Raw genomic sequence first — 72,089 nt, 5'->3', positions numbered from 1 at the left:
TATGTAGTTCGTTTATCAAGGATCCTTTTTCTGCAGTATCCAGATTGGTTAGTAAAGTCTAAAAAGCCAGTTTAACTTAGCAACTGCATTAAAATGGAGTAACGTGGAGGAAATGAGTGTGAATATTCATGTGGCGCTATTTCCACTCGAGTGTGAATATCCACTGCCTCGCGCAGATATATCTCAGAAATGAATTGCTTGATAGCAGAATTAGGGGCCTATGCAGAGTCGTCCGAATACATGCCATTCGGCATGTATTCGGCAGAATTTGCTTCCCGTATGCACAGAGGCTTCCTTGAGTGGCGAAATTTGAAATTTTCGCCAGGAGATTTGCTAGGCGGCAGCATCCCGCCAATGTGTTGGCGAGAAGCGTGTTTTTTTTAAATTTCGCCATGTTTCTAGGTTCGGCATATGCAGGAAAGGGCAAAGTGTGGTATTCGGCATGTATGCTTGAATTCTCAGCGCTGAAGTCGCCAATTGTGCACGCCAGGAAAAAACGGCAGTAGCCGTCCAGTTCACTGGAAAGTGCTGTCAGTTAGTAAGGGGAAGCGGAGGAGCGGTCACGTGACCGCTCCCATCCAATGGGTCTGCAGCCGGTTCCCTACAGAGCCGTCATTGCCAGACAGAAGGTGGGGTGTGTGTGTGTGATGCTCCGATCGCTGTCTCCTTTCTGCCCTGGTCCCTGCCCCCTTCTGCTCTGGTCCCTGCCTCCCTTCTGCTCCGGTCCCTGCCCCGATCGCTGTCTCCCTTCTGCTCCGGTCCCTGCCCCTCTTCTGCTCCGGTCCCTGTCTCCTGTGTGTGTGTGTGTGTGCATTGTGTGCCTTGTGTGTGTGTGTGTGTGTGTGTGTTTGCATTGTGTGTGTGTATGCATGCATGCATGTGTGTGTATGTGTGCATGTGTGTGTATGCATGTGTGTGTATGTGTGCATGTGTGTGTATGCATTTATGCATGTGTGTGCGTGTGTGCATGTGCATGTGTGTGTATGTGTGCATGTGTGTGTATGCATGTATGCATATGTGTGTGCATCTGTGTGTGTGTGCATCTGTGTGTGTGTGTGTGTGTGTGTGTGTGTGTGTGTGTGTGTGTGTGTGTGTGTGTGTGTGTGTGTGTGTGTGTGTGTGTGTGTGTGTGTGTGTGTGTGTGTGTGTGTGTGTGCATATGTGTGTGTATATATAATGAATGAAAAAACGGCAGTAGCCGTCCCCATCCCTGACAACTGCTGTTACTATGTGTAGCAGAACATACAGCAGCGGACGGCAGGCACATAAGGCAGCTTTTTATTCACCCTGTTCCCTCCAATCATGAGCTAAATGCAACTATGAAGAAGTGCCATCAACGTGGAAATCAATGTTATTCACAGCATTGGTATGCTGCATTCATGCGCACCCCCCCCCCCTGACCCTTCACACACCCTCCCACTAAGGGCATCATCAGATCCGTAGGCAAAGGTATGTAATTGCCAGCGCTACTCACCCCCTTCGCCCCCCCTTAACTCCGTGGTTGTAAGGGCATCACGCTGTCACAAACCTGTCCAGATCCATGCCAACTGCTGTCACTATATGTGGCTCCCAAATCTCTGATGCACACAGGGCATTGACAAAGCAATAGGGTGAATATGCCTCTATACACATAACATTGCCATGTCAGCAAAAACTCTGAGCATTACAGTATAAGCAGTATACAGTATATAACAATATATAAGCATGTGTGTGGCTATGTGTATCTGTGTGAGTATGCATGTACACATCAGTATATATCAGTATGCCTATAACTCAACTGTGCCTTTGTGTATCAGTGTCTGTAAATGTGTGTGTATACAGTATTGTGTGTCTGTCTGAGTATCAGTGTATATTCCTGTGTGTCTGTCTATCACTGTGTATTATTGTGTATCTGTCTGGGTATCAGTATGTATTGCTGTGTGTCTGTCTATCAGTATGTACACGATGTGTCTGTCTGAGTATCAGTGTGTATTACTGTGTGTCTTTATGAGTATCCGTGTGTATTATTGTGTATGTGTCTTAGTATCCGTGTGTATTACTGTGTGTCTGTCTGAGTATCACTGTCTATTACTGTGTGGGCAAATGGGCAAAAGTTTGTGCTTACTAAATTTTTGCCCTTTCCGTCTCCCCAAACTTTTCTATTTCTTTGAAAAACCACAAAAGTTAGTTTGAACCATTTTTTTTAAAGCCGCGCCCAATGATTCTGGATGTAACATGAAATATTTTCCTTTCTATATCAAACACATGAAACTTTGTTATTGGTATGCTGCATTCATGCGCACCCCCCCCCTTTCCTCTTTACCAAAAGCCTTGCTAATTTCTGCGTCTATCACGTTACATTTAAGTTCTGAATCTTTCATGCTAGCAATACTTTTGCCCCGTCAAACACATGAGCTGGTGACGTAACGTAAAGGAACTGTAAGCACAGTGATGTAAACGGCATAGTACAGAAGTGAAGAACAGTGGCTGCTCCTCGGGTTCCGTTAAGTCACGTCATCATTTGACATGGTTATCGGAGAACACACATCGTTCTTACGAGTTACTATGTTGTCTTACAATCTTTTTTTTTCCTATACAATTATTACATCCCTTACAATTTTTGTTTCCCATACATCTGCCTTTAAGTCGAATTAAAACTTTTCCATTATTATCAGCTCCCTCGCCTGCTCAAGGTTATTTAACAAATGAAACACTGTAAGTTTTGTTTCTTCCCTAACACAGATGTTTAATGGCACCTTCACAATCAAAAAGGAAGAGAAATATAACTTCAGCAATACCTTGTTTTAGACTTTGCGTTCTGCTATTACAATATTCTGAACTGTGTGTAAACGTGTTCATGTGACTGAACATTACAATATTTTATTCTGTTGCCGTGTTGACATGTACATTATTTGCTATCCCACGTAAAGTATATGTTGCCTATTGTAACAACCTAGTTTGTGTTGCATGTGGCAGGCACCAGAAAGTGTAAAAACCAAATCAAGTATACACCGACAGGCTGCAAAACTTTTATTAACATTAACATGGCTTGTTACACATTTAAAACCAGACAGAAACATAAGTATGACTCCAAACAAACTATGTCAGTTGCATGGCACTTACACCGGTTAATACATACGCAACATGGCATCACACAAATGTCAGGTTTTGGGGCGTGAAAACACAGGAAGAACATGTTTCACTTTTTATTTTGGGAACGCATGACGCGAGCACCAAGTGTACTGCGTACATTTTTAACTTTTTGCCGCCGTTTAGTGCCGGGTTCGGCTGCAACCCTCGGAAGGCACTCATTTGTGTTAGTATTTTCACATTCTGTGTGACTACTCACAAGACTGCTTGTTTGCTGCACATCATATTGAGACGAAAGGACACATGAAGATGTGCCTGTTGGAGTCATTGCTGGTGTGTGTGCCGTTTCGGTTGCAAAAAGTTGTACCAAGGGCACGCCACTATTATCAGAAACGTACACATTTTCACTGTGTTGTTCATTAGCAATGTTTTGATCATTACGGCATGTGTCAATGTGATGTGCTGCAATAGCACCTTGCGCTTCAGAATTGGTAGGGCAGCTCACTTCCAAACCATCAGCACCCTCCAAAGTAGCTACAAACGTCGATGGCAGAAATGATGCCACAACTGTTGACCTTTGGAGGTCATTTTGTTTCATGAAACACGTTACAATGGCCTCCATATAGGAATTATGTGTACGTAGTTCTGTAACTGTACTTCTTAAAATGTCTTTGACCTCTCTAATTTCTGTCACCATTAATTGATGCACAGACATTAATTCACTATGTTTCGCTGCATTACTTTGCAACAAACGTTGCTCCACTTCCTGAATGGCCACCAGTTCTTCATGGTTGGCGGTGTGATAGTCAGTCATGTTGTCAGTAGGATGACTTGCTACATCTATGAGGGGCGAACATGGATCCTGTGAGACATGCCGGAAACTCCTGGTTCCTTCGCTGTGTCTATCTGTGGAATAAATTATTGGTGTTACCATCAATACACAGAGAGTGTATATAAACAATAAAAATAGTATGCCACTATCAGAACACATGAACGGGCGAAAGTAAACTAGTAGCCGCAGAAAGTGCCAACCATGCATATGTAAGCAACAATGCATACATCAGTAACACTGCAAAAACATGTTTTTTGGCAGCCAAACCGATGTGCACTTATGCTATGCACAACATTACATTCAGACCCGAAAAGGTTACTGTGTGCTGAAGTTGAAACTGACAGAGGAGTGCAGCAGAAACCATTGGGAAAAATCAAGTTAGGCATTAACATTATGTATATACCTTACGTTTTAACTGTAACTGTTTTAACAGCTTAGTTATTATAGCGTTGGTATGTAACGTTTCATGGTTTGCCACAAACCACGCACTGCAAAGTTATATGCAAATGCAATGCTGGATCGTTTGTTTCCTTATGTACTTACATAAAAACAAGTGCAAGAGACAATGTTAGCAAGGCCAAATACATGGAAACAACTGATCAGTACTGTCTGAAGGATAACATATCAGAACACAATTCACCTTCAAAAGCAGCAACTGAATTATCCGGCGACGCGACTTGTGATTGCATGCTGTGTGGTGCTGTGCCATGTTCCAAATTCTCAGACACAGCTGATGGAGAAACACCGACCTCTGCAATGTATACATACATAACATTACGGTTATTAAGCTGAACTGTCATTACTGTTATTACTACGGTTATTAAACTGAACTGTCATTACTGTTACCTTGCATACAGAGTGATGTGTGAGGTCTGTAAACTTGCCACATTTCATGTAATTGTCAGTGTCAAACGTGTAAGGATACGTCACATTTATAATTTCTGTCAAGCACTAATCTTTTCCTATAGTTTGATTTCTGTCATCATACACGCATCAACATTGTTTTGGGAAAAATTGTGCCCATGTTGCAGTGACTTTTCATCTGTTTCACACAGCAAAGTAAGCAAACACACTTTCCATAGCATTGACTCATTATTGCCTGTTGCTGTTTATTGTATCGTTTGCAGTACTATAATGGCACATCTGCAGGTCACTATCATGTACTTCTGATGATATAACATGGTGGTACATTAGTCACCTTGATTAAAATCTTCATCGAAAACACCGATATCAAAATCTCCTTCCAAACCCTCAACTTGTATCACTGGCAACTTAGAACTAAGCTGCTCCTCTAGAGGTGTGAGTTTCAAATGTACCGCTGGCGGCCCTCCCCCTGTTCCTGCGGCATGCTTGTTAATGCTCTGCAATTTGACTTTCAATTTTCTTTTGATGTCGTCAAAACGTTTCCTGCAATTGTCATGCGAACGCACTTGAACACCACATCCTGATACAGAATCCCGGATGTTCCTCCACAATTCCCTCTTCACCGCTGCTGGTGTTTTAACTGCAAATAGACATCAGGAGACCAGTTTCAAGTAATATTGATAACAATGTAATTTTATTTGCTACTGGAATCGTTGATGTCAAAGGCAACATATATATTTCTAAACTGGCGTATGGTAATGTGTCACACGGTGGGATGTATTACACGCTTTCAACTTACCAACTAGATGCCCAAACAGGCGATCATAGTTCTCTACAATTAACGTGACTAGAACTCTATTTTCTTCGTCGCTGAATTTAATGTTTCTTTTCCTACCCTCATACTGTCTTTGTGTATTTGTATGTGCAACATTGTGGTCTGTAGTGTCTCCATCTTCGACATCCATGGACGTAATGCTAATGTCCTCGTCACCATGATCTGATCCCTCACTTGCATACTCAGCATACACAGTAGCAGGAGGTGTTGGCCTTGGGGATGCATGCTCAATTGGTGGCACAGTCACACTAGCAGCAGCTGTTTGACCTGCACTACCACAAACAGCAATAATAGGACTGCGACGATTAGGCGTTGCAGCCCTCACACCACCACGAAAACCGCCACATACACCATCACGTCCACTACCAGCCACAACAACACGCACACGACCACGCATACTACCACGCACACTAGCACGGTCAGAAACACGAACATAACGACGAACACCACCACGCCCATTACCACGTTCTGAACCACGAACATTACCACGTACACTCCCGTGCACTGTACCAGCCACAGCACCACGCACAGTACCACGTTCTGCAGCACGCACATTGCCAGTGACACTACCACGCACAGTACCAGAGACAGTACCACGCACACTAGCATTTCCACGGAAACTGTGACTGGCAGCAACATTCACCCCAACAACACCATAATCCTGACTGACACACGGAGAGTCACTAGACACAGCAGTGACACTTGCAGACACACAAGGAGTACAAGTTTCAAAAGCAGACAATGTTGCACTCTCTACAACTGTATCATTTACCCTTACACGTCTGCCCACCCCACTCACTGCAGCAGCACGGCTCCCAAACGCTGTGGAACTTTCAACCACACACACATTTGTGCGTGCTGAAGCAGTGGAAATGACATGTCGCACTGCATGTGCACCACTTCTCCTCACACTACTACCGCGCGAAAGTGACATAGTTATAGTTAGCACAATGTCGTGTGGCCGCAACTACAGTCACTACACTGTCTGTCACTGAATGTCTATGACTGTAGCTAATAAAAATTGTAAAAGTGTAAAGAGAAGGTTTTTTTTTCAGTATCTGCAGCTTCACAGTGCTTCTACCACTTTAACAGAGAGACGCGCGCTGTTTCTCTGGTATGTAACTATGCAGAAGCCGTCACTAAGACGCTGTGCCAGGAATGTTGTGTTTACTTTAGAAATTTCCCGCCCACTTGAATTGAAGTCTCGCGAGACTCACGAGCGTGACTTTCACCCGCAGTGACTGAAAATATAGCCAGATGTAAGTAGCTCAGTCTGAAATGGCGCGATTAACACTCGCCAATCATACACTTTGAGACTTGATTGACAATTTGTCCTTTCTGAATCAGGCTCAATAAATACGCCACAATGTTGAACTTTTACAACAATGGCAATTTATTTTGCCGTTCCTCTCTGCATAGGCCCCTAAATCTCATACAATCCAGGAGGAGCATATGTGGGGAATAAAAAGAAGAAAACAGGGCAAATTTAAGTGTAGATGTATTGACAAAGGGTTAGATATTGATTGAAGTCTTGGCTCTAATGGTGTTCCTACTTACAAGATGATACAGATAAAAAAGCCTTTTGCAGATTGGGCTGCAGCCCCCGTGGTAGTGATGGTATGTGGATCTCCCTCCAGGCTCGTCCCCTCAATAGGGCGGAACAGTATGCAAAGGAATGGGAAAAGCACTACATAGCGCGATCATGTGGGTATTGTACTTTATATAAAAAATACACAAACAGAAGAAAAAATCTACTCTTCTACTGCCCTTAAGACACAGCCTTGCAATTCCTGTCTCAGTCTCAAATTTCTGGCAGGAGTTATGTTCCTTAAAAAAGTTAACAGGCTTCAGAAAATCCATGTCCGAATATGAAGTGCCATGGAACACATTGGATATAATTTTCTGTTTTTCAGACTCCAGAGCAATCATTTCCTTATTGAATTCGCTGCCACCTTTTTTTTCTTTTTGGCCGGTGGGTCGCTGCAAGCCATCATTTCAATTACAGCGTCCTCCACATCTATCGAAGCAGACGTTGTGGCGTGTGAACAAGTCCTTTAGAGAAATAAAGATCTCCGCTAGGACCATTCCATTTAAAACTGTATATAATGAAATTTCTTTCCTAATAGGGATGGGGGACTAGTACCTAGTGTTCCCTTGCACAAAAACTGTACATAGATTGTCCCATACAGTAAAGAATGAGGATATGGAAAACCACAGGCATAACTCACTGTTAGCTTCCAAAGTTCCACTGGTGCGGTCCCAAAGCAGTGATTCAGCGGTGTGCAATCCACCAAGACAGGGAAACAAGATACAGCTGATGAAGGCAGTACACTGCCCAAGAAGCAGGAGGAGGATCACGGCTGCATAAAAACGATTTATTTCATAAAGGAGATCAAGCATATCCCCCAACAGCAACAGTTTGTAGGAGAATTGTTGCAACTTGGTCTGTGACCTTTCCCTGTATCCTTCCTTCATATGTTGCAAATGTTATGCTCCAGTTCTACCCACCAATCAGTGCCTGGGCATGTTGGCAACACATGGCATGGAGTGTTGCAATATTATGTTTTAAGTGTATAAAAAGGAGGGGTGGGGAGACCCCTAGCAGACAGCCTGCATAGTTACAGAGGTGTGGCTGTGACAAGAAAAAACTGCAGTGTCCAGTCCAGTTTTGGTCTCAGGCCTGAAAACCAGTCCTGTAAGCCCTGGGCAAGAAGAGAGAACAGAGGATAGGTCCCTGCAACTAGGTATGCAAGGTATCCCCTAGTTGGGTATGTGTGATGTTTGTGTGTTTTGTATAGTTGTAGATATACTTTTCCAATAAATAAATGTTATAAACTCTCGTGTTCTGTCTGGCGATATTGATGCCTTGTATTAGTCCTGGTCTCCCGTGACAGACGTGTCCAAGGATGTCAGTGAATACAGAAGGGCATCCTGGACCACTTCAGAAGCATCTTCTATGCCCTGCCCTGGGAAAGAGTTATCGGAGTATGCACAGATGGTGCTTAGGCCGTATAACGTTGGGATTCTAATGATGTTGATGGCCGTTCTAGATTTGAGTCGGTCACTGCTGGAGTCATCTGTCTCTTAAGGAAGAGCATGCTTGAATATAAAGGCCAGGTACATGGACGATCCATGCTGCTGGGACCTGCATCCACTGATCGCAATTAACTGATTTTTTTCAGCTCACGCCGGAAAGAATTGCACAGATTCTAAGACTTGGACTTTAAAACGTCACTTAAAAAAAAAAATGTTTAAACTGTATTCTTTGTTATAAACGCAATATTATAGTTACATTACATTTTAAATTCGGTATTAGACAATATATAATCATTTAATAATATGTAGACTTACTTGGGATGGACAAAATCTCTGCAATCTCCACATTTTATCATGGATATAACAATCATGATAAGCCCAATTGCGCTGGTTCCACAACACATCGCGCAGAGGCAGTGGATATTGACACTCGAGTGGAAAGAGCGCCACCTGGCTATTCACACTCGAGTGGAAATAGTGCCACCTGGCTATTCACACTCGAGTGGAAATAACGCCACATGCCTATTCACAGTCGAGTGGAAAGTATAGAAGAAAAAGAGGACAGCTGATGACCAATACTTAAATAAACAAGTACAATATAAATGACACATAAATATAGATGGTCGCCTGATGGACATTTTTCTGAACACTCGAAATACAGCTGAGCTACATTTTGAGACTGAATAGCTAGTGACCTGGAAACATTTTTTTTGTTTTTTAACTTTTATTATTTTTGGAATTTATACTTTTCGTGTTTCCGTAATTTTTATTTATCTGAAAAGATTAGGAACACATCTAAAATCATTTAACAAATAACATTCAATGACAACAACAAAACAAGTCATCATAACAGCGAGCAAAACGAAAACTTTATTTTTGTTGTTTTTATTTTTTTTTGTATTCAAATCTTTTTCTCCAACTTAACAAAAACGATAGAAAGAATGTAGAAGTAAGCGAAAGTCATAATTCAGCAGAAATAGATACTAAAAATGCGTACTTATTGATAAATGAAGCGCAAAAAAAAATTAGCATGTGGCGAAGCAAGTGCAGGATGTGAATTCAACACCAATGAGCCCCTAATCAAGTTTCGGGATGTTTCTGCACATTGATGTTGAATTAAAAAAAAAAAAAAAATAGCATACACACAAAACCAAATTTTTTTTCTTCGTTTTTTCTCTTAAACTCAACACATATTAATGAACTAAGCACAAAAAAAATAGCAAGAGGCGAAGCAAAAGTAGGCGCAAAAGAGAATTCCGCATCAATGAGCCCCTACGCAGGTTTTGAGATGTTTCTGCACATTGAGTTTTTCTTTTTACGTTTTTTTAAATCAGCATCAAAGTCAACATGCCCCAACTCAAGTTTTGGGAAGTTGCTGTATGCTGACAAAAATTCCTACTAAAAAATCTGTACAAAAAAAGGTGTGTGCAAACCATGTGCCTGCTTAGTTCGGTACCGCCAAAATCAATGCAAAATTTCCGACTTTAGATAAACTGCTATGGAGGCCCGCTCTTCCCATGGAGTTTTGGACAGCGTTTTGGACTTATCATAATATAACCGCGAACCTTTGAAAACAACCGAACTGAGAAAATGATTTGTACTGTGATGCACAGTTCCTACGAATTGAAACGTAGCGCCCAAAAATTCTAACTGTTCAGGAAAAACATCTTTCAATGAGCACAAATCACCAGTCGTAAAAGCAGAAAAGGTGACATTTATAAAATTATTTCACGGTGGGAGTTCCCACTTTTCCCGTGGCAGCTTCTAGTTAAATCAATGGTAGTTTCACCACGTTGTAGATTCAGGAAAAAAGAACTGGCATTCTGCTGAGTAAGGTTCAGCCCACTGCTGCACTGCGTTTTCTAAAGTGCCTTGGAATGGGTTGGTGACTTGACGATTGAATGTTATACCCTTTTCAATGTTTTCATATTCCAAAAAGTTGAACACAGAATTTGTGCAAATGCTGTAAACTTTTGTCTGAACTAAATCATGAAAAAATGAAGTAAAATTGTTATCCAAATCGCCCCACACGTCAATCACATTTCTTACAGGGGTTTTTCTTATGTGATTCAACCAGCGCAGTTTGGTTTCACTGAATCGACCTATTCTTGCCAGAGATAAAACTTCCCCCATTATTTGCATGCGATAAAAAGTAAATTTCTAAGGCCCACGATGATTAAATATTAAGCACATGAAAGGGTAAAGCAAGTGTCAATACTGCAAGTGTTTTGCATCACTATAGTTTTGCCAGCAGCTGTAAATATCCCCGCTTGAGCAAATAGCGGCAAATCTAGTGTAGGGGAGCAGGACACAGGATGGTTCAATTTTTTAGCGGGAGGCTCATCACTGCAAAATTTGTATACCCATGGGTAGCTCAAATCATGCCAAATAGGATGGGATGTAGGAGGCACATCTGTGCATTCTGGGTCATTACAATCATCACACATGTGGCAGTTAATCATTTTTAACAAGCCCGTATCAAGTTGTTTGCAAATGTAGAAAAGTGCTACTCTAACTGAACTAAGTTGTGATATCCTCTCAATTTTTCGGCGATGGAAAGATTAAAAAATTAGAGTGCCTAAAGCAGTGAAAGGCATATTCAGATAATTTTTTGCCTAGGTTATACACTTTTTAACTTGAATCAGCCCCTCTACATAAATCCAACCGCACATGCTACAGCCATTAGTGCCTGTTCCCGAGAACAGTTTGATCCAGTTGTGGGCCAGGCAATAAATTCAATGCACGAACCAGGCGATTCAAGGAAGCAGCCCTGGTGTACAAACTTATGAACCTATTCCCAGGATTGTCACTATTAGCCACATCCAGCTATTTGCCACAGTACAAACTAATTGTGTTGGCTCCACTGGTCTTCACAGTAACATACGTTTTTTCAAAAGGTATAATCTGCACAACAGGCTCACAGCTACTTGAAAAAAGCATTAGTTGAAAAGCTTGTATGATCGTTGAGAAGCAGTTAACCCCCTTTTATGTTGCTTACGAAAGAAAATTTGGCTTAAATCGGGTTTTTGTTGCGAAGGTGAAACTGGTGATGGAAAGCCTTCTTCATTCCAGCTCAAGAAAATCTGCAGCATAAAAGCCAACTTCCAATGAAAAGCTTTGTTACTGAGTTTGCTTGCTATGTCACAAATACACTTGCACACTGAAGAAATCCTGGAATACTTTTCCGAAACAGTCAAGGGGGTTTTTGGTTTGTCCTTTTTAGCAGCAGTCACAATGCTGTTTTCCTTCACGGGTTTAGAAAATTAGACAAAATGGTAGTGGAATAATTTTGCCATTTGAAACGATTCGAAACAACAGCCACATCAATAAGCGACAAGTTTAGGTGGTCCCTAGCAGCAAACATGCTTACAAGGAAGATTCAATTGACTGAAAAATTCACACCAACAAACTGAGAAATAATCGCCATTAAATAATGATCAACTGAACCAAACGTAACCCTAGCCCCATTAGCATCCACACACAACGAAAATCGTGACTCTTTTTCTCTAAAAACACGATACTGTTGCAAAATGTGCACAGAGGCAAAGTCGGGAAAAACGTCAACAACCGCATCGGTACTCGCTTCGAGGATAATTGTTTGCACTTGCTTAAATAATCACGATGGTCCACATTGAACTTATGCAAGCTACAAAAAGTAAACGATCCTTTCAGACATTCAAACATGCACAAGTATTTGCGTACCACATCTTTTATGTGCTTGTTCTGAGCTTCAATTCGGTTGGTATCATTCACCTTAAACGTTTTTAGGTTTTTGTGAAGTGTATGCCCACTTTTTCCGACAACTGTACCAATTTTTTGTGAAAAGGATTTTGAAGTCTGCGGGTACCAAGGCATCAGAAAAAAAGTTGCACCAAGCTTCATCAAACAAACTGGAATCATGGATAAACAAGAGAGTCTTCCGGCATTTCAGAATGCACGTTTTCAAGGACTCAATGCTAACGTTTGCCATGCTGAGCGCAGACACCTCCATATTATTAAGATGCAATCCTTTAAGCAGCAAATTAAAATTTCTCTCCACGTGCACTTGTCACAAAAGGACGTCGGCATTTAAAAAAGTTTTGGGGGTACAATCTACCGACACAAAATCTTTATCCAGAAGAACAACGGTAGTTTTGCCAACCACTGACTCACTAGACGTTAGAAATTGTTTAAAACACAACCTGACATTCTCTCGCGTTTCCATACTAAGAAAACACCATGCAACAACCCTACTAATGCCATTCCTGTCCTGCACAGTAAATAGGTATAAAACATCTCAAGTCATTCAGCCTATACGTGCCATCAAGGTCCACAAGTTCAGGAAACTGACTATATCAATTTCGCATTACACCAGATTGATAGAAAATCACATCAACAAAGTTAGTAGCATCGTCGGTTATGATTTTCAGATAAGCATCTGGGTCCTTTAGATGAGCGTTGTCAAGAAAATCAACCACTTTTTCTTACTCAGACAGTGCCAAATTTTTGCGATTCTTAACAATGCAATTGTAAATGTCGCTCAAAGTCGCCTGTTTGCTGAATATAGTCTGCACCTGTTCAGCAACTAACTTCTGATTAGCACGCAAAGCTGAGGCATTACTCACAAGTGGCAGCTTCGTCGGTCAGCCGCCTTTGCTCCGGATAAAACAAATATACGGACGGAGAAACTTCATGATTGTGCCCCAAGCAAGCTTTTTTGATAGCTTATCGACTACCTTGTCGTAAACAACCACAATTTCACTCTGACATCCTAGCCCAAAATAACTTTGGTTGGGTCGCAATCCCTTTTCTTTCGGCAGGGATTTAATACCATTTTTGCATCGGTAATTCATTTTTGTATAAACGAGACGATCGTTGCTTTTTGTAAATTTCCAGCTTGAATGAATAGAAAACAGCTGATGGGGTCGCTTACACAATGTTTCCAAAGCCTCTTTTAGCCTATCGTAAGATTTGAAACAACGGCCGACAGAAAACTCCAGACAAGACTCCATCAAGTTAACATTTGACATTGCGCAAAGTTAACGCGCAAAGCGCGTGTCCTTCCTTACTGTGTATGCCAGCTAACGCGCAACTACCTACAATAACTACAAATATGTGCGATGAAAAAACCGTGGACAGACAAACAAAAATTCTGAAAAAGCGTGCAAACAAACGAAAAATGCAAAAAAGCGCGCAGCAAGCATCATCAGCAAGAAAACCGACGCGCAACAGTTACAGTAAATCATTCTTGACGGAACCCGGTCAGTGACGTCACATCCTGTGGCCGACACCTCCAACAAAGGACGCATGAGCAGAGAGCTCACACTGGCAGCTGCATGCGCACCAGCTGCTGAAGTGAGCAGCGTCCACTTGAGAAGCTTCAGATCACCGGTATCCACAAGGGCGGACTTTGTACAACGAACTGTGTATGGGGGTCAAATGTGAGTTGCCATTTTAATGTTTGAATGTAACCACTAAATTGTTTTACTCCCTACACTTAGTCTGTCTCTTCTTGTGTATACATTTGCATGGTACCTGGGAGCTGACACACGATTAGGACTGATGACATCATCGTCAAGTCTTCTACCAGCACTCAGAGATTACCCTGGAAGGGTTCACTGCCTACTAACCATTGTCAAAGTGTGAGTGTGCACTCAATAGGTGTTTCATTCATTTATTCCATCATTTTATCACACAGTATTGCACTATCTATTTGTGTTTCATTTTTTGCATATTCCATGGTCCCTGAGCTCCCTGCATTTTCTCTACATGAAAAAAATGTGGACAGACAAACGAAATTTTTAAAAAAATGTGCAAACAAACGAAAAATGCAGAAAAGTGCGCAGCAAGCATCATCAGCAAGATAACCGACGCGCAACAGTTACAGTAAATTATTCTAGAACACACCAACTATGTCGGAAGTATCAATGTGCAGATCAAATAACTATGGATCAGCGCTTCCACACACATGCGCGTCCAACTCAAAACTGACAATCTGTTGCGTTTTGTAAACTCCAATATGCAACAAAATCGGGTATTGTCAACGGCCCTTTTTGACCAGTCTGGGGGGGGGCGGGAGGGGTCAACAGAATGAATCATGTACATACAATACATTATAGGTACCTATATGTACATATATGTAGTTCGTTTATCAAGGATCCTTTTTCTGCAGTATCCAGATTGGTTAGTAAAGTCTAAAAAGCAAGTTTAACATAGCAAATGCATAAAAATGGAGTAATGTGGAGGAAATGAGTGTGAATATTCCTGTGGCGCTATTTCCACTCGAGTGTGAATATCCACTGCCTCGCGCAGATATATCTCAGAAATGAATTGCTTGATAGCAGAATTAATCTCATACAATCCAGGAGGAGCATATGTGGGGAATAAAAAGAAGAAAACAGTGCAAATGTAAGTGTAGATGTATTGACAATGGGTTAGATATTGATTGAAGTCTTGGCTCTAATGGTGTTCCTACTTACAAGATGATACAGATAAAAAAGCCTTTTGCAGATTGGGCTGCAGCCCCCGTGGTAGTGATGGTGTGTGGATCTCCCTCCAGGCTCGTCCCCTCAATAGGGCGGAACAGTATGCAAAGGAATGGGAAAAGCACTACATAGCGCGATCATGTGGGTATTGTACTTTATATAAAAAAGGAATATAAAATGTGCACTTACAATGTGCTAGATAAAAACAGGCATGTTACACAATCATTATGTGTTGTGGATTTGTCGCCGCTCTCACCGCCTTCCCCTGGATCATCCAATTGTCCTCCGGCTACAGTATAGAATCGCAGCTTCACTGTCAGCTTTCCGTCCTGGTAGGCGTCTGATGTCACGGCTCTGAGGTGCGGCAAGAACTACGGGTCCTCCACTGGTTCAAGAATCCTCACTCTACGCGTTTCGCCCAACCCACAAATTGTGACTGCTTCCAGCTTCGTCAGGAATGTAGATTCTTGGATGTGAATGTGTCTTATATACCCTATTTGATTCAATCGTCAAGGACAATACTAGAGCACCTGCATGCGGTCTAATTGAGCAAAGCTGAACTCATTAATACATACATATTCACAAAGGTATAACAGAATAATAATATATAATACATATTTATCGTTATGAAACATCATCAAATTTAGAGATAAAAACTATAGTGATTCTGTGGTCATAAAAGGAAGTTATTTTAAATGGACAGATTAAGGGCACTCTATGGACAATAGAAAGGAACTAGTGGACTTTCCTTAATGGATAATGAGTCTATTCAAATAAAAACAATACTCTGCAATTCGTTAATGAATTGATCTAATCACATTAGACTCAATACATTATTATATAAATCCGTATTTAGAGGGTAAAATTGGATGTTTAACTGGATCAATGATTATACAGCCTATCATTGGATAAGGGAGAATAAATACCGATCTTACTATATGTATTTGGATATAAGGTGCATATATAGAGGATTAACAGCAATTCATATTAATTATACTTTTCAACAATAAAATTATTTGATTGACAGGGTGAGACTTAGCATATTTCACATAATTCATCTTGTGTTTATATTAATTAATCGACATAAAACATATGAATCTATTATATATATTTATTTTATAGTTTTTTATTTTTTGGTTTTATACTATTATTTATTTAATTAATTATGGGTGATGACGTTTCATTTACATCTACAGGGCAGTGAACAAGTCCTTTCTAGAACATTATACAATATTATTACAACATGATTTAACCAACTCAGCAAAGCTCATGATGTTTATAGTTCAATTAATATATACAGAACAAAAGTTAATATCATCTTATTAAGTTGTTGACACATCTATTAAATACAAAGTTTATACAATATTAGAGAGACATAATAATAAACTCTATTCGCACAGACAAGATGCAATTTATACAATCCAACTAAAGAGGAATATTTAAAGGCATATCAACGATGACGCAGAAGGCTGTAATGGGAAGGATGAAGCAGGAAAAGGAACATCATTAAAAAAAAACATAATTACAACAGAAAGGGTGCCAGATCAATCTCTGCATTCAGACCTTTAGGGCTAAGTGTTCTCAAACGATGGATCCAGAATGCTTCTCTTTTTAGCAATTCTGAACCCCTATCTCCTCCCCTCCAGTGTGGCAGTACATTTTCTATTGCTTTAAAATGCAAGCTTGTGGGTTCACCAGCATGGCATTCCGCAAAGTGTTTCGGTATGGTATGGTTTATCAATTTCCGATTGATACTGCTAAGATGTTCAGTTATCCTTGTTCGCACAGGTCTTATTGTTTTTCCTTCATATTGTAACCTGCAGGAACATTCCAAGAGATAAACTACATGGTCGGACCTGCAGGTCATGAAAGTTTCGATGTTGAAGACTTCACCTGTAACTGTGGAAGTAAAGTGTGTATGCTCAGGTGACAGGAACCGACAAGCTACGCAGTTTTTGCATCCATAGAATCCCTTCATATTTAACCAACTTTTCTCCCTAGATCTTTTTTCTCTGAGGGCACTTGGGGCCAGTTTGTTCTTTAGGTTGTTGGCTTTTTTGAAAATTATGTTGGGTCTATCTGGAATGACCTGGCCTAGAATAGGGTCATTTTTCAATATTGCCCAATGTTTAGTGATAATGTTCCTGATACTGCTTGCCTCTCTATTGTCTCCAGTGAGGAATGTAAATTCAAAATTCCCATTTTTTCTCTTTTTCTCTCTATTCACTTTTTTTTTTCCCCCAATGTTTTTATTAGGCATTTAGACATTACAACAATCATGGCAAGTATCATAGCCTAACATTTTTGAAACATCTTTTTGGGGGGAAACAGAGTGGCAACCTGAGTTATTAGAAAAGGTGAATAAACCGCTCGTCCGTGTATTATATTTGGTGCTTAAATGCGATATGTAACAGGTGCTTTGAGGGAAAAAATAGAATATATTCCGCCATTTGAGGCCTGAAGGAGCATACTTACCTGCTTGTCCACTAACAGTGATAATCGCTATTTAGACGCCCATGGTGAAACATAATATAGCAATTTATTGCCAATTCACCTAACCACTTCAATACGGGGTTTTTTTAATGTTTGAATGTTTTATATGTATTTTTAATCCTGATCTACTATAATGAACCAATAAAATTTTATTATTTTTCCTGAACCTACCCGGTCGAGAAGGGCCACACCTTTTTGTTCTATCCTAAGGTATTGATACCGATAGACTATTACAAGTCTCATCACAGTGTACTAACATTGAGTGCTGATCATATGAGGGAGCCTTTTCTGATCCTTCTGGGATCTACACTGTAATATATGGCAACCTGAGTTGTCAGAGAAAAGGGGGGAATGCCTTTGGAGAGGGAAGGCAGAGAAGGGGGGGGTAAGGGAGGGAGGGAGGGGGGGGGGAGAGGAATTGGGGGATAGGGGGTGGGTGTCCCATTTGGCTGTTGAGGATTCTCTAACTGGGACAGTTTTTAGTCCCTTATGGGGAAGGGATGGGCCTCCGTCCCGCCGGAGTTTGCTGACGCTCTCTAGTGAGGAGGATCCAAGGTTCCCAGATATCCTCAAAGGCGGGGATTTTTTGTCTAACGGTGGCGGTAAGCCTTTCCATAATCATCACATCACCGATTCTTTATTTGATTGTATTCAGTGCTGGCATAGTTGTTTTCTTCCAGGAGGCCGCAATACAGCATCTTGCCGCGGTGAGAATGAAGGATATTAATTTCCTGGTAGGCCGGGCAATGTCTGGCATTGGTGCGGCCAACAGGTAGGTCAGTGGTTCAATAGGTATTTCTAGGTTGGTGACCTCTTTTATCAAAATTTGGACCTTGGCCCAGTATTTCACAATTTCTGGACAGGACCACCAGATGTGGACCATGTCCCCTCTATTACCACAGCCTCTCCAGCATAGGTCTGATGCCAGAGGGTAGATCTGGTTTAATCGTGCTGGGGTAAGATACCAGCCAAACATGATCTTATAAATGTTTTCCTTGATTGTAGTACATAGGGAAGTTTCAGAGGCTGCCTGCCAGATTTCTTCCCAAGTCTCTCTTTCTATATTCATACTCAGGTCTGCTGACCATCTGAGCATGTAGTCATGCTGTGTGGGGGTCGTTGAGTGCTCTAGTGCATTATATATTTCCGAGATTAGACCCTTCTGGTGAGTCTTAACCTTGCAAAGGTGTTCAAACTTAGTGAGAGTGGGGTATTCTGGGAGAGGACATGTAGTCCGTACAAAGTTTTTGATTTGGAGGTATTTGAATGTGTCCAATTCTCTAATTTTATATTTGGTCTTCAGTTCTTGATAGCTCAGGAGCTTCCCTAGGCTCAGTAGATCAGCAATCGCCTCTATACCCCGTGTGTTAAAATGGATGAACAGTTTAGATCCACATCCCGGAGGGAATTTCAGATTGTTAAAGATAGGGGTCAGTTGAGAGCTTGTTGAGGAGAGGTCATATTTATATTTGCATCTTATCCAGACGTCCCACGTGTGTCGTGAGGCCTGTAGTTTAAGATTGTGTAGGTGCCCATCTCCTCTGTCCAGGTTCCAGAGGCAGGCTTGCAAAGAAGGCATCTTGGCATATTGAGTCTCAATTTTTACCCAGCAATAACGGGTCGAGTCTGAGTTCCACATTACTACCTGCTTGAGCTGTGCGGCTAAGTAGTATTTATATAGATCTGGTACTCCCAACCCCCCTCTGGATCTCTTAGCCACCAGGACCGATCTGGCGACTCTGGGCCTCTTGCCCTGCCAAATGAAGTGGAGCAATCTGTTCTGTATGTATTTTAGATCAGTGCCCGGAACGTGGATCGGGAGTGTTTGAAAAAAATATAACATTCTTGGGAGTATATTCATCTTAGCAGAGATCATCCTCCCGAACCACGAGATCTGGTAACCTTCCCACTGATCTAGATCCTTTTTGATCTTATCCCATAATTTCGGGTAGTTATCCCGGTATAAGTCCCGGTAGTGCCTTGACACATTAATTCCCAGATATTTACTGTATGAAGGGCACCATCTATAGCTAAAATTTAGTTTAAGGAGTTTGACTACGGAATCTGGGAGGCTAAAATTTAGGCCCTCTGATTTGTCGCTGTTTATTTTATATCCTGATACCTTTCCAAACTCCGTCAGTTCCATCTGAAGGTTGGGGAGGGAAGTTAGGGGCTTAGTCAGAGTTAGAATGATATCATCAGCGAATAGGGAATTTTTTTATTGTTCTTTATCGATGGGAATACCCTGGATGTTCGGGTTTTGTCTTATTTTAGTCGCCAGTTGTTCGATCGTGAGGGCGAAAAGGAGAGGGGAGAGGGGGCATCCTTGCCGGGTTCCATTTCTGATTTGGAATCGTTCAAGGCCTCCACCTGATAGTCTTACTGAGGCTGACGGGTTTTGATATAGCGCTTGGACACCCTTCAGGAACGAGTCTCTGAACCCAAATTTTATCAGTGTTTGATCTAAAAATAGCCAGTCAATTCTGTCAAATGCCTTCTCTGCGTCTAGGCTTAGTAACATCGCCTTTGAGCCTGAAAGGTGGGCATGGTCAAATAAATTAATGATTTTACGGGTATTGTCTGAGGCCTGGCGGCCCAGGACAAACCCGACCTGATCCATGTGTATTAGTCTCGGGAGGATAGGATTAAGTCTGTTCGCCAACATTTTACTATATAGTTTTAGAACATTGTTCAACAGTGAGATTGGTCTATAACTTCCGCATTGGGTGGGGTCCTTCCCTTCTTTGAGTATTATGGCCAGATTGGCGGACGACATTGAAGATGGGATAAGACTCCCTTCTAAGAATGAGTTGAACAAGCTCAATAGGTGAGTGGACAAGATGGGGAGAAATTTCTTATAGTAGGCATTTGTGAAACCATCAGGGCCCGGCGTTTTGGAGATTTTTGATGCCTTGACGGCCGTTTCTAGTTCTTCTGCCGTTATTGTGGCGTTCAAGATAATATTTTCCTCCTCTGTTGGCGAGGGGAGATCGCAATCAGCTAGGTAGTCAGTGGTTGCTGACAGTTCCTTTAAGCCTGGGTTAACAGAGTGGGCCCTTAGGTTATATAATTTGGTATAAAATTTGGTAAATTCCTCTGCTATTTTTCTTCGTTGTATAGAAGCTCACCAGCGCCGTTCCGGATCGCCGTTATTTGTGATCTTTTTTGTATTCCTCGTAACTTGCTAGCGAGAAGTCTATCGGCCTTGTTCCCTTTATCATAATACCTCTGACCCGTCCATTTGAGAGCTTTTTCTACGTTTTCCAATTGGATTATTCTTAAATCGCTTCTAGCAGTTGTCAGCTGTTTATAGATTCTCCGGGAGGGGTTGTTTTTGTGCTGCTGCTCTAAGCTGATTATTTTGTCAGTAAGCTCTTTGGTTAATTTGAGTTTAGTTTTTTTCCGGTGGGAGGCAATCGAGATGAGGTTTCCTCGGATTGTCGCCTTATGGGCTTCCCACAGGCTTGCTGGAGACGAGACGGAGCCTGCGTTTATTCTAAAGTATTCCCTAAGGGATTTTTTGAGCTCCAACACTGTCCCGGAGTGATTCAGTAAGGAGTCTTTAAGTTTCCAGCAATACGAGATCGGTTTCACAAATGGAATGGATAGGGTCATGGTGATGGGAGCGTGATCTGACCACGTGATTGGGCCGATATCTGAGTTTGTGGTGGCTTCTAGAATGTTCTTGGTAGCAAGAAAGTAGTCAATACGGGAATAAGTCTGGTGAGGTGCCTAGTAAAAGGTGTAATCCCTTTGCCCCTCATGTTGTTTTCTCCAAATGTCTAAAAGAGAAAAGTCTCCCATAATGTCTTTGAATTTTTTCCCCAGTCTTTGTGACTGAGTGGAGTGTTGTCGTCCTGGGTGGCTCGATTTGTCTTCTTTTGGGTTGAGAGTCATATTTAGGACACCTGCGATAAGTAGCGAGGATAGGTACTGTGGGTCAATTTCTTCCAGAACTGTTTTTAAGAATTCTGTCTGGTTCTCGTTTGGGGCATATAGGTTAATAAGGGCGATTGCCGTGCCTGAAAGTGAGCCGTAGACTACAATAAATCTTCCCTCTGGATCTGCCTGAATTTTTGTTAGATTAAATGGGGTGCCCTGACGGATCAGAATGGCAACCCCTCTGCGTTTGCTACTGAATGATGAAAAATAGCTCAACGGATACGCATGTTGAAATGTTTTAGGCGGCTCCTGAGACGTGAAGTGTGTCTCCTGGAGGAAAACAACATCACCACCCGACTTCTTTATTTCCTGAAGGGCCAGACACCTCTTCCTATTGTTATGTAGGCCCTTAACATTTAGGGAAACAATTTTTAATGCTTTTTGGTGAGACATATTGTCTAGAGCTGTTGTTGGCCAGTAAGTGGTTTCCCCTCTTGTTGGGGGGGGGAGGCTTGAGAAGGAGTCTCGGTAGTGGAGGTTTCCTGCCTTGCAGGGGGTTCGGTGTGTGTTTTCGTTGGGCTAGTGCTAGAAATAAACAGCCAAAATGGACAGGAGGGGGAGGGTTGGGTGGGGGACCGCTGGGACAGTGACAGCGGGTAGAAGAAGAAGGAAGGAAAGTCGACCCTAATGGGGTCTAAAAGGTTGTAAACCGGTCTAGTCTAAAGACCGGCTGGTGTGGTTTAAGACCCTTGGGGGCGGGTCCGGTAACGGTCTCCAGTAGAGGCGGGCTGGGTGGAGACCCTTAGATGTCTAAAGTTTCGCCCGAGCCTACTTTCTCTAGGGTGTCTTGGTTGATGAGGCTTCTAGGGAGCCTATCGCCGTCAGGGTAGATAGGATCTGTGCGGCCTAAGCCCTGTTTCCCTTCGTGTGGGGGAGTTTGAGGGGAAGGAACTTCCTTGGTTTTTCCATTCAGTGAAGTGTGGGTGTGGTTGGGAGGAAGGGAGGAAGGGGGGGAGTGGGCAAGTGCTGATGGGAGTGGGAGGGTGAGTGGCAGGTATGAGGGTGAGTGCAATGGAAAGAGGGGGGCAGGACAGAAAAAAAAGGGGGGGGGGACAGAGGTGGGAGGGGGAGGGGTCAGTTCACATTTCTCCCTTAGTATTCATTTTGAACAGCAGAAAGCATATAAAGTATACAGTACATATTCCTTTACAACCAGGTTTGGCATTAACAACATTTAGGAAAAGCTATAAACTCTTGGTACCTGCTAGGATAATGTTGTTAGGAGTTATAGCAGGAAAGTTAAGATCCTTGGGGGAGGGGGACGGGGGGTAATGTGGGGAAAAAATAATTGGTGGGGGTCATCGTGTGATGGTTGGTAAAGTGCAACCCACATGTAGCATACATTGACCGGTATTGATGCATAGTCATTTTCCTTACGGTGGATGTGGGGAGGAAAGAACAGACAATACAACTCACTTGTAGCATACATTGACCGATATTGATGCAGAACCATTTTCCTTACGGTGGGTGGGGGGGGGGGGGGGGACAAACAGAAAAAAGAAGAGGGGGGGAGATACTGTAGAAACAGGGGGCGTGATGGGGAGGGGAGGTCGGGGATGGGATCTGGGACAGGTATGGACGAGTTTAGGTATAAACATCAAACCATATACAAGATAAACAAGATACATTCAGTTGATTAGGTGTTTGAGATTTACAACGTTTAGAAGGTTCCGCTGCCTCCTGCAGTTAGTCTGGTTAATGCATCTCTCTACCGTGTGCTGTTGGAGACAGTTTTAGCAGGGAAAAGGGGCAGATTGTTGGTGGGGAGGGGAGTGGGGGAGGATTGGTGGTAGGGGTGGGGGGGGAATGGGGGTGGGAGGGGGGTATTGGGGTGAGGGGGGGAAATGCAGCATGGGATTGGTAACGACGCGGCAAAATTGAACCTTTGAGCTTATTTACATGGGAACCGTATGGGTTGTTCCTTTATGTGTTAGCAGGAAAGTCAACTTGTCTCAGTCTTTGAGTAGCCGAGAGTTAGAACAGAGGCTCTATTCAGAGCAACAACAACTTTTCGTGGGATATTGAGTCAAGGGGGGAAACATCTATAAACTTAGGATAGCCCTACCAGGTCCCAGGGGGTTGGGAATCCGGGTGGAACATTAATCGAGGGAGACACATTCCTACGTGGAAGCGTGGTCTGATTGCTTGACCCGATGAGAGGGGCTTTGGTAGGGGTAATGGGAGGGGGTTCCACCAGTTAGTGAGGGGGGGAGGGGGAGCGATGGGGGGGGGGAGGGGGCGACAGGAGGGGAGAGGGTGGATGGTGGGGGGGGAGGGGAGAGGGTGGATGGGAGGGGGAGGGGGTGGGGGGGGGCTGGTTATGGGAGTGGGGGGAGCGAAAAAAGGAGGGGGGAGGGGGGAAGAGGGGGGTTGGGGGTAGGAGTGAGGGGGGGTCCTGGGTGGGGGAGGGGAGGGTTCGATATCTATTCTTGATGAACCTTCTATTGGGGGGTAACGCTACATTGGGATAATGGGGGGAACAATGCTGAACTTGGAGCAATAGGGAAAGTCTAATAGGGAAATGTGTGCAGGTGCAACAGTTTTACAGACCCTGTCCTTAGGCGCTTGTCCGCTGGATGTGTGAGGGTGGGTCTGGTAAGTCCTGCACTGCTGGCACTCTCGCGGAGGGGGAGAGGGAACCAGGATTCCGGTGAGAAAGATAAACAAACTAGCAAGTCCCCCTCGGCCGAGGGGGGGGGGGGGGGCGCCGGGCAAACTGGAACCGGGATGTGATGACCACTCGGGAATCCTGGTGGTCTGAAAGGGTTGCAGCCTCCGAGCTCAGATGATGCTGCCGTCGGTAGCGGATGTGTACCGCGCACGATGATGACGTCAGTTGTGGCTCGCCTGGGGGTCAACGGGGTGCTCCCTGGTGAAGTAAGGCCTCTCCAGGCGCCAATTTGTTGAATTCCAGTGTTGGCTGTACGGTGTCCGTCGTCCGGGTGTCTGTGGCGTGGCGGCTGGGGCCGGAAATAGACCGCGGCTGAAGAAGGTTGCAGTTCGTCTGTGGATCAGAGGGGTTCCACGTGGGGAGGTAAAGTCGCTCCAGACGCCATTTTGAGGGATTTTCGGAGCGGGTGGTGATATTCTCCCGGGCGGGAACCGTGGCTAACTGTGGAATTCCGGTGTTGGCTGTACGGTGTCCGTCGTCCGGGTGTCTGTGGCAAGGCGGCTGGGGCCGGAAATAAACCGCGGCTGAAGAAGGTTGCAGTTTGTCTGTAGGTCGGAGGGGTTCCACGTGGGGAGGTAAGGTCGCTCCAGGTGCCATTTTGAGGGATTTTCGGAGCGGGTGGTGATATTCTCTCGGGCGGGAATCGTGGCTAACTGTGGACAGCCCCTCACTTATCTCGGGATTGTCTTTGTTCCGCAATCCGCTCCGAGGCTCTTACAGGTTGGTCGTCTTTGTCTCGGGTTCGGTTACCAGCTGGGTGGGCGGATTGGAAGGGTTCCGCGGGAAGGCCCAGGGCTTTTGCCAGATGTTCCATATCCTCGGGGTGCCGTATAGTAAGGAATTTACCCTTGTGGGAGATAATCAATTTAAAGGGAAATCCCCACTTATACTTTATTCCCTTCTCGCGGAGGAGTAGTGTAAGGGGGCGCAACGCCTTGCGTCGATCCACAGTTAACTTAGAGAGGTCATTATAGACCTGAAGCAGTTCGCTTCGGAACGTGATCGTGTCTCTCTCTCTGCTAGCTCCGATTAGTTTGTCTTTAGTGGAGTAGCTATGGAGTCGCACGATCACGTCCCGCCGGCGGTTGGGGTCATCAGAGCGTGGGCCCAGAGCTCTGTGCGCTCTGTCAATTTCCATGTCCCGAGGATCGAGGTCTGGGCATATGGAGAGAAAGAAATCCACAAGGTAGGCTCGTAAGTGTGTGGGCAGTACCGCCTCAGGGATGCCGCGGATCCTCAGGTTCTGGTGGCGATCCCTGTTTTCCTAGTCTTCCAATCCGTCGCGCAGTGTATGTATTTCTTGGCCTAGACGTATAATTTCATCATCGGCCTCCGATTGGTGTTGCAGGGCCTCATCAAGTCTGGCCTCCAGCGTGGTGGTGCGTTCTTGTAGGCCTTGGATATCGTGTCTAATTTCCGCCACCGCTTCCTTTATGTTGGATTGTAGCGATCGTTGGAGCTTGGCGTGGAGTTCCTCCAAATACTACTTCGTGATCCTTCCGTCCGGGGAAGGGCGGGTCTCAGCGGGACTTGTCGGGTCTGAGAGGCCTTGTTTGCCTCATGGGCCTGAAGTCTGGGCGCCATCTTGCCATCTTCCCCCCGCCTCAGCGGGCTGCTTTGCGGGGGTGAAGAACCTGCCAACCTCTTGGATCGGGGGATTTTTCCCTTTATTTGCCATCCCACTGGACTTAGGGAGTCGTCAGGGGCTTTTTTCGGGTTTTTGGTCGGGCGAAATAGGTCTAAAATCAGAGTTTATTTGGATGGGTCTCCGGAGCTCTTCCTTTACCCGTCTGTCCTGGATGACGTCATCGGCACCCTCTCTATTCACTTTTAACAATTCTCCTCTGTCGATATTTTCTACCTTTTCCCTTGCTTTTGTAATCAATTCTTTGTTATAGTTTTTTTCAAAAAATGTATTCTGTATTTTGTCTGATTGTATGTTGCATTGTTCCCTGTCTGTGCAATTTCTTTTTATTCTGTACGGATGAGTTGACTAGCTGGCACATTATCCATCCATCTTGGTAGATGGCAACTGTCTCTTCTAATAAAGTTATTTTTGTCGGTGTCTTTAAAATGAGTTTTTGTTTTTAACAAATTGTTCTCTACGTAGATATTTAGATCCAGATAATTAACTGATGAATAGCTCCATTCGTTAGTAAAAGTAAGATTATACGTATTGGTATTCGTGTTCTCCAAAAAAGCAATTAAATTCTCTCCACCCCTACTCCAAATAATAAGCATGTCATCAATGTAACGACGATAGAGGACAGGGCCCGCGCCCAGCTCACAATTCTGCCAAATGTTATCTTTTTCCCAATCTGCTACAAACAGATTGGCATAGCTAGGCGCGAACCTCGTCCCCATCGCCGTCCCGCACTGTTGCAAATAAAAAGTGTTACCAAACCAAAAATAATTGTGGTGAAGTATAAAATTAATACTATTGATAATAAAATCAATTTGTGACAACGGCAAAGTCTCATCTTCCTGTAAAAATCTTTTTATTGCTGCACATCCCTGTGTATGCTGGATTACGGTGTACAGTATAATGATGCAACATCACATGTTGCTAAGATGTAATGGTCCTCCCATATCACGTCTTTTAACAGATTCAATAAATCAACTATCCCTCAGATATGATTTTTGTTGCACCACGTATTTCTGCAGGAATGTATCGATATACATGGATAGATTGGTTGTTAGTGAATCAATCCCCGAGACTATTGGTCTGCCTGGGGGATTGACTACACTTTTGTGCACTTTAGGAAGGAAGTAAAAGACTGGCATCTTGGCTTTATCTTGATACAGGAACTTGTACTCTTTTTCATCCAATATGCCAGTCTCTCTTCCCTCATCCAAAAGTTTTTTCAGATCTTCTGTATATTCTTTAATGGGATTGGAAGCTAACACTTTGTATGTATTACCATCCCCAAATAATCTTAATGCCTCTCTTTCATAATCCGGTTTGTCCATGAGGACTATACCCCCTCCCTTATCCGCTTGTTTTATTATTAAGTGTTCATTGTCCATTAGTTCTTTTAGGCCCTCTTTCTCAATTTTTGTGAGATTTTCTACTTTTCTTTTCTGATTTGAGTTATTTTCATTCGTAGCCAAATCATCGAAGTCTTTTGTAATCATTTGGAAAAAGACCTCCAAATGATTACTAGAGGCAAAGTGGGGGAAGAAAGTTGATTTGGGTCTTAACCCTGTATGGACATATTGTCCCTCGTGCTCTACACTTGGGGGCACGTCTTTGCTTAAATTTGAGTTCAGATTTCTTCCTAAAAAGTACCGTTTTACAGTTAATTTTCTCAGATAACGATTAGCATCGATAAATAAATCAAAATACAGTATTACTTAGGTTGAAAACATTAGCTGTCTTTATTTTGCACTCCTTTTTGTTTCTCTCCCTTTTTCTTCTACCCCTCTTTCCTCTGACTGTCTTCCTCGTTTGGTGCTGCCATCTTGATATTTCTCTGGTTTTTGATTTGATACACTCTTCCTGTCCCATAAATTGGAAGATCCTGTTCCTGTCACCTGAGCATACACACTTTACTTGCACATTTACAGGTGAAGTCTTCAACATCGAAACTTTCATGACCTGCAGGACAGACCATGTAGTTTATCTCTTGGAATGTTCCTGCAGGTTACAATATGAAGAAAAAACAATAAGACCTGTGCGAACAAGGATAACTGAACATCTTAGCAGTATCAATCGGAAATTGATAAACCATACCATACCGAAACACTTTGCGGAATGCCATGCTGGTGAACCCACAAGCTTGCATTTTAAAGCAATAGAAAATGTACTGCCACACTGGAGGGGAGGAGATAGGGGTTCAGAATTGCTAAAAAGAGAAGCATTCTGGATCCATCGTTTGAGAACACTTAGCCCTAAAGGTCTGAATGCAGAGATTGATCTGGCACCCTTTCTGTTGTAATTATGTTTTTTTTTAATGATGTTCCTTTTCCTGCTTCATCCTTCCCATTACAGCCTTCTGCGTCATCGTTGATATGCCTTTAAATATTCCTCTTTAGTTGGATTGTATAAATTGCATCTTGTCTGTGCGAATAGAGTTTATTATTATGTCTCTCTAATATTGTATAAACTTTGTATTTAATAGATGTGTCAACAACTTAATAAGATGATATTAACTTTTGTTCTGTATATATTAATTGAACTATAAACATCATGAGCTTTGCTGAGTTGGTTAAATCATGTTGTAATAATATTGTATAATGTTCTAGAAAGGACTTGTTCACTGCCCTGTAGATGTAAATGAAACGTCATCACCCATAATTAATTAAATAAATAATAGTATAAAACCAAAAAATAAAAAACTATAAAATAAATATATATAATAGATTCATATGTTTTATGTCGATTAATTAATATAAACACAAGATGAATTATGTGAAATATGCTAAGTCTCACCCTGTCAATCAAATAATTTTATTGTTGAAAAGTATAATTAATATGAATTGCTGTTAATCCTCTATATATGCACCTTATATCCAAATACATATAGTAAGATCGGTATTTATTCTCCCTTATCCAATGATAGGCTGTATAATCATTGATTCAGTTAAACATCCAATTTTACCCTCTAAATACGGATTTATATATAATGTATTGAGTCTAATGTGATTAGATCAATTCATTAACGAATTGCAGAGTATTGTTTTTATTTGAATAGACTCATTATCCATTAAGGAAAGTCCACTAGTTCCTTTCTATTGTCCATATAGTGCCCTTAATCTGTCCATTTAAAGTAACTTCCTTTTATGACCACAGAATCACTATAGTTTTTATCTCTAAATTTGATGATGTTTCATAACGATAAATATATATAATATATTATTATTCTGTTATATCTTTGTGAATATGTATGTATTAATGAGTTCAGCTTTGCTCAATTAGACAGCATGCAGGTGCTCTAGTATTGTCCTTGACGATTGAATCAAATAGGGTATATAAGACACATTCACATCCAAGAATCTACATTCCTGACGAAGCTGGAAGCAGTCACAATTTGTGGGTTGGGCGAAACGCGTAGAGTGAGGATTCTTGAACCAGTGGAGGACCCGTAGTTCTTGCCGCACCTCAGAGCCGTGACATCAGACGCCTACCAGGACGGAAAGCTGACAGTGAAGCTGCGATTCTATACTGTAGCCGGAGGACAATTGGATGATCCAGGGGAAGGCGGTGAGAGCGGCGACAAATCCACAACACATAATGATTGTGTAACATGCCTGTTTTTATCTAGCACATTGTAAGTGCACATTTTATATTCCTTTTTTATATAAAGTACAATACCCACATGAACGCGCTATGTAGTGCTTTTCCCATTTTTTTGCATACTGTTCCGCCCTATTGAGGGGACGAGCCTGGAGGGAGATCCACACACCATCACTACCACGGGGGCTGCAGCCCAATCTGCAAAAGGCTTTTTTATCTGTATCATCTTGTAAGTAGGAACACCATTAGAGCCAAGACTTCAATCAATATCTAACCCATTGTCAATACATCTACACTTACATTTGCACTGTTTTCTTCTTTTTATTCCCCACATATGCTCCTCCTGGATTGTATGAGATCAAATCAGACTTTTTGGAACCCGTGAAACAGGTCCCACCAGAGGGTTTGAGCAGGGTTATAATTTATTTGAATTTGAATTTGGCACATATGGTTAATTGCACTAATTAGTTGCACTTATTATTGTTCACATTATTTGAGTTGTTCGCGCCTTAATTCACTTTAATCACAATACATTGATAGCAGAATTATCCATTGCAAGCATGATTTTTTTTACAGTAAATACGAAAAAAAAAATTCAATAAAAAATAGGATTTTTTAAATTTATAAAAAATATATATACATGTAGCCCTGCTTCCTATCGCTAGCAAGCCGCTACTCTGTGCTGGGTTATCTGTAGGCTCGCAGGGCCTAAGTCTCTGCCACGGAGAGGCTGGGGTGCGCGCAATATCTATAACGGGTGCAGCGCCTCCACCTGCGACAGCTCCCGCCAACGGGGGAGTGGGTCTTCGCAGGACGTATATGCAAGAATTACACTCACACAGGCAAGTACTATAACCAACCTCCTTTGCAGACAAAGCTCACATTTAGGTACATACCATAACATCCCTGTAGATACACTTTATAACACGCCACGGCGGACGCCAACACTATCTTTCGCCACGGCAGACGCCAACACAATCAGGCACCACGGCGGACGCCAACCCTCCCCTCAAACCCTCCACCGGGTGATCCCACCCCGTTTCCGATCCTTAACGGATTAATCCTCCCGCTCACTATAGGCATCTATATGTGTGTATGGGTGACTGCGCAGCGACTGTGTCTCGAATGAATAATTGGTACCGTTGGTGCACTTGTTGAAATACCTGCCGAGCACTCCAGTGCCCGGGACTGCCACGGTCTTCACAAAGCGTCTCTGTACGTCGACACCGTTCTCTCCCTCTCTCTCTCGAGGGTCCGGGGCGCTCCCACCCGGACTCCGGCAACAACAAGCGGGGTCTGAGCCTAGACCTCCCACTCAATAGTATAGTCCCGATCAAGGTCTAAAGATACTACGGGAACAGGAACCTCACTAGGGCGATCCCTAGCTCAGCTTGTCTCTACCGTGACTCAGGGCTAACTGGGCCTGGGGCACATGGCCTGCGCCGGGGTGGATCAACCTCCCCTACACAGACACTCCATCTCCTCTCCAACCAGCTCTCCTCCACGTGTGTGCAACCACCTCCCTATATCTACTCCACCTTCGCAGCCCATTGGCTCAAGTCTCTCACCTGACCCTCCCCGCGCGTCTGCTGGGACAAAGGTCTGCTACCTCTCACCAATTAGCACTCTCCTTCGCGGGCTTTGCAACTCCCTCTGTGCAGGCACAACCTCATGCTCTTTCAGGGTGAATAAGGGGTCAATATATTTATACATTGTATTCTTGTTAATAGTGTAGACGTGACCCCTTATTCACCCTATATATATATACTGAGTTAAGTTATGGTGAGTAAAAAAAGTGACAAAAACCCTCCACAGCAAAGCAAATATGCATTATGGTGAAAGGCGGGGTTGCAGACCTGCCTAAGACATGTAGATGAGCATACAGTTGTATTTACATTTGCATATTTGCTTTGCTGTGGAGGGTTTTTGTCACTTTTTTTAGTCACCATAACTTAACTCAGTATGGTAAACCCCATCCTTTAGCTTCTTTGCATAGCCAGTTACCAACCCCATACTGATGAGACCCATTAAGGTCGAAACAGCTGTCTGTGGGTGGGTTTTCTGGCTATGCATCTTAACCCTGGCTGTGCTCAAAGCTGTGACCATGCAGCAAGCTTAAGCCTACAGTATATGGAACCATGTTAAAAATGGTTTTTGAAGCAAAAAGTGGCACTGTGTGCTCATTTGTATGTCATTTCCCAGAATACCTTGCTGCAGTGGAAGTGCCTTGTGCTGGGTGATAATGGTGAAAGGCGGGGTTGCAGACCTGCCTAAGACATGCAGATGAGCATACAGTTGTATTTACATTTGTGTATATATATATATATATATATATATGACAAACACACAAAAAGAATGTCGACACACTACATATATATGTGGAAAAACCAGACCCAATAAGTAATATTGACTATCTTGGAATTAAAAAATAAACCAAGTAAGCCTAGAGTAAATGGGATTTAAAAACATATGCACACTAAGGGCAGCAAAAAATACAAAAAGACTGTGACTGACTAAAATTTACAAAAATCAATAATGCTGAAAAATAAATCAAAAGCAAAAAATGTGTCTGCACAATGAGCCTGATAACTACAGTATATAAAGCGACACAAAGAAAGCTGAATATTTAAAAAAAAAAAAAACCTGGTAAAGACCAAGGGGGAAGCACATGGGAGACAAAATGAAACAAAGACTCAAACCCTGAACAGCAATACAAAATATCAAAATAAAAAAAAGATGCATACAATACATGTGGTGACTGCACAAAAGCAAGTAAGACACATGGCTGTAGAATCACAAAAACCCAGTGCTGGTTGCACATATTATCTCCTATGGAACCCTTACTCTAGGTTGTTTCATGACTCCAGATAGCAGAGAAAATGATACTCAGCCATATAGTGATGATGGAGTCAGTCCCACGGAGTTAAACTCCAGGATGTGTGAAAATAAGTCATACAGTCCACAGGATAAACTACAACTAACTAAAAAAAAACTCTCTATCAGCGCTTGATCCAATAAATAATATGTGGAATAATGTGAATACACTAAGACAAATTAATGATAAGTGCAAATACAATTGCAGCCAAGGGGACAACAAACAATAGACAGTTCCAAATCTAGTTAACAAAATACATACTGTATACAAAAGCAGTGTCCCCGGCGCTAGAAGGTTGATGACCACAATACCATATCCCAAGGACAGTCCTGGATGGAATAATAGTCCTGGTAGATGAATAATTGCACCAACGGGAGTTCTGATTGGAATAAATAGTCCTCAAAAACTCGATTTTAGGTGGTTTCTGTAATTACAAATGAACAAAGACACACCATTGCGCAGTATTGAAGACCACAAAGCCCTAACCAAGAAAAGGGAAAATCCCCACTTGCAAGATATATTCTTGTTGATTCAGGGGAGAGAATCTGTTTCAGACTCCTTCTCCACCTCGATATCCACGGACCCCACGTGGTTCACAAGATGAATCTCTTAACACTGGAAGGCACCCTCACGGGAGCAGCATACACCGCAACAGCCAATATTGCAAAGAAATAAAAACAGCCTAGTGTACTACGCATGTACACTTTAATAACAAAAAAAAAAGCCGCACTACTCACACTTACAATATGTAAGGGCAAGGGGTGCCGCTTACGGATGCCGTCCGCAACTTGTATCCAGCCAGGTAGGAGACACACACAGTCACATGCCGATTGATGACGTTAGCGGCTCGGGTCACCTCTCCAACACCGGATGGACACAGCGGTTGTTCAGCTCACATGCACTGTACTAAGCTCCTCTTCCACTTGCAGAGGATCGCAGCGAAGCAGGTTGCCAGCGGAGGAGAGCAGAAACACAGCGCTGGTGGGTGGAGGGAGGGAGTAACTAACTAAGTCCACAGGATAAGCACCAAGAGTCACACCAACAAAATAATGAATAGCTGCCTAGAGTGGACACTCAACGCGTTTCAGCCAAGGGGGCCTTCTTCCCGGAGTGGTAAAAGAGTAGTGGAGGCTTGCTAAGCTATATACTGTGTTCAATGAGTATCAGCGACGCCCTTTCCTGTTGGTGATCAGTAACGATGATGTTACTGGGGGGCGTCGTCGTCTGCACAGGTGCTGTAAGGTAAGGCATTCAGAGCTGTGGCATCCTTGGATACTGCAATCCCAGCTGATCACATAGCAACTCAGCTGCACATGGGCATATGCTGCAGATTGAAGCGTCTGAGTGCAGGAGTCTTAGTGAAGTCATCCAAACATTGAAAACAGATAGAGGCAGGATTCATTAAATTCTGATCTGTATCATGAAATTCAAAGATAAAAGCACAAAGATGTTAGACTACACATAGATGGTTCTGCCTAACAAAATATAAGGCATGTATAAAAGGGTAGCAGATACAAACAGAAGAACATATTGAGCATCTAAAAAATAGCCAATTGTTAAGAGAATAAATAGTAAAACAGAAAGAAGGGAAGTATAGTATAAAGGCAGGGGCAGAGAGAATACAGTGGGATGTACTTGTAATAGCAACAAATGTGTAAGTTGCTATGTCTCACAGTTACACTAAGCTATATGGTACAAATCACTAAGTAAAGTTATAAAAACATAGCAAAGCCCAGAGAGTCATTCATTCCCCTGGGTTGCATAGTATTTAGTAGAACAATCCAACGACATTCTTTTTTAAGAAGGGCTTTTTCCAAGTCCCCACCTCTAATACCCAGTGACACCCTATCAAGAGCAAAAGCTGAAATAAATGTACTATCAGCAGCATGGCACTGTAAAAAATGCCTTGCTACTGAAGTAATTTTTTTAAAGGCATCCAAATCCCGCTGGGCTGATCTAATATTCCTAGAATGTTCTAAAATTCTGAACCGAAGTTCGCGGGTCGTCATACCCAGTGCTTGACAAATCACCCAAAGAACAACATTCGTTTTTGACATAAATGTATTTATTGTGTATGTCGGATCTAGAAATAAAAGCCAGATGTAAATGACTAGTTTCCTGAACCCCTTAACCAGTGTCTGGACGTCGCCGCTTCACAATATCTAAAGCAGCTATCCCGCCTGGGATATTACCTGATCCGCAGTCCCTCAATGTCCAGGTACCCTCATTCCCTCAATGTTATACATTGGAGAGGTGGTGTTTCTTACCTGTCTTCTGGGTATGGGGAGATTCCGATGTCTTCCGTGTGAAGCTTGAGTCAGATCTGGAAGAAAGCAGTATAGGTTATTTCGGTGTAGTATAGGGCAGTTAAGATATATAGGGTAAATAAGAGATCCAGAAACAGAGTGTGAGACAGACATAGAGTGTGGGTGAGAGACAGAGTGAGACACAGAGAGAGGGAGAGAGAGAGAGTCAAAGAGAGAGAGAGTGCAAGAGTCAGAGAGAGAGGAGAGAGAGACAGTCAGAGAGAGAGAGAAAGTCAGAGAGAGATTCAAAGAGAGAGTCAGAGTCAGAGTGAGAGAGAGAGGGTCAGAGAGAGAGAGAGGGTCAGACAGACAGAGAGAGGGTCAGAGACAGACAGAGAGAGAGGGTCAGAGACAGATAGAGAGAGAGGGTCAGAGACAGATAGAGAGAGAGAGGATCAGAGACAGAGAGGGTGAGAGACAGAGAGAGAGAGGGCGAGAGACAGGGTGAGAGACAAGGGGTGATTGGGGGGGTGATTGGGTGGGTGGGATGACAGGGTAATTGGGTGGGGGGGACGGGGTGATTGGGTGACGGGGTATTGGGGTGGGGTGACAAGGTGATTGGGTGGGTTGATGGGGTGGGGTGACACTTCTGGTATCCTACACACACACACACACACACACACACTCCCATACATGCACACACACCCACACACACAGCATGTCACACACACACACACACACACACACACACACACACACACACACACACACACACACACACACACACACACACACACACACACACACACACACACACACACACACACACACACACACACACCCAGCATGTCACACACACACCCAGCATGTCACACACACACCCAGCATGTCACACACACACCCAGCATGTCACACACACATCCAGCATGTCACACACACATCCAGCATGTCACAAACACACACACACACACACATCCAGCATGTCACACTCACACTCACACACACACACGCTCTCTCTCTCATACATACTGTGACAAACGGCTTACTCCGGGGCTCCGTCGTTTGTCCGGGACTGTTTAGAACACGGTCTTTTAGGGTAGGTTAAATGATGAGGCGTCACGTACTGTTCCTTTAAACAGGCTATGCCTGGTTTATTCAGTCCCAGGCACTGAGACTGCCACAGTGCATACAACAGAAAACAGATCAAAACAAAAGCTGCTCACCTGAGCGATAACTTAACTTAGATATCCCTGACTCAGGGTTGGAAGTGGCTTTTCCACTTCCAACATCAAAACATGGTACTTTTGCAGTCTTACACAAATGAACAGAAAGATTGAACCTGTTTGGGGAAGAGGCTTCTCCCCTCTGTAGTTCAGCAGCCTTCCAGCCTCCTGGCTCTTGTGGGGAGACCAGAGCAAACAGGAAATCAGTCTTTCATACCTGATTCCTAATTAGCATGACAGGTGACAGAAATCAGGCAGCAGACAAACTCTGGTCTGGATCTCTCATCCCTCAGTTCCAGCGCTTGCCAAACTGTGGGATGGAGTGTATGTATTATAAGGCTGCACTCCCAGGCCAAACAGGATAGAAACTGTCTAGTATCCTGGGAGCCCTATATACGGAATTTATTACCATCCCCTGGTTTCTGTCACATATCCTCCCCCCCAGCTCAGACCTCGAGGGATGAGCGACCATGGATATTAGGGAGTGCATCCTTGACAACCCGTCAGCATTGCCATGTTTGTGCCCTGACCTGTGTTCCACAGAAAATTTAAAGGGTTGTAGGCTTAGGAACCACCTGGTCACTCTAGCATTCTTTTCCCTGTTTTGACACATCCAGGTAAGGGGTGCATGATCTGTGACCAACCGGAATTTTCTCCCCAACAGGTAGTATTTGAGCGTCTCTACAGCCCACTTTATTGCGAGACACTCTTTCTCTACTATGGAGTAATTTTTCTCCTGGGGATTTAGTTTCCTACTTAAATAAAGGATGGGGTGCTCCTCACCTTGAGACTCCTGGGAGAGTACCGCCCCCAGCCCTACCTCAGATGCGTCGGTTTGGACTACGAACTCTTTGGAGAAGTCAGGTGTGACCAACACTGGTTGGGCACAGAGAGCTTCTTTCAGGCTTCTAAAGGCCTGTTCGGTTTCGGGGGACCACTTTACCATTAGCGGTCCTCTTGCTTTTGTGAGGTCAGTTAGTGGGGTTGCCTTAGTTGCAAAATTGGGAATAAACCTTCTATAGTACCCAATTAAGCCCAAAAAGGTCCTTACTTGTTTTTTTGTAACTGGCCTTGGCCAATTTTGTATCGCCTCCACTTTGAGTGTTTGGGGTTTGAGTAAACCTCTGCCAATAGAATATCCCAGATACTTGGCCTCCTCCAGACCAATAGTGCATTTAGCGGGGTTAGCAGTTAGTCCAGCAGACCGGACTGCGTCAAGCACAGCTTGGACCTTTGGAAGGTGGGATTGCCAATCTTCACTATGGATTACCACATCATCCAGGTAGGCGGCAGCATACCGAGCATGTGGTTTTAAAATTTTATCCATCATTCTTTGGAATGTGGCGGGAGCTCCATGTAAGCCAAAAGGCAACACCTTATACTGAAAGAGGCCGTCTGGGGTTGAGAAGGCTGTCTTTTCTTTTGCCCTTTCTGTGAGGGGAACCTGCCAGTACCCTTTTGTTAGGTCTAGGGTTGTGAGATATCGGGCTTTGCCCAGTCTCTCTACAAGTTCATCTACCCTGGGCATAGGATAAGTATCAAATTTTGACACCGCGTTTAGTTTCCGGTAGTCATTACAAAACCTTGTTGTACCATCTGGCTTTGGGACTAAGACTATAGGGCTGTTCCACCCACTTTGGGATTCCTCAATTACACCTAGTTTTAGCATTTTTTTAACCTCTAAACTTATAGCCTTTCTTTTGGCCTCTGGGATTCGGTACGGTTTAAGGTTAACTCGGACCCCCGGTTCAGAGACTAAGTCATGTTCAATTACGCTAGTTCTACCTGGCCGTATAGAGAAGATTTCTTTGTTTCTTTTCACTAAATTCTGAACCTCTCGTTTCTGATGAACAGACAGTGTTTCAGCTATGCTAACCTCTGGGTCAGTTTCTTGATTCTCTGACGGACCTGGGGGTACTAGGGTTAACAAGACTTCTCTATCTTTCCAGGGCTTGAGTAGGTTTATATGGTAAATTTGCTCAGGTTTCCTCCTACCTGGCTGTCTTACCTTATAATTTACTTCTCCCACTCTTTCCAAGACCTCATATGGCCCATGCCATTTAGCAAGGAATTTACTCTCCACGGTGGGAACCAGAACTAGTACCCTATCACCTGGAGAAAAAATTCTGACCCTAGCACCCTTATTATATGTATTCCTCTGTGCTTCTTGAGCTTTCTCCATGTGTTCCCTCACTATGGGTAGGACTGCAGCAATGCGGTCCTGCATCTGGGCAACATGCTCTATTACACTTCTGTAAGGGGTAACCTCGTGTTCCCAAGTCTCTTTGGCTATATCCAGTAAGCCCCTTGGGTGTCGGCCATACAATAGTTCAAACGGGGAGAAGCCTGTGGATGATTGGGGAACTTCCCTAATGGCAAATAACAGGTACGGTAACAAACAATCCCAGTTTTTCCCATCTTTATCAACCGCCCGCCGTAACATGCTCTTTAAGGTTTTATTGAACCTTTCCACTAAACCATCTGTTTGTGGATGATAGACTGAGGTTCTGAGATGCTTGATTTTTAGGAGTTTACATAGCTCTTTCGTTACTTGGGACATAAATGGTGTTCCCTGGTCAGATAGAATCTCTTTAGGAATCCCGACCCGGGAAAACAGAACTACTAACTCTTTTGCTATGTTTTTAGCTGAGGTGCTACGTAGGGGAACTGCCTCCGGATATCGGGTGGCATAATCTAATATTACCAATATATGCTGATGTCCCCTAGCAGACTTTATTAGGGGTCCTACTAGATCCATAGCAATCCGGTCAAATGGTACCTCTATTATGGGAAGGGGTACCAATGGGCTGCGGTACGCCTTGAACGGGGCGGTGATCTGACATTCTGGGCATGAGGAACAATAATTCGTAATTTCTGCCAGAACCCCAGGCCAATAGAAGCTTCGGAGAACCTTTTCTTTTGTCTTTTCCACCCCTAGGTGTCCCCCCAATGGATGACTATGTGCGAGGTGTAATACTACGTTACGGAATGTCCGTGGTACCAACAATTGTTTAGTTGTAACTGATTTCCTTTTATCAACCCGATATACTAGGTCGTTCTCTACCTCGAAGTAGGGGTAAGCAAGTGACCTATCTGGTTGGCCAGGAGTACTATTCTGGTCCCGTATATTTCCCCTTGCTACCGCTAATGTGGGGTCCTCCCACTGGGCCTTCTTAAAACTCCCAGGACTGACCTCTAGGTCAGCGAGGGTCTTATCCGGTTCTGGGGTGGTAAGTGTCTGCTCAACATCTTGATTTGGGGTATTCCCTACCAAAGTAGTGATGGGGAAGGGAATTTTACAGCACTCCTCCTTTTCCCCCTTCTTATTTGGGCCCTCGTCAACCTCCATTTCTGAAAAAGGGAAAGGATTTGTTTCTTCTAATACTTCGTTATGGTCCGCTATTGAACTCTGGGCGCTATTCTGAGCGGGGGACCACATTTTTAGAAAATGGGGAAAGTCGGTCCCTATTAACACATCATGTGCCAGTTTGGGTACAATACCCACCTTGAAATCTAAAGAACCAAACTCTGTTTCAAAAAAAACATCAACAGTGGAATATTCATGATTATCCCCATGTATACAACAAATTGCCACTCTTTGTGAACTGTTTCCCTGTTTCTTCTTAATGGGCAAGAGGTATTCGGACACTAGTGTGACCATGCTCCCAGAGTCAAGAAGTGCCCGAACCCTCTTACCATTAACCTTTACAAATGCCCACAGATGGTTATTCAAGGGGTCCTCTGGGCTAGGGCCCATACATTGGGACAACAGCGAATAAGGTTCCACGCTGTTGCATTGCATGGGCTCATAATTTAGTGGGCAGATTTTTGCTGTGTGGCCCCTCTCATGACAATTTACACATTTAGGTACATAGTCTGTGTCCCACTTAGAGCCTTTTCCCGGCTCCCCATGTTGGCTATTGCCCTTAGTGTGCGAACCACTGTTGCTGGTGCTGCGTGAAGGTGGTCGCCGCTCTTCAGCGCCCCTTAACCCCGGTACCCTTTTACCGTCTCTGGAAGAGTCCTGGAACCTCGGGTAGTGGGGTTGCTCCACGACTGTGGGTTGCGGGTGCTCTTCTGCTGCATTGTACCTTTCTACGAGGGCCACAAGCTCATCCGCATTGTGGGGGTCACTCCGACTGACCCAACGGCGTAAGGCAGAGGGAAGTTTCCTCAAGAACTGGTCCATGACCAACCGTTCCACGATGTGGCTGGCTGAGTTGATCTCGGGTTGTAGCCACTTCCGGGCGAGGTGGATGAGGTCATACATCTGGCTTCGGGTGGCTTTATCCATCGTGAAGGACCATGCGTGAAACCTTTGGGCGCGAACAGCCGTGGTTACGCCGAGGCGGGCGAGGATCTCGAACTTCAATTTTGCATAGACGTTAGCTTCGGCTGGCTCTAGATCAAAGTAAGCCTTCTGGGGTTCGCCGCTTAGGAAGGGTGCGATTAGACCAGCCCACTCAGCTTCTGGCCATCCCTCTCTCTGTGCCGTGCGTTCAAACGTGAGAAGATAGGCTTCCACATCATCCGAGGGTTCCATCTTCTGAAGGTAGTGGCTTGCCCTGGTCATTTTCGGAACTGGGGCTGCCGCTGCCAGTGGAAGGTTACTGATAGTCCCCCTCAGGATCTCGAGTTCCTGCTGTAAGCCCTGAGCGAACCGCTGTTGCTCCTCTCTCAGCAAGCGGTTTGTCTCTTGCTGGTTTGCATTCGCGTTTTGCAGGGCTTCATTCGTCTGTTGCTGGTTTGCATTCGCCTGTTGCTGGTTGGCATTCGCCTGTTGCTGGTTGGCATTAATCTCTTGCTGGGCTATTAGCAGCTGTTGATGGGCTGCATTCGTCTGCTGCTGGTTTGCATTAGTTTCTTGCTGGGCTATTAACAGCTGTTGCTGGGTTTCATTCGCGTCTTTCTGGGCAGCGACATTGCGTACCAGCGCACCCACCACGTCTTCCATCTTGTTTGCAGAGGATGAAAAAAAACTTTTTTTTTTTTTCAAAGTTCTTCAACCCGCAGACCCCCTAGTGCTCTGCCCGCCTTCTCCACCATATGTGACAAACGGCTTACTCCGGGGCTCCGTCGTTTGTCCGGGACTGTTTAGAACACGGTCTTTTAGGGTAGGTTAAATGATGAGGCGTCACGTACTGTTCCTTTAAACAGGCTATGCCTGGTTTATTCAGTCCCAGGCACTGAGACTGCCACAGTGCATACAACAGAAAACAGATCAAAACAAAAGCTGCTCACCTGAGCGATAACTTAACTTAGATATCCCTGACTCAGGGTTGGAAGTGGCTTTTCCACTTCCAACATCAAAACATGGTACTTTTGCAGTCTTACACAAATGAACAGAAAGATTGAACCTGTTTGGGGAAGAGGCTTCTCCCCTCTGTAGTTCAGCAGCCTTCCAGCCTCCTGGCTCTTGTGGGGAGACCAGAGCAAACAGGAAATCAGTCTTTCATACCTGATTCCTAATTAGCATGACAGGTGACAGAAATCAGGCAGCAGACAAACTCTGGTCTGGATCTCTCATCCCTCAGTTCCAGCGCTTGCCAAACTGTGGGATGGAGTGTATGTATTATAAGGCTGCACTCCCAGGCCAAACAGGATAGAAACTGTCTAGTATCCTGGGAGCCCTATATACGGAATTTATTACCATCCCCTGGTTTCTGTCACAATACACACTCATACACACACTCCCATGCATGCACACACACACCCAGCATGTCACACACACACACATCCAGCATGTCACACACACACACACACACAGACACACACACACACACACACAGACCCAGCATAGCACACACACAGACACAGCATCCATTGGACACAAGGAGGGAGGGGGGGGGTCGGGAGGGCTGTGGAGATGGTAATGCATGAGGCAGGGGGAGCACTTACTTCCTCTATAAACAGGCCTGGAAAGGATGGCGGACGTCACTGCTCCTGCTCATATACTGTAGAGCAAGCCTCCCCCCCCCAAATAAAAAAAAAGTATTGGCAGCGGGCCAACTCGAGTCAGGCCAATCAGAGAAGGGGATTTTTTTTTTCTCGCCTTGAGCAGGGGAAATTGAAAGAAGACCGCATGCGTTGCAGGGGCGGCCATTACGGGTCGCCACCGGGCCAAATCAAATCACTCCTGGCGAGCGGGCGACCGGATTTGTCGAGCACTGGTCATACCTATATATTTAAGTTTACAGGGACAGGTGAGACAGTAAATGACTCCTTTAGATTTACAATTTAAAGTATAGCCAATATTGTAGGTTTTAGTGTTGTCACTATTGGAAAATCTGTCAGTCTGTGTCATACATCTACAGGCCGAACAATTACTGCATTTCGAGAAGCCTTTTTTCCTAATGATAAGGAAAGTCTCACTGGTGTGGGGAGTGTAATGGCTATGTACCAGACGGTCTTGTAAGTTAGGTGAACGGCGACTTGTTAAATTAACCCTGTCACCTAGTGTATCCCTAAGTTACTCATCGGTACATAAAACAGGCCAGTGTTTTTGGAGAATGGATTTAAGTTCTCCCCATCTGTCATTGTAAGGTCCAATAAAGCGAATTTTGGAATCTGTCGTTTTCTTTTTTGGATGTAACAATGTTGTACGTTCATTTATTACACTGTGTTGGTACCCTTCATGGAAATTTTTTCTACTATATCCTCTAGATTTGAACCTCTTTTTCATCTCAGCTGCCCTACGTACAAAACATTCCTCTGTAGAACAATTGCATTTTAACCTAATAAATTCACTACGAGGAATGCCCTTAATCTGATGCTGCTAGTGGAAGCTGGGAGCGTGTAAAATAGAATTAGTAGAAGTCGACTTCCTGAAGATATCAGTCCCCACATTGCCACTGGCATCAATAGAGATCTGAAGATCCAAAAAATCAATCGATGTGGGGCTACATCTGTAGGTAAGTCGAATATTGTGTTCATTGTGGTTGAGCACATCAATGAAACTCCTAAACTCAGCGGCAGTGCCCTGCCATAGGATAAGAATGTCATCGATGTATCTCAACCACAACAGAACATGCGAGGTCAAATGGATATTGAAAATTGTGCCCTTGTATTCTCCAACGTCTTAGCGTGAAAATACACCGTCTGGACGACTCCAACCTCCGGAGGATTTACCCCACTCTTATAGCGCTGATGACCTGGGAAAACAAAATGGCGGACGAGCTCGGGAGAAGACAGTAATTGAGTCAGACAACCAGTGAAGCTTTGTCAAAAACTGTTCTCTCATTTATTGAAGGTCTACAGCCAGGTTATATAGCAAACTTGAGCATAGAAAAAACACAGATATGAGAACATACTTCCCCTTTTACTTCACAGTCTGTCTATCTCAGCAAAATGACAGTTAGACAGTTTATGGTCTGGGAAAGGGGCTCAATACCAAGTTAGGAGGCCGTTAAGGAAATGGCAGTATGTTGTGAAATGCATTGTTGTGTAACTTATGCCAAGTATGGCTGAAGACAAGTTCCTGTTTTCTACAGGGCAAAATAAGTCTGAATAAGTCTGAACAAACACAGTTCAGCTAGAGATAAGTAGGTGACAGGTCAGGTCACATTCTCAGACCTGCCTGCACAGCACAATTAAATATGGCATATGGCATGTGATTAGTTCCTGAGACTTAAACGTTAGTACAGAATAGTTATAGAAAAATGGTTAACCAGCAATCAAAATGGAGTCCCCCCTTATATGCACATTTACAATCCCCCCTTTTGTCATCACAAAATGACAATTAAACCCCTAGGATATGGGGGTCTCGTATTGGATTTGAATGTTATCATAATCCATCAAAGGTATCTGGACTCTAGTGGCAGTAGGTCCAGAGTTACGTATCATATTTGAGAAACTGTGAATGGGGGCATTAACGTCCAGTGATGCATATGCGTGATCAATGGACTTACCAAAAGGCATAATCATTTTACATAAAGATAAGCACATAAATTTGCAGCATGAAAAAATAATAACTAATACTACGATTATACACTGGCGACACACTTTATTCGAGCTCGGCTAGTCCCACGAATTCGGGTATACCCGGGTGTATTGAGGTTTGTGAATGTTTTCTGCCCGAGTGCATTGAGGTATTTTCCAGGCAGGGATTGAAGCATTTTATTCCCGCTGGCTGCAATACTGCACAGTATATATATATATATACTGCATTACAATTCATGAATTTATGCCATCTGGTAGACACGCGAAGCATTGCAGCCTATTAAATCCTAATCATTATCATTTAACAGATCAGCCGCCCGTCAGCCAGGCATGAACCCAGGCTGGGAAGGCAAACGCAACGGGGCTTGACAGAGGTGAGGAGCGGCGCATTCCAGGTATCTGCCAGGTACATACTGGGTATTTGCTCGAATAAAGTGTGTCGGTGCAGTACTAGTGATTACTATCAGTCCCATAAGAAGTTTCCTTCCCAATTCTCCAATCCATGCACCTAACCCAAAAGTCCAATCAAACTGATCAATTCTCTCAGTAATGTCTGCGACAAGAGTTTTGATGTCAGCGACATGATTCTGCAATGATTTGGAGTGATCAGAGAGATTGAAACAACACATTCCCTGAAAATCTTGACATCCATGCTCATGTTTAAGCAAAAGATAATCTATTGCGGCGCGATTTTCCAAAATTGCTTTGCGTGTGTCTTGTAAATCTATCATTAGTTCTTCTAGGGCCTGGGAAGTGTGATTTAACCCCTTGGCTACAGCGCATGCCAGTTTGGCGAGAGTTCTTGCTGTATACACAGCCAATCCAGGAACTCCAACAAGGGAAGCTGCTAGACTTACAATTTCAGTGGTTGATAATAAATTTACATGTGGATCGCAATTTTCAGTAAGTGAAATAGTGGATCGCTTAATTTTGGTTTGATGTAAGCCAGGTTCTACAGAAAACATCATTAACCCTAACCTGGTGAGAGCACATGGCCCCCCTGAGATGTTTACTGGTATGTAAGTGTAGGTAGTATTACCACAAGAAAACAACCATCCAACGGGAAGTTTAACAGGATAAAGATGACTTGGTGTGCTTACTGTGTGATTGCAACTCATAGTGTTATTGACGCTAGTACATGTGTCATCAGTTCGACTACACAATATTCTGGTCATGTTGGTGGAAACTGAGGGCGTCAATTTTACTTGTTTACATTTACCTATCTTTTCAGGATTACATGTCATTTGATAACATATGTCACCCTGTGTTATATTCTGGGTCTTAATTTGTGTCATGTTAAGCCATTTCTCACCAATACACTGGGGACAGTCACGACAATATTCATAAACAGAAAAATGCTTTCGCACATCATGATGTTCTGCTAAACTATCATTATTGCTTATGCTAAACACTTTTAACAAAATCTCTACTGGTGTGGGTACTGCTATTAAACAGCTTGTGAGTATGTCAGTTGTGCTGGTCATGTCGGTTAAACAGAAATGTGACATATTCAGTACCTCAACAGCCAAATGCTTCCAAATGTTAGTTTTGACTTCCGTTAGAAATGAAGCCATGCGTTTGGAGCGTGTGTAATGTTTTCCTGGCAAATTGTGAGAGTTAAACTGGACCTGTGGTGCATGGGTTTCGCTTTCATCTTGTTCTTTGGAGATGAGAGAAGAGAGTTCACCTTCTCCAGAGAAAACATAACTTTCAGGTGGACTGTGGTTAGGGCAGGTTATAGTGGTACTCTTGATACTAGTGATACTGAGTCCATTAACGTAGATGTAGCAAAAAGCGCATATTATGATTGTCAATACGGTCAAGAATAGACAAACGTGTATGCATCTGCGCCGATTCTTCTGAAATCGTGTCTCTGGTATTTGATGAATCTCGATTGTCGGCTCTACTCTTTCGTTGACTTGATACGTGATGCGTGAATCCATGTAGACGAATCTTCAGTCACAAAACACCACTTCCCTTTCCCACCAGCCCAAAAATAAATTTGCATACGAGGGGGCACAAGTGGCCCCCATCACTGTCCCTCTTGTCTGCAGATAAAAACGATTCTTAAAAACAAAAAAGTTATGGTGTAAAATAAAGGACAAAAGTTGTAGGAGTAAATCAATGAGATTAGGGCTGAATTGTGACATTCTAAGGAAGAACTCAGCAGCAGATAAACCGTCTTTGTGGCTTATAGACGTGTACAGAGCTTCCACGTCACATGTGGCAATGATTGTATTTGCATCCACCGTGACACCATCGAGTCTGGATAGGACATCCATGGTGTCACGGAGATACAATGGCAATGCTTCAACCGCTGGACATAAATAGGGGTCCAGGAATTTACTAATAGGTTCACGTAAGCTACCGATACCGATACCGGCCACTATTGGCCTTCCTGGTGGATTAGTTAAGCTTTTATGTATCTTGGGTAATAAATAGAATGTAGCAGTCGTCGGATGTTTCGTGACCAGACTGTCTCTATTTTTCGATGTTATTGTACCCAAGGCACATGCTTCACTGAGAATTGTGTCAAGTTCAATTTTGAACTTGTCTGTCGGATCAGCAGCCAATTCCTTATAGCAAGTTCGGTCCCTTAACTGTTTGAAGGCTTCGCGTTCATACTGTGATTTAGGCCATACCACAACACTAGACACACACACACGCTAGAGAGGGTTCTGAAGAATTAAATGCTGAAATAATCTTGCACACACTAGTAGAAGGAAGCTAGGTAACAACGAATTATATGATTGCCGAAAATGCATGCACTTATAGAAGAATTAGTAATCTAATTAGATAACCTGTCCAAGATTTTCATCTAATTAAAAACAGAAAGAGAAATCATACACCTTAACTTAAATAGGTCATGGCAACATTATATATATATTTTTTTTTTAAAGTTATAAAAAAAAAAACCCCCATTGTGACCATCTACATTACTAGTGAATCAGAGCTAATCAAAAATGTACGGTGTTGGTTCAATAACAATAACCTAAAGAACAAAATGCTGCTGGCCAAGTGAGGTATCATCCAAGAAGCATTAATGAGCTAAACGTGCCTGCAGACTAACAATATTGGAGATAACTTGCTATCAGCTTCTGTATAACTTCTAGAAGAGAAACTTGTTCATCATGTGCCACTGCTGCACAGAGGGGGTTGTTTGATCCAATTAATATGCTACTATGTGCAGCCTACTATGGTCTTGCACTTATTTCGTTGTGCGATAGCTGAAGGTCTATAGGGAAACTTACACGCCTCCAGATTTCTTTCCACATTAATGGAAACCCCTATTATTTTATCAATAGGAAAAAAAAATTCCATCTGCAACAATGAGTCATCATCACCTACTGCAGCATAACAACAGGCTTCTCCATCTCAGCCTCTGCATCCCTTCAGAGGGAAAGGACCATCTCTTATTGACACACACACACACACACACACACACACACACACACACACACACACACACACACACACACACACACACACACACACACACACACACACACACACACACACACACACACACACACACTTGTTTTCTTCTTATTTGTATATGTAAAGCCTGTGACAATGTATAATTCTACATTCTACACTGGCAATTGTTTGGTGCACCTGTTATAAAATCCTGGATTTTTTGGCCAACATAATGGCTGCTTCAGTCAGTGTAACTCAGCAGCTACAATGTATCCTTATATTACCAAGGTAACATTATCTATTGTTACAATTTACAGATCAAACTGCTGGGAACATTGGCAACAAATTATCACAAATCTTGCACTGCTTGGGAGGTGAGCTAAACTCGCTATAGAAAATCAAAGGATGTGTTAAAAACTCATTAAAAATGGTATTAAGAATTGAAAAATATTATTAGAACTGATTTATTTTAAAAATCCATATAAGATTTCACATCTTGCTGCTTTTACTTCCCGCCGAGCAGTCTGAAAAACAATTCACCATGAAATGTAGTGCTCGAAACTTTCCTACTGAATATATTATTGCAGAAGGGGTAATGAGAGGCTAGTTATTTAGAGCTAATTTAATTCAGACGTATAACAGGAAAACAGACTGAAAATGGAACATTAGTGCTTCTAAAAGGCTGGGCACAACAATTAAAAACAAGGATTCCTGTAAGGCAAGAAATCATCTAAATGAATGATTACATGATTAAGATTTAAAGAGGCAATCCAAACAGTACTTTAAATAAATAAATATATGGACACTTTCATTACCTTTATTGAAAACAAATTACCTAAATGAATGATTGATTGGTTCTCCCATGATTGATCAGCAAAATCCTGCTTCCCAGGGTTCACTAAACAGCTGCCTTTCAGTTTCAATCAATCCTTCAGTCCGTGTAACTCAGCAGCTACAATGTATCCTTTTATTACCAAGATAACATTATCTATTGTTACAGTTTACAGCTCAAACTGCTGGTGATATTGGTAACAAATGATCACACACAGGAAAGTGTTACAAAAAAATCTTGCACTGCTGGGGATGTGTGCTAAAACCCGCTATAGAAATCAAAGGATGCTCATTATATTAAAACTCACTAAAAATGGCATTAACAAGTGAATTCAAAAATAGTTTTTTAGTAAGCATAATTTAATACTAAAGAAATGTTTTTTTTTATTTTTTAACACAGGATATTGCATGGATTGCTCCATTGCAACAAAAAAATTGCAAGAAATTGAACTATACCTTTGTAGACTATACAATACAGTTGTGAAAAGCACATGATACAAAAAATGTCTGATTATTTTTCAACAATAATTTCTCTTTGTGAATACATATTGTATTTGTTAGTCATTTCTGACAAAAATGTTAACACACTGATAGAAAACTGCTGCAATGAAGTGGTAAGAAAGTAATACTGTAGAAGTAATTGCGCCCATCCTTACCAAAGTTGTAAATCTACATTTATTTTTGTGCTAACCATACCGGAGACCTTATCCCGTTCATTGTTTCACAGGTGTTCTCTTTCCCCCAATATCATAGCACAATATGAACAACAATTACTCCTCACCTCTGCTGGTGTTACCCCTGGCATTCGTATATCCAGTGTATAATCTGACGAGCCTGGAGACATTACAGGCCGTGTTGTTCCCAAGCAGTCATTGGAAAAAGATCTGGATGGTTCCTTATATCTTCAATAAAAAAAAAAAATGAAAAATAAACATTTTAAGTTTCTTTTTTTTATTCCATCATGAACTCTGTTCTACATGCCTACAAGTTACAGTAATGAGCTCTATTTTGTAACTACAAATCAAGTAATTAAGACATGTTCAATATCTTTTCTTCAGATATAAGTAGCAAACCGTACACATGCTGAGAAGACAACACATTTAGAAAGTGAAGTACAGTATTAGTTAGTAAAAAGGACTAAAACTGGAAATTCTAAGTGCATAGACAATGAAGGCTGTGAGCTGCGACAGAGGTAGAGGCTGTGATATAAGTAGATAATAGGACAGTATATAAAAGATAGCTGTATTTATTTATTTATCTTACTACAAATAAATCATTAAACCATCTTGGTAACGGGATCCAGAAGAATAGGAATAGGTTTGATTAGGCTCCTAAACCTAGACTAGAGGCAATATGACAGCTGCAAACAGTTCACACTCATTGATACTTTTTGTAATACGCAGTAAAGTTTGCAGCAGTATCTTTCACTTTCCAGAATGCTGTAGAAGAAGCTTGGACAGCCAAACTGTTCATTTTCAGCACGGAGCTCAATGGAATTAGAAAGACGCACACCAATGTTAGATTTGGGATTCTATGATGCTTTCACATCTTATAATTGTCTTGACTAATCATTGTAGATGATTTAATGCCTTATTAAAGTAATTAGTTATGCCAACATAGACATGAGTTGACCCCTTCACATCAGTTTAAACCCATTTTGTGATTTAATGATGAACCTAAAAGGAGCATGAGTAAAGATCTTGCATCATAAAACATTTTAATATGAGCACATGACTAGAATATTATTTACATAAGCATAATAAATAAAACAGAGCTGTTCATGGAACATCAGGATCTATCACAGGATGTCTGTCATTTATGTTTGTTCAAACAATACCTGCTTTCTGCATCTAAAGTAATCTTCTCTAGCATTTCTACTCCGGTTTTCATTTCCTGCTCATGTGTGTGTTTTTCCAATCTAATAAATCTGCCAGAACTTTTTTTTATAGAATGATAAATTATATATATAATGACATGCAAATTACACAGTAATATTGCCATTTGCTATATATATATTTTTTTTTTTTAAGGTACAGGGACAGAGAGAGGATTTGAAGTAAGCGTATGGTTGCTAGATCACGATGGACCAGTGAATCAGACAATTAAAGCAATTGCTTTATCTAAATAAACTGGTTTCTCAGTTTCTCAGGGGTACAGATATTTTCTATGCTAATATATGTAGAAATGGCATTAATAAATAAAACAATATTACAGAATTGCATTCTGCGCCAAATATGTTGGGAATTGAAATTCAATGTGTAAATATAAACTGGCAAGAAGTTTGCATTGTTGCATGAAATCTGTTGACATTAGGAACTCATGACCAACCAATTCTTAACTGGCATGCATTTGCGCAAATTTGTTGTAGATCATCTATACTCTCGATCTATTAATACACTGTACAAAATAGACATGAGTATAGTGGCTGTAAAAATAATACTTCCTTAAATAACAAAGCTTTTCAGAAATAATACAGGCCTTTGGAAGAGAAAGATGCATACGAAATGGAATAATCAGAGAATATTGTAGTGAATAATATATGTGCGTATAAATATTTAATGTAATAATTATAGAGACTGATACATTTATGTTTTCCTAGCAATCACAGCTCATTTTTAAACACCATCAGAGGACAAATGTATTCATGTAAATGTGCGGATTTCATCGTACAGAAGCACAGCAGTGAATACCCAACACCTTTATAATAATAATTTTTTTTTAATATATATATATATATATATAGATGAAAAGAGAAAAAAGTAACCCGTATGGGAGCACTCAGGTATGCAAAAGATTAATATATTTATTTATTTGACACAATGCAAAAAGAATTGAATAAACAGTACATGATTAAAAACACTTAAAAAAGAGGCATTGACCCCTGTCACGGTTGCTACCCTAAAACACTAATAAGCAACACTAGGGAACGACATACATTGTCAACCCTATACATAAGTAGGATAGTGACTCAAACAAAACTGGGGTAAATCAGAATAAATCACAATAGGTTATTGGGTTCAAAAGGCACCTATACAAAGCTAAGGATGATTCACACTACACACCAGAAGGTGGACTGATCAAAGTATATATGACAATCACCAGGCATCACACATCTGCATGAGCATACAATGATTTGACCAATACTTTCAGCATAAATCCTATGTAGGAAAGGTAGTGAGATGGAATAAAGTCCCTAGGTGTGTAGAGTAATGGAGTTGGTAAAATAGCATATATAGATAAATACCTAATGGACGCCTATTACATAACCTTGTGTTAATAGTCAGTACCCCTAATGCAAAAATGAAGGTCACAGTCCAGAAAAATGGTGTGCATAAGTGCTGGGTAGCATAGTTACGTGAGCCAATGGGTCAGGGGTCCTGCCTCGCACCCCCACTCCGACGCGTTTCGTCCAGAGACTTTGACTAGGAGTGGTGAGGGAACTAAAGCTGAATGCTGTTTATGTAGGGATGTTTTTCGCGCCAAAAACGGATGAGGGCGGCAGCAGCTGCAGGTGCTTAAAATAGATTACTGCTGATCTTCCGTGTCTGCGTGTCAGACTGGCACGCGAGTAGTGTGCGCATGTGCAGCTTGTAGATAATGGTTTCTATATATGTGTCTACTGCGCATGTGCTAAGTGCAGCGTCCCAGTATTTACGTCTGTATAATGATATGCAAGGCGTCGCTGCACCTTTTAGTGCGTGTCAGCTTGGACCGCACACCGCGCATGCGCGCTGAGTGTGTCTATTGATCCATGTACTGGCGGTCACAAAAATAGCTGGAAAAGTAGTGATGATGCCCATAATCACTTATCACATACTATTGAGGGGATTGATGTAACTAATGTCCACTAATATTTAGAAGAGCAGCAGATATAGTTTAAGACAAATCTGAGTAGTACCATAGAGAGAGGCACATGTATGGGAGCTGCAACAGCGCACCCTAATGGAGCGGAGGTATATTGAGTGCATATTTTTAAAGCACAATGAGCTATGTATCTTCAATATTTGTGTCAATTAGTGTAATACATCCAAAATTGTGCAATACAAAGAGGGATTGAAAAACATTTGCAACATGTATCAATGTCCAATGAATAGTTATTGAATCCATAATATCCAACTTGTTAATCCCATAAGTCCAGGAATGTGCCAGGTGTATTTGGTCCAGGTATATCCAGAATCGAAATTTTTGTGGCATCTGCGGTTACGGCATCTCCATGCTGCACCGATCCGCGGATGCGGTCCACCGCTGCGTGGTACACGGACCATGCAGAGACCCTCCTGCACAAGCATTGGGAATCAGGACGATGCACTCCAAATATCATGGCCGATCTGGCCCCTGGTCAGGAAAATCTCCAGCTTGAGCCTTGCACGTGCATGCAGTATCTAAAAGATTAGACAAAATACATGCAGTAAGTGCACTCATCAGAATAGTTGTAGATTATTTAGCTGTAAACAGACAAAGTTAGAGCAGTTGTATATTACAGGAACATGGCATAGCCAATATAGTCGTTCAGACCTTTCGGAATCATTGAGTTGATTTGTGTAATCCACCTGGTCTCTTTTTTTAGGAGAGCTTTTTCCAGGTCGCCTCCACGTATGCCAAGGGAGACTTTGTCAAGCGCAAAGGCCCTAAGTGACGTAGTGTCCGCCGCATGTTTGTTCAAAAAATGCCTGGCGACACTTGTGATTTTTTTGAAGCCATCAAGGTCCCTTTGCGCATTTTTGATGTTCCTGACATGTTCCAAGACCCGAAATCTAAATTCTCGTGTAGTCATGCCTACATACCAGTATGGTAAATCACAGGGGCAAAGTATACAGTAGATCACCCCTTTAGATTTACAATTGAGTGTGGAACGAATTGTGTAGACATGGGTCTTTTGACTATTTGTGAATGTTAGTCTATTTTCCATGTGTTTGCAGGCTGAGCATTTGGAGCATTTGGCAAATCCTATGCGTGGGGTAACAGACAAAAATGTTTTGTCGACATGAGGGATGTAATGACTATTGACCAAGGTATCTTTAAAATTAGGTGCCCGACGGCTTGTCATGGTGACTTGTTTGCCCAGGGCTTGTACCAGGTCAGAGTCTGTCATCAACACCCCCCAATGTCGCTGTAACGCCCCTCGTAGTAATGGCCATTGCTGATTGTAAGACCCCACAAAGCGGATCTCTTTTTTATCTCTTGTCTTTAACTTGGGTCGTAAAAGGGAAGTGCGGGTTTTGCTCAGGCTGTTACGGTACCCTCTCTCTACCATAGTCTTGCTATAGCCTCTTTGTAAAAATCTTGATTTCATTTCCCTTGATCTTAAGTCAAAGTCATGACTTAACGAGACATTTCTCTTCAGTCTCAGAAATTCGCTTGTGGGGATACCTTTCACTTGGTGGTGGGGATGGAAGCTTTTGGCATGCAAGATCGAGTTTGTGGCGGTATGTTTCCGAAAAATGTCAGTGCATAGCACTCCACCCTCGCCAATACTGATTGTCAAGTCCAGAAACTCAATTTTCGTGGGACTCGACTGAAATGTCAGTCTAATGTTTAGATCGTTGTGGTTGAGGGCACCAATAAACGTACTGAATCCACTAGCATTACCTCGCCAGAGGACAAGCACGTCATCGATGTACCTCAACCACAGCAAGACGTGCTATGTATGCACTTGGTTCTCATCAGTAAAAACCACCTCTCTCTCCCACCAGCCCATCTATATTATTCACAACCCGTGAGCACCGCCATACCTTACTTATGTAAATCAAACAGGATATCACTTTGGCCTATGGTGGCATAATTACTGCATAAGTAGATGCGAGGTTTTCTTTCCCCATCCCTCCCCCCTGTTTTCCCCCCGTTATTTGAATATATATATATATATATATATATATATATATATACACATATATATATACATACACACACACATACATACACACATACACACACAAATTAAGAAAAAAATCAATATCACAAAAAAGACTTGAGGACAAAACAATTACATCTGTGTGTCAAATAAAGTGGACTACTTAAAAAAAAAAATCTATATCTATATCCACTCACATAAGCTTAAACTTTCCTCACCTCTTAAAGACAGATCTAGGGCTCCTGAAACAGTAACAGCTGTCTTGGAAAATAAGAAATAGTAGGATCAAGCTGCTAATGAGGCTGGCCATGTTCACCCTGCTGTTCCTTGCCTTATTACGGTGGCAAATAAAAGGCAGCGTTGTAATCCTGGCAATTAGGCTGCTGTATCAGCCCACTACTTCATTACTGTGAGCCCCACAGGCATCCTACAGCTGTTGTCAGCCCATCCGTCTTCAGGAGGTGAAGCGCTGGAAGGTGGACGATGCAACGCTGGGATCTAGGATTTGCTGGAAAGAAACATCCTCCTGATTGAACACAGTTTTTTCTTTAGGCTAACGTTGTACTTCCGTGCGGGAAAGATGTTCCAGCACAGTGCAAGTTGAGATGCTTGACTCCCCCCCCCCCCCCCGCAAGGGGCTTGCACCCTGGTGCTCTGCAACTACAAGTTACAGATCACTCACAATTACCCAGCATCATGCCAACACCCGTCTTCAGTGAGAACCTGTGAAAAGAGGCAGATAATGGATGACTAACACATTACAACATTAGTCCTCAGCAAATCCCTGTTGAGGGTTCTCAGTGCATTTGTTTTCTAAGCCCAACCCAATTGACAAACTCATATGCTCTAGTACAGTGATATAAAGCTTCCTCCTGTCACACACACACGTCTGTTCTCTGGTTTGCATCCAATGTATTATTTGACTGTTTTAACATTACAGGTAAATATAAATCAAAGAAATTCTGCAATAGTGTCGTTTAGTTGAATTATCTGACACTACAGTGAACTTCTGCAATGCACTATTGCCACACAAAAGAACAATTACCCAAACTTTAGGACTGAAATTACCAATACGGTCACTAATGGCTGCACGTTTTCATTTCACAAAAGACTAGGATTGTCACATAATAGTGCCACCAAAAGAGGAAGTTGGTTCTGTGGTTCAGCATTAAAGCTACAATCACGGGTCATGAGAAGTCAGATGAAAACACACAAGTGACCAATGCCACATGTAAAACCTCCAAAGCTTCCAAATCCATTTAAGTGAATTAAGATCTTGAACAATCTGAGAAATTCCCTACTATGTCGTCATATTCTCTCCTCGCTGTCACTTTATACACAAACAATCCACCAATCCAAATGGGGATGGATCTCAAGCCATTGGATGAAACTACTACCATTATGTTGTGATGGCATCAGCAACCATGACACAAGAGGAACTGGGATATGTTAAAAGTGGGGGTCAGCAGCACAGAGATTAAGACAGTTTAGAAAATACCTGTCAAGAACCGAGGAATCAGCCTACTTACAATACCCACCTACAACATGCCACAGGATCAAAATCATGTCAATCACATCAACATAGCAAAGCTAAACCACAGTTTTGGTACATTAGTCTTCTAACTAAATTAACACATTCACTACCAGAGAGGCAAGACACGCACACATTACCCCGCTGGCAGCGAAAGAGTCAACACAAGAAGTCCTTCCAATGCATTTGATTCCTTTTCCAGAACATTACACACCACTGAAAGTAAATACATATGTATGCACATCCACTATCAAAGTAAATCAAACCTTGAAGACAGAAGGATGAATTCAACCGATTAAAAGATCTTCCTGGCAGCTTGCTAGTGTCAACATGCTGCAAACCTACAGTCAGTGGCTGGACCGAGACTACAGAGCGCCAGCCAGTGTGACCACCAGAACTTTTACGCATCACACACACACCAGTAAAGAGCTTCGCTGCTCCTATGCAAAGCAACTCAGAGAGGCTAGGACCGAACCCTGACCCAGGAGCTGCCGGCACCCGCGCGCAACAGAGCCCAAAATGCACACCGCGCTGCTTCTGGAGTTACTTTGGGAGTGGGTGCTTCCAGGGGACGGGAACCACCTCTCCAGCCTCCGGATCTGATTTTGTGCTCGCTGCGGGTCTACGTGCAGGCAGACAAGGAAACAGCGGGGAGAGGAGACTACAACTCCCAGCAACACTTGCGCGAGGGAAAAAATAAATTAAAAAAAAACGATTCAAAAATGTTAAAACTTTATTTTTAGGACAGTAAGATTTTAAGTGAATGAGATTTGTAGTGCTAGCTGGGAAATTAATATTACATTTACCCCTTTACTGTAGGGTGCATGTATTTTCACATTTGCTGCAGCTCACAATGTAATGAAGCGTCCATGGACCAAATAAGTAACATTTTGGGGGTTCTAGACCAAGTGAGACTTAATGGAATTTATATTTTACTAGCTGAGAGACCCGGCGTTGCCCGGGATGTAAATACGTAATAGGTATTATTATTTATAAATGGTGGAACAATAGGTGACTATTTGTTGTAAAGGTTGGATAATAATGTTGAAAAGAAAGATGGAAGAAAATGTAATACGATGTTGTAAAAAAATGGTTTATTGTAAACACACCACAGTACAATGTATATTTTGGTGACATAAGTGATGTAAAAATGTGAGGCGTGTGTCCTGCTAGGGTGTGAGCGTGTGTGAGGCGGCGGGTGGGTGTTCAGTACGGGTGGCGCGTGGGTAGTGAGTGGTGGCTGTGGGTTGGGGTCCTGCTAGGGTGTGAGGCGGCGGGTGTGTGGCGAGTGCGGGTGACAGCTGGTCAGTGATATTGTTGCGTAGGGTCAGAATGCGGCAGGTGTGTGTCGAGTGTGTGGGGTGTCTGTTGAAGGCGTGCGGCGGGTGGGGGGAGGTGGTGGGAAGGGGGAGGAGGGGGGAGGTGGTGGGAAGGGGGAGGAGGGGGGAGGTGGTGGGAAGGGGGAGGAGGGGTGAGGTGGTGGGAAGGGGGGGGAGTTGGTGGGAAGGGGGAGGAGGGGGAAGGTGGTGGGAAGGGGGGGAAGGGGGAGGTGGTGGGAAGGGGGGGAAGGGGGAGGTGGTGGGAAGGGGGAGGCGGTGGGAAGGGGGAGGGGAGGCGGTGGGAAGGGGGAGGGGAGGCGGTGGGAAAGGGGGGGGAGGCAGTGGGAAGGGGGGGGGGAGGCGGTGGGAAGGGGGGGGGAGGCGGTGGGAAGGGGGGGGGAGGGGGGGGCAGTGGACAGGAGGGGTGGACAGGAGGGGGGGCAGTGGACAGGAGGGGGGGCAGTGGACAGGAGGGGGGGGGCAGTGGACAGGAGGGGGGGGCAGTGGACAGGAGGGGGGGGCAGTGGACAGGAGGGGGGGGCAGTGGACAGGAGGGGGGGCAGTGGACAGGAGGGGGGGCAGTGGACAGGAGGGGGGGCAGTGGACAGGAGGGGGGGGCAGTGGACAGGAGGGGGGGCAGTGGACAGGAGGGGGGGGGCAGTGGACCGGAGGGGGGTGGCAGTGGACAGGAGGGGGGGGCAGTGGACAGGAGGGGGGGGGCAGTGGACAGGAGGGGGGGAAGTGGACAGGAGGGGGGGGCAGTGGACAGGAGGGGGGGGCAGTGGACAGGAGGGGGGGGGGGCAGTGGACAGGAGGGGGGGGCAGTGGACAGGAGGGGGGGCAGTGGACAGGAGGGGGGAGGGGGGTGGCAGTGGACAGGAGAGGGGGGCAGTGGACAGGAGGGGGGGGGCAGTGGACAGGAGGGGGTGGCAGTGGACAGGAGGGGGGGGGGCAGTGGACAGGAGGGGGCAGTGGACAGGAGGGGGGGGGCAGTGGACAGGAGGGGGGGGGGTAGTGGACAGGAGGGGGGGGGGCAGTGGACAGGAGGGGGGAGGGGGGGGAGTGGACAGGAGGGGGAGGGGGGCAGTGGACAGGAGGCGGGGCAGTGGACAGGAGGGGGGGGCAGTGGACAGGAGGGGGGGCAGTGGACAGGAGGGGGGGGCAGTGGACAGGAGGGGGGGGCAGTGGACAGGAGGGGGGGGCAGTGGACAGGAGGGGGGTGCAGTGGACAGGAGGGGGGGGGGCAGTGGACAGGAGGGGGGGGGGAAGTGGACAGGAGGGGGGGGCAGTGGACAGGAGGGGGGGCAGTGGACAGGAGGGGGGGGCAGTGGACAGGAGGGGGGGGGCAGTGGACAGGAGGGGGGGCAGTGGACAGGAGGGGGGGGCAGTGGACAGGAGGGGGGGGGCAGTGGACAGGAGGGGGGGGCAGTGGAACGGAGGGGGGGGCAGTGGACAGGAGGGGGGGCAGTGGACAGGAGGGGGGGGCAGTGGACAGGAGGGGGGGGGCAGTGGACAGGAGGGGGGGGCAGTGGACAGGAGGGGGGGGGCAGTGGACAGGAGGGGGGGGCAGTGGACAGGAGGGGGGGGGCAGTGGACAGGAGGGGGGGGGGCAGTGGACAGGAGGGGGGGCAGTGGACAGGAGGGGGGGGGCAGTGGACAGGAGGGGGGGGCAGTGGACAGGAGGGGGGGGCAGTGGACAGGACGGGGGGGCAATGGACAGGAGGGGGGCAGTGGACAGGAGGGGGGGCAGTGGACAGGAGGGAGGGGCAGTGGACAGGAGGGGTGGACAGGAGGGGGGGGCAGTGGACAGGAGGGGTGGACAGGAGGGGGGGGCAGTGGACAGTAGGGGGGGCAGTGCACACTCAGTCACACACACACACACACACACACACACACACACACACACACACACACACACACACACACACACACACACACACACACACACACACACACACACACACACACACACACACACGTGTCAGTCCCGTGATGCGCCCTTTCTCAGTTCCGTGCGGCGCCGCAGGTGGGGGGGAGGTGGGGGAGCGACACACGCAACACCTACCTGTACTTCCGGCCGCCGCCATCTTCTCACTCGGCGCCGCGAGGGAGGAAGGGGGTCCGCCATCTTACACACCGCGTGGCAGCCTGTTCCCCCGCTGGGGAGGGAGTGGAGCGGGAGGGAGTGGTGTGTAGCGGGAGGGAGGTGAGTGGAGCGGGAGGGAGTGGTGTGTAGCGGGAGGGAGGTGAGTGGAGCGGGAGGGAGGTCAGTGGAGCGGGAGGGAATGGAGCGGGAGGGAATGGAGCAGGAGGCAATGGAGCGGGAGGGAGGTGAGTGGAGCGGGAGGGAGTGGAGCGGGAGGGAATGGAGCGCGAGGGAGGAAGGGGGTCCGCCATCTTAGGCGCCGCGTGGCAGCCTGCCTGTTCCCCCGCCGGGGAGGGAATGGAGCGGGAGGGAGTGGTGGGTAGCTGGAGGGAGTGGTGTGTAGCGGGAGGGAGGTGAATGGAGCGGGAGGGAGGTGAGTGCGGGAGTGGAGCAGGAGGGAGTGGTGTGTAGCGGGAGGGAGTGGTGTGTAGCGGGCGGGAGGTGAGTGCGGGAGTGGGAGGGAGTGGTGTGTAGCGGGAGTGGAGTGGTGTGTAGAGGGAGTGGAGCGGGAGGGAGGTGAGTGCGGGAGTGGAGCGGCTTCCGGGCGCGTCTTAGGTGGGCGCGTGTCCCCCCGCCGGGGAGGGAGTGGAGCGGGAGTGAGGTGAGCACCGGGGAGGGGGGGAGGTGAGTGTGATGGGGGGGGAGAGGACAGAGATGTGTGTGTGTGTGTGTGGTTTTTTTTGGACCTTTGGCCCTTCACTCCGCCTCAGGCCAATGAGAGGTATGGGGGGCGGGCCAAGGGGGTGGTGTGAGTGTGTGAGCCCAATGAGAGGTGTGCGGGGGCGGGCGGGCCAAGGGACCAATGAGATTGCTGCTAGTGAAGCAGACATACAGTGCTTTCAGAAATATATAGTAGATTTGTATAAATAAATGGAGGTGTAGGAAGCCATTGATGATGGGAATAAAAGCTGGATGTAACTGAAACTTCATAGATAGACCCGCCAACATTTTTGTACATAAAAAATACGTTCTATTGTAGTTCCTCTACTTGTACAGTACTGTAGGGAGGCACTACTAAGCAAGTCCTATGGAAGTCCCTTAACCTATGCAGCTTACCTTTTGGGTCAGTGGTGGGATTCATTTTTTTTTTAGCAACAGGCTCTCTCTCATCGGGGGGGGGGGGGGTATGTTGTGTTTTTTTTTTTAACGTTTTATTCCGTTGAACAGGACTGCACGGGGGGAGGGGAGGGAAGAGACCAGAGCCCCCCTCACATCTCCCGCAGACCCTCAAATCTCCCCCAGACCCTTTCACATCTCTCACAGCCCCCCTCATATATCTCCCAGCCCCCCTCACATCTCTCCCAGCCCCCTCATATATCTCCCAACCCCCTCACATCTCTCCCAGCCCCAATCACGTCTCCCCCAGCCCCCCTCACAGCTCTCCCAGGCCCCCCACACGGTTCTCCCAGCCCCCCTAACATCTTACGGTGCCCCCCTAACATCTTACGCTGCCCCCCCCCCCCCCCACGTCTCTCCCAGCCTCCCTCACATCTCTCCCAGTCCTACTCCATGCCTACCTGGGAGGACACAGTCACGGGGAGGGCTCCCCCGGCTTAAAGAATTAGCTAGTACTGTAGTAGAATATCTTGAGTCAGAGCAGGAGAGAACTGCATGTGGTGAGGAGCGCTCTATAGCAGCAGACAGAAAGTTCCGGGTCAGACTGCTAGATGCTGCACCTCCCCTGCAGTCCTGCTCTGACTCTCACTCAAGTAATTCTATTACCGGATAATACATTAAGCCCGCTGCCGCATACCATCTCTCGCCGCTGCCTGTTAAGCACCGGTTCAGAAATCCTAAGAACAGGTTCGCATGAACCGGCGCAAACCGGCTGAATCCCACCTGCTTTGGGTGCCCGAAGAAGTAGTCACTACGCCATGGGATCTGGCACTCTGGGTTTCCCATGACGTAGTGGCTATGTCTTGACCAAAGAGTGCTTATATTCCCAGCTTTGATCATGTCTTGTGTTCTCATGGAGCTCAGGACGCGATCTGAAATATAGGGAAATGGAAGAGAACTCTTTTTCCGGACTGTAGCCCCTCTGGCACTCAAAGGATTAATAGGTAAACCTGGTCTTACATAACTCAAAAGTGTAGTGTACCTGCTAAAAGGTACAATTGGAGGGTATGGAGTAGAATGATGTGTAATTGTCTTAAATCTATGTTGTTTAATGGCTATATGTTTTATTATTACAAGAATTAATCTATTTTTATGAAACCACTAGCTGATATACCCGGCGTTGCCCGGGATTTAATTTTCCGACTGGGTGGCTGGGAGGCGGTGGGTGCGAGGCAGTGACTGGGTGGGTGGGAGTGACTGGGTGGGAGGGAGGCAGTGACTGGGTGGGTGGGAGGCGGTGAGTGGGTGGGAGGCGGTGAGTGGGTGGGTGGGAGGCGGTGAGTGGGTGGGTGGGAGTCGGTGGGTGGGAGGCGGTGAGTGGGTGGGACGAAGGCAGTGGGTGAGTGAGTGGGAGGCAGTGGGTGGGTGGCGATGGGAGTTAGGGAGTGGGTGGCCCGCGGGAGAAAAGCAGAGTGGGCGGGTGCGGCGCTCCGTTCCCGGCACTTGTCCCCCCCCTCACCTTGGTCCCGAAAATGTTCCCGGCGGCACGCGTGTCCGTTCAGCCACCTAACCCCGGTCAGTGGCGGTCGTGTTCCCCCCCCCCACCCCTCGGTCCCGCGGGGTGTGGAGGAGAACAGTGGTGAGTGATGTGGGCTTAGTGGCGCTTGTTCCCCCCCTCACCTCTGTCCCCGGCGCGAAGGGCCTGTGGCGGGCGTGTAGCTGTGCGCGACTCATTGGAGGCGCGTGCAGGAGGGTGTGCAGGAGGGTGTCTTGGCAGCGGCGGCTCACTGCTGTTGTCGCGCTGACCTCTGTCCCCCCCTCACCTCTGTCCCAGGTGGTCGTTCCCCACCCCCGGTCCCGCGGGGTGAGGAGGAGAAGAGGAGAGTGGCCAGGTGGTTGTGCGGCACTTGTTCCCCCCCCCCCCTTCACCTCGGTCCCCGGCGAGCCCGCGGGATGAGGAGAAGAGGCGGGTGGGCGGAGGGTGTGAGGCGAGGCGGTTGGATTGTGCGGTGGTGCAGGCGTGTGGGTCGCCACTTCTCAGAGGTGCACGCGGTGTGAGGGTGGTGTGAGTCCCATAGCCTGCGAAACCCTGGCTGTGACGTCACCCCACCCCGCAGGCCAATGAGAGTGGGAGGCTGAGAGTGAGAGGCGTGGCAGACCCACAGACAAACCAGATTTCACTTTTATATATATATATATAGATTTGCTGCCAGAGACGCCCCTAAAAGGCGTGGAAAGATTTAAAAGGAAAATGCAGGTGGTCCTCTTTTACCAACGTCCTGGTTTCCGACGGATGCCTTATCCAACGTCGCATAATGCAGTCTGCCGGTCCCCGTCACCGATTAACATGGGACCCGCAAGCCCACGGTCCGTTAACCGACGGCAGCTAGTGGGACGCATTCTGTCGGAAAAGCGAGGACCGCCTGTAGTGAGCTTCATCTGAATGGGTATTCATTATGCGTAGTTCTGGGCTTGTGCAATTTGTAAAGTGGTCTTGGGCAAAAACCTACAACTACAGCCGCAGCCCCTTTTATTCTCCGATCTTTTTCAGGGATTTTTTCCGAATGCCACGCACTTCACCGCGTTCATGCCGCATTCATGTTGCATTCATTCCGGCGTCACCCGCAGGTTGATGTGTTTATTGATGTTTTTATTGATAATGGTTCAGATTTAATAATTCAATTCTTCGCGTATCCGCCAGATGGCAGATATTCATGAGTTGTAATGCGCATGCGCTTCAGTAATGTGTCGACTTGCAGGTGTTTGAAAAAAATACCACAGTGACAGTGGCCCATTGTAAATTGACCTTGGTACTGAAGAAGTTACAATAATGTATCAATTTAGGCTTTTCATATTAAAAAATACATGCGCAGTGTCTGGTATTGTTTTATTGTCCTGCGAGTCCCGACATAAGTGCGCCACAGCGGTCCGTGTTCCAAAAACCCGACATAACGTACGCTTATTTAATATGGGCTGCGATTAATGCAACAGATGATAAGATGGCAACAGTTGGTCAAATTTATCATTATTTTAGCGAAAACTATGACTTTTACAAATCTTCACCAGATGCTCATGTGTGGAAGTGTGCAATAAGGAAAAAGTTTTGTATCGATCCGTGTTTTTTTCGTTTGATCCCGCACACGGTACGTTAAAAGAGGGTATTGGTGTGTAGCAAATGTATCTTTGATCATGGAGACTTCAAAAGGCGATAGGTCATGTTAAAACCAACTAAGAAACGTCAGTCGCAGGCAAGCAATGCGCCTGCACCAGCACCGGCTTCCAATAACGGTCCGACCGTCAGTGAAAACCTGGTGACCGGCAACCCTTGCTGTCTGTCCCCACCCGTATATCTGCAGCCTGAGCCGGATTTCGCGTACAGATTCCAGCAAGCTTGCATGTACCAAAGCGATTTCCAGCCTCATCAGCTGACTACAAGTGTAGTAGTCCTGTTGTCACCTGTCAACTACGTGTATAATCAAGAATACAGGACTGGCAGTGGCTCGGCGCCAGCTGATTGGCAAATCTATGGTGAGTAATGTTGCCGTATTTTATTCTGTTTTTGAAATAGCAACATCAATGCACAGTCAAGCGATTCTCCTGTAAGCAATATCATTGGCTGAGCAGCTTCTACAGTAGATACTGAACAATTGGTGCAAAGCTAGACGCATGCGCATTGGAACCTTCTTGAAATGCATATGCGTGTCATCACATCGACGGTAGGCATGTGAACAAGAGAACGTTCCCCGAGGAAATTATTGGTGGGACTGACTGTGGGAACTTCTTTAGGGGACTGACTGACCCTTAAAGTAAAACTTGTACTTTTGTTTTTCCTCAGATAAGAAAACTTTATCATCACATGCGGAAAACGGCAAATGGAGGGATTTCGATGGATAATATCGCTTTGTGTAAAAAAAAAACACGCACCGGAGTCATCAGTTTAGTGGCCGTTGTTATTGATTAGGATAGAATACTGTAACTGAGAGCTTCATAGAAAACCTGAAACAGTATGCTGTTGTTTTCAGACCGTATACAATACTTTTTTTATATATATACTGTATAATAAACCCGAAAAATAAAAAGTATGCATTTATTCTACATGTATTCCAGTACGTATGTGTATTCTATACCCATACAGCATGTATTGGTTTATTACTCTTGTGATGTACTGAGCTTACCTACAGTATACAGTATTGTGCAGTGTACGGACTGCATTCTGCTACGAGACCACTGCTGAGCCTCATAATGGGGTGCCCCAATTTGATAATAGGTTACCCGATTTGGAGGATACCTGACTCTTTGGCTCCTACGGAGCTGTTCTTCTGCAACTCCCTCGGGGGAGTAATAAACACAGTCCTGAGGCTCAGCCTCTTCCCTTGAGGGGAGAAATGTCTCTGAACAGTCTCTGTTAGGCACAAAGCACGGGCTCTGTGCATCCAAAGGCTGGCCTGTTGGTGCCACCTTAGTAGGCATTGGCCTTTGGGGCCCTTTATCCGTAGCTCCTCCGGGAGATGCCCCTTCTGTGAAGTAGTCCCTTTGAGAGGGTACTTCCATAGGAACTTCAGGAGTTTCAGAGTGGGTCTCATTATGGACAATCTCTTCACCCAGCTCTGATAAGTCGGACTCACCGTTGAGCGGTGTGGCCAGTATCTCTGCGTCCTCATCTCCCACTTGTGGAATGGGGAGAAGATGATTACAGTGCCATACCTTTACCCGGCCTTCAGTGTCTTTGATGCGATAGACCGGGAGGCCAGGCATCTGAGATTCTATTTCATCTACCCCGTCTCTCCATCGGTCAGCTAATTTGTGTTTTCCCGGGACTCCCAGATTTCTAAGTAACACAGCGTCCCCAGGACGAAGTTCCCGATATTTGACCTTATGATCGTATCGCCTTTTATTTCCAGCGTTCAGCTTAGCTGTAGACTTCTCAGCCTGTTGATAGGCCTGCTGTAAACTGTTTTTAAGTCTTTGCACGTATTTGAAATGGGTAGCATTGTGTATCCCATCCGTCGAAACTCTAAGACGTACGTCCACTGGCAGCCTCGCCTCTCGCCCAAACATGAGGAAGTATGGGGAGAATCCAGTTGACTCGTGTCTGGTGCAATTGTACGCATGCACCAGGGCCTCCACGTGTCTACTCCATTCAGTTTTCTGAGCACTCTGTAGTGTTCCGAGCATGTCCAGTAAGGTTCGATTAAAGCGTTCGGGCAGTGCATCTCCTTCGGGGTGATACGAGGTCATTCGTGACTTGGCGATGTTCAGCATTTTGAGCAGTTCTCTGATCAAGGTGCTCTCGAAGTCCCGCCCTTGGTCGGAGTGAAGGCGGTTGGGAAGACCGTAGTGCATGAAGTACTTCTCCCATAATATTTTTGCCACTGTGATGGCTTTCTGATCTTTCGTGGGGAAGGCCTGGGCGTACCGGGTGTAATGGTCCGTGATGACCAGCACGTTGCATATTCCCCAGCTATCGGGCTCAATGCATAGAAAGTCCATACACACAAGTCCATTGGGCCAGAACTCTTCAGATGGCCCATAGGGGCTGTTCTGGTGGGCAGGGTATTGCGCTGTATACACCTAGTACAACGGCGACAGTGGCGTTCAACGGCCTCTCGCATCTTGGGCCAGAAAAAACGGTCTCTGACTAACCCAAAGGTCTTCTCTATTCCGAGATGTCCATGCTCATCATGTAGGGACTTCAACACCATGTATTGCAAGTTCTTAGGGAGGACTAGTTGTCGCCTATCCGGGTGGTTGTGGTATTGCACCACCCGATAGAGTAAGCAATTGTCTATTTTGAATTTGTCCACTTCCCGCATGAGCAAGGCCACCAAGTCATTGGGAGCACGCTTCAGAAGGGCTGGGTTCTTCTTTTCAACGGCTTGCCTAATGATACTGACGACAGGATCTCGTATTTGGTAGTCTACCAGATCTTTCCACCGTAGCACCTTGTCATGCGTTATTTTCATCCACTTTGGGTTGCAGTAAGCGGCTGGGACAGCCTGCGACTGGCATCCCAATGAATCTGCCACTCGTAATTCTGAGAAGGCCACTTGGTCGTTAACGATGGCGACAGTGCTACACATAGCTCGCACTCCGGGTCCTGGGAGTTCTTCCCATTCCTCGTCATCTTGAGTAGCAAGTAGCCCTGGCCTTCGGAAGAGGGCGTCAGCCCCGACATTCAATGGTCCCGGCTTATACTTCAGGGAGAAGCTGTAATTGTTCAGAGCGGCCAGCCATCGGTGTCCTGCTGCATCTAATTTGGCCGACGTATTGATGTATGTGAGGGGATTGTTATCCGTCCTTACCTCAAACGTTACCCCGTAAAGGTAATCGTGGAGCTTCTCGGTGATCGCCCACTTGAGAGCCAGGAACTCCAACTTGTGGACGGGGTATTTCTGTTCACTGGGTGTCAGACTGCGACTGATATAGGCGACCGGCCGAAGGCCTTCGGGGTGCTTCTGGTGTATGACGGCACCCAGTCCATTGAGACTGGCATCCACATGCAGAACGTATGGTTGTTAGGGATCAGCATACGCCAGCACCGGCGCTTCGGTCAGACATTTCTTCAATTTCAGGAAGGACTGTTCAAACTCCGACGTCCATTTATCACCAAACAGTTGGCGAGCCGATACGGCCTTCCTTCCGGTCTCTTCGGGGTATATCTTCAACAGGTTGTTCAGGGGGTTTGCTCTACTAGAGTACCTTTCCACGAAGCAACGATAATACCCACAAAATCCCAGGAAGGATCGTAGTTCTGTGACATTCTCTTGACGCGGCCAGTTCACGACCGCTTCTACTTTGGCTGGGTCGGTGGCAATCCCTTGAGCCGACACGATGTGTCCCACGTAGGTTACTGAAGTGTGACAAAACCGGCACTTGTCTAGGGACAATTTCAGCCCTTCCTTCCCAAGACGGTCGATCCCTTTAAGCAGCCTTTCTTCATGCTCCTCCAGAGTTCTTCCGAAGACAATGATGTCGTCCAGGTAGACGAGACACTCCCGAGAGCTCATGTCCCTGATAGTCTTCTCCATCAGTCGTTGGAAGGTAGCAGGGGCCCCACATATACCTTGGGGCATACGTGTAAATTGGTAAAACCCAAGGGGGCAGACGAAGGCTGTTTTCTCCTGATCATCTGCATTCATAGGTACCTGATAGTACCCAGATCGTAGATCGAGCACGCTGAACCATTGGCTTCCATTCAGAGCATTCAGGATCTCTTCAATGCGAGGAAGGTTGTACTGATCCGGTATCGTACGATTGTTCAGAGTTCGATAGTCGACACACAGTCGTACTGACCCATTCTTTTTCCGCACCACAACTATGGGTGATGCGTAAGGCCCCCGAGACTCCGTCATAATCCCAGCGGTTTCCATGTCTTGAATGACGTTCCTCACATCGTCCACATCCCGCGGGGCGATGCGACGAGAGCGTTCCCGGAACGGGGTGGCATCACTCAGTCGAATGGTATGTTGGGCTCTGCAACTGCACCCCACATCCATCTCACTCGTGGAGAACACATGTCGTCATTGATTCAACTGGGTTGTCAGCCGTTCTTTCCACTTGGTGGGCAGCGTCGACTCGCCGAAGTTGAAATCCAGATGGACTAACCGCTCATTCACGGCCGCCGCCTTCACCTGGGGCGTGGCTTATACAGGGCTGACCGGATATATGCAACCCAACTTCTGGTCGACATCAAATTCCATCGGAAAGGGGGAGAGATTCTGCACATACACATGGGTTCGTAGAGGGATCTTAGTCGTCCACTCCCTCACTTCGGGTAGTACCCTATACCCTCTCCGAGTTTCTTCCTCAGGGGTACTTTCCAGAGAGAAAAGCTGATCGCTCCCATCTCGTTCGGGATAACAGCACCAGACGGCCATCCGTTGCACTCCCCCTGGTAATATGATCGTCAGTCCGCGTTGCCGATTGTAGAGGTCCCCGTGACGCTCCAGGGCATATACCCGATAGCACTCTTCTCGTAGGATGGGAGCTAGTGGCCACTCGTTAGTCTCTTTCAGATATGCTCGGATTACCGCTTGCACTATATCAGTGTTGGTTCCCAAGATGATTGGATACTTGAACTGATCTTGGGGCTCCGGGCATACCATGGCCGCTACATGCATGGGGTGTGTATTGCCGGTGTTCAGTTGAAGTATTTGCAGTTGCACCCTTGCAATCCCATCGATGGGGTAGTCTTCATTACTTAACCCCCTAACCTTCATATGTTCGGCCGAACTTAGGGGACAGTGTCTAAGGTGCTGGTCATAGAACTTGCGATATATAATGTTCACTTGTGATCCCATGTCCAGTAGGGCCGATGCATAGATCCCTTCCACTACCACCCGCACGATGGCCGCGGGGCCTACTTGACTGTAAGCTTCCCTTGGGGATACGGCATCACCGGAGCCGGCGTCAGGCGGGCCCTCTGGGGTTCTAGGAGGGGGTTCGGAATCAGACTCCGCCGTTTGTACTCGGCATACCATTGACCGGGCTGGGTTTCTTCTATCGGGAGGTTTTTCCTCTGGAGGGTCTTCCCTTTCCGGACAATTGTTGGAGAAGTGGCCCTTCTTCCCGCAGGTATAGCAAACTACATCGCGACGTTCCGGGTGAACCTTGTACGTGGAAGAGGACCTCTCGGCAGCACGGCCTTCCCTGGCAGGCGACTGGTGAGTCACTTCCTCCTTCGGGGTGGAAGATTTCTTACCTGTTGGGGCAGCGGGAACTGCGGAGTCACCCTTGATGGAAGCTTTGGTCTTTTTGGATTCATGGAAATGTCGCTGCACTTCATGTTCTCTGATGTACTCCATTAAGTCCACGTATTTAGGGGGTACTACAGCGATCGGTGCGGCCCACATCATTATAGCTATGTTGTGATCAGGCAACGACCCCTTGAGTAGCTGTTTGAGTCGGTATCGGTCCGCATCGGCGGCGGAAATTATATTTTTGTTCAGGAGGGTCCCCAGTGACAGCTGTAGATCGCAAACGAAAGCAGATAAATCCTGTCCTTCTTTTTGGCGAAGAGCTTTGAACTGAGCCATTGGCTCATCCTCGTCGTCTTTTCGGGTAAAGGACTGAACTAGCATTTCTACTAGTTCCTGTGCAGCAACTTCTCCTTCCACGTCTCGGTGCGTCCGTACCAGCCGGGCGGCTGGGCCTCGCAGGCACTCGACCAGCCTCTGTCTTTCGCTGGCTTCGGAGCACGACCACTTCGCTATTGCTTGAAGCGTATGGTCCCTCCATGCCTCGATCCCTTCTTCTCCCGCCGGCGTCGGCAAAATCCCAGAAAAGGCCTTGAGTTTCCGGTAATTCTGTGCTTGGGCCGAAATGGTTACAGCTTCTACTAGTTGGGAGGCTATCGTGTTCACGGAAAGATCTCCACTAAGGGTCTGACTACTGGTCCCAGTTCCTACGCTAGGCATGGTTGGGGGCCCGCCAGGCCGTCTATCAGGGGTAGGTGATGTGGGTGGGCTCCTCGCCCAGCTGGCGACACCTCCTAACCCGCTCGGGGTGAAAGAGACCTTAGGGGGGTCTACCCTGTGAGGCGTACTGGTCACTCGCTGGCTCGTGTGTGGTCCAGTACTGGTGGACGCTTCTTCGGAAGCCTGGGTGTCAGGATAGATCATGAGGCAATATAATAAAAAATGTACAAATGCGCACCAGGGATTAGTGGAAGGTAATTTATTAAAAATACACTGGCGACACACTTTATTCGAGCTCGGCTAGTCCCACGAATTCGGGTATACCCGGGTGTATTGAGGTTTGTGACTGTTTTCTGCCCGAGTGCATTGAGTTATTTTCCAAGCAGGGATTGAAGCATTTTATTCCCGCTGGATGCAATACTGCACAGTATATATATATAAACTGCATTACAAATCATGAATTTATGCCATCTGGTAGACACGCGAAGCATTGCAGCCTATTAAATCCTAATCATTATCATTTAACAGATCAGCCGCCCATCAGCCAGGCATGAACCCAGGCTGGGAAGGCAAATGCAACGGGGCTTGTCAGAGGTTAGGAGTGGCGCATTCCAGGTATCTGCCAGGTACATACCGGGTATTTGCTCGAATAAAGTGTGTCGGTGCAGTACACACAAACTCCGAGGGGATCCAACCCCACCTCAGAACAGCTGTGCAGCTGGATGGCTAAGTACTACCCAGGAGACACCTAATGGTGACTAAACCCTAAGCTGCACAGTATACAAATACAGTAAAATTTATATAAAAACACATGAAAGAAAAAAACAAACATGAAAACAACCTATCAACAGATTTGTATAGAAACCGCCATAAGGTTGGGCACTGGCAAGGGGAAACGGACACTCACACTGAGACAGTCAGCAGACTCGCGGTGTCTGCACAGGATCCGGATCTCGGCACCGCAGAGATGGAAAAAAACGCTGCTGTCTCCTGCAGGCTCCGTCTCAGCTTACCAGCATACACGCGCAGGATGACCTGTCGTGACCTCTGATGAAGTACTTGGTACGAAACGCGTAGAGGTCACGACAGGTCATCCTGCGCGTGTATGCTGGTAAGCTGAGACGGAGCCTGCAGGAGACAGCAGCGTTTTTTTCCATCTCCGCGGTGCCGAGATCCGGATCCTGTGCAGACACCGCGAGTCTGCTGACTGTCTCAGTGTGAGTGTCCGTTTCCCCTTGCCAGTGCCCAACCTTATGGCGGTTTCTATACAAATCTGTTGATAGGTTGTTTTCATGTTTGTTTTTTTCTTTCATGTGTTTTTATATAAATTTTACTGTATTTGTATACTGTGCAGCTTAGGGTTTAGTCACCATTAGGTGTCTCCTGGGTAGTACTTAGCCATCCAGCTGCACAGCTGTTCTGAGGTGGGGTTGGATCCCCTCAGAGTTTGTGTGTATTTTTAATAAATTACCTTCCACTAATCCCTGGTGCGCATTTGTGCATTTTTTATTATCTTGTATTTCAGGGTGCCCTCCCCCCTTTCTAAGGGGGGTTCACCTAGATTTGAGAGTTTCTGGGGAGACGCTTTATGTACATGCTGCAAAGGGATCATCCACACCATCATACAGCACGAGCGCTGAATATTCTGTTTTTTCTACCTTCTAGATCATGAGGCAGTCCTCTGCGGCGGGCTCAGGTAGGTTTAATACCTGGGGAACAGTCTCTAAGCATATGTTACGCATGGTGACAAGGAGATAGGTAACCCCCCGGCCTCCAGCATCCAGTTTATAGTCTACCACCCGGGCGGTGGTTAACCCCGGGCAATTTCTTACTTGTGTGCACACTGTGGATAAGTCCGTATCATTTGCTACTCCCGTCACTGCAACCGCGCGTCTTGGGGATACTTGATGCGCTAAGGCCCAAGCATGGACGTCCTGCTTTGACGGCACGGACATGATGGCGGTTTAAATCGGACAATTTGATACAAGTAAATAGGGCACCCCAGTGAAATCTCAGTAACGCCTCCAAATGTAACGGATATTCCACCCCACCCAATCGCAGATATAGTGTGGGTGCGGGGAACTCAGTGTTACCAGGTGTGGTGCGTTACCTGTTGGCTCACAGGAGGGCTGAGCTTCCGCCACGGGGAACCTGGGGCAATTATATTAAGAGTAACCCTGTACTCGGTGCAGCGCCTCCACCTGCGATGGTTCCTAGCAGAGCAGGAATGGTTCCTCGCAGGACACATATAAATAACCAGCACAACGTATGTAACCAATCAATGACTTTACTTGCGAGCATAAGAACGTACGTGCTTGTAACATCAACATGTGTCCCTCCCTAGAGGAGACACTAACTACTGCGTCTCGCAGGATGCTAACACTCTTGCGCCACGGCGGACGCCAACACTCCACGCACCACGGCGGATGCCAACACTTCACGTGCCATGGCGGACGCCAACACTTACCCAAATGATCCCACCCCGTGTCCAGTAACCCCACACAATGTCCCGCACAACCAAGTCATATAAATGTGTGTGTGACTGCGCAGCCACTATGTCTGGTAATAGGATTTGTTGGTGCACTTGATGTTACAGATTACCTGCCGAGCACTCCAGTGCTTGGGCCTGCAACGGGCTTCGCAAAGGATCAGACGAGCTCCTACACGATATCCTGGATACTCCCGCGTGGTGATCCGTCAGGGCCAATCCCACCCTGAAGATAGTCCAGCTCTCTTTAGTGACAGAGACTTGAACCCAAGTCTCTCAGCAGGAAACGCAGCATCCGCTGTGTCCTTAA

The 72,089-nt window shown here is 45.3% G+C and overlaps 1 protein-coding gene and 1 long non-coding RNA gene across 4 annotated transcripts; both read right to left on the bottom strand.

Moving 5' to 3' along the window:
- Window positions 1-2,994: 2,994 nt before the first annotated feature.
- LOC142492333 (uncharacterized) lies at window positions 2,995-5,730 on the bottom strand. Its single transcript, XM_075594986.1, has 4 exons — window positions 5,565-5,730; window positions 5,100-5,405; window positions 4,542-4,652; window positions 2,995-3,975 (listed from the first exon to the last, which is right to left on the bottom strand). Exons 1-4 carry the CDS (start codon window positions 5,728-5,730, stop codon window positions 3,179-3,181), a joined length of 1,380 nt encoding a protein of 459 aa, XP_075451101.1. The 3' UTR covers window positions 2,995-3,178.
- Window positions 5,731-33,204: 27,474 nt separating this feature from the next.
- Window positions 33,205-55,764, bottom strand: LOC142493134 (uncharacterized). 3 transcript variants are annotated; one of them, XR_012801002.1, is made up of 5 exons: window positions 55,621-55,764; window positions 54,042-54,546; window positions 48,754-48,874; window positions 34,585-34,640; window positions 33,205-33,730 (listed from the first exon to the last, which is right to left on the bottom strand). It is a non-coding gene; the product is annotated as an uncharacterized LOC142493134 (long non-coding RNA). The 3 variants fall into 3 exon arrangements; XR_012801003.1 differs by lacking the exon at window positions 34,585-34,640; XR_012801004.1 differs by lacking the exons at window positions 33,205-33,730; window positions 34,585-34,640; window positions 48,754-48,874 and adding an exon at window positions 51,206-52,354.
- Window positions 55,765-72,089: the final 16,325 nt, after the last annotated feature.

Source organism: Ascaphus truei, chromosome 4, assembly GCF_040206685.1.
Source record: "Ascaphus truei isolate aAscTru1 chromosome 4, aAscTru1.hap1, whole genome shotgun sequence".
In the NCBI taxonomy this organism is placed as follows: Eukaryota; Metazoa; Chordata; class Amphibia; order Anura; family Ascaphidae; genus Ascaphus; species Ascaphus truei.
Note: the sequence above shows the minus strand (reverse complement) of the source record. Positions and strands in the feature narration are given on the sequence as shown.

Excerpts from the sequence above, each read along its gene's own strand:
- LOC142492333 (XM_075594986.1), bottom strand. The coding sequence starts at position 5,730 with ATGGATGTCGAAGATGGAGACACTACAGACCACAATGTTGCACATACA. Across the intron at positions 5,406-5,564 it reads CCTGTTTGGGCATCTAGTTG|TTAAAACACCAGCAGCGGTG; the intron begins GTAAGTTGAAAG and ends GTCTATTTGCAG. Across the intron at positions 4,653-5,099 it reads CGATGAAGATTTTAATCAAG|AGGTCGGTGTTTCTCCATCA; the intron begins GTGACTAATGTA and ends TATACATTGCAG.